This window comes from Miniopterus schreibersii (genome assembly GCF_964146895.1).
Source record: "Miniopterus schreibersii genome assembly, chromosome: 10".
NCBI lineage: Eukaryota > Metazoa > Chordata > Mammalia > Chiroptera > Miniopteridae > Miniopterus > Miniopterus schreibersii.
In genome coordinates, this window is record NC_138110.1 from 5,698,525 (window position 1) to 5,770,613 (window position 72,089).

The window sequence follows — 72,089 nt, forward strand, 5'->3', positions numbered from 1 at the left end:
GTATTCCCCAGAAGGTAAATCAGGATCTGGAAGAAATACGTGCACTCCCACGTTCACTGCAGCTTTATGCGCGGTGGCCGCCATACAGAAATAGCCTGAATGTCCTCCGCGACGCCTGCATGGGGAACACGCGGCCTAAGTGCAACGCAGGATCGCTCAGCCTTTTAAAGAAGGCGGCCTGCCCTGTGCAACGACACGGCGACCTGGAGGGCGTGTGCTGTGTGAAATGTGCCAGACGCAGAAGGAAAATACCATGTGATTCTAATAATATGGTATTTAAAGTAGTGAAACTTCTAGAAGCAGAGTAGAATAGTGGCTATCAGGGAGTGGGGGGTGGGGGGGGTGGAGAGAAGCTGTTCAAAGGGCATGGAGCTTTAGTTCTGCAGGATGGCTGAGTTCCGGGGATCTGCTGCACAGCTTCGCCCACAGTAAACAACACTCCAGGATGTACTTAAAATTTTCTTAAGAGCGTACATCTCATGTCAAGTGTTCTCGCCACAATACAAACATTTTAAAAATCTACCAGTCGTATTATCTACCATTTATTAAACATCTTCCATGTTTCAAATATTCTGTCAGACTCTTTCTATACATTTACAATAAGCCTCACGATGCTCTATCTTAAAGAAGTGGTGATGTATTACAGAATTGTATACCTGAAACCTATATAATTTTATTAACCAGTGTCACCCCAATACATTCGATAGAAAAAGAAATAAATGGGAAAAATCAAACAAGTACAAATGAAACTCAAGATAACTATTAAAAAATCAAATAAGGAAGCAAATTCCCTAGAAGTGTGATAAGCGTTGCTTTTGTCTAATATACTTTTCCCGCCCCTCCTCTTCTTGCCCCGTCTCTCCGGGTCCCTCTGTTCTGTAGCAGAGATTTTGGACACTCCCCTCCAAGGCAGCCAAGGGGAGTTAACGAGAAGAACAGCCTGACCTGCCATGGCTTTGGGGGATCTCTCTGCCACGTGGAGAGTGGAGTACAGGGGTAAGACGTAGGCAAGGGGAACAGTATGGAGCCACTAAAGTGGACCACAACCGAAAAGATGAGTGTTTCAACAAAATCCGTGGCAGTGTAAGTGGGTGAAACAGCGCGGTTTGAGAAATATAAACGCAAAAGACTGCACTCTGCTAATCTTCCATTTACCGTTGCTATTTTTAACCACTTTGCTGGGCCATTTTAATTTCAAAGACCAAGTAGGGTTTTTCACACCAGTGAGCCAAATTCTATGGGAAGGTAATGAACATAAATGTGGTTTCCTTAGAATCTGGCTGCACTGGAATAAGAAACTTCTTTAAGAAACCAATTCTACAAGCTCTAAAATAGACTCCATCTTTATCCGCGAAACTTAAAAATATGAGTATATCCTACCCTGATATTTCAATGCATAGGTGCCTTGTCTGCACTGAGCCCCTGCGTGCAGTCTTCTTAGTGACTTTGCAGGTGGAGAGCATCCGCCTGCGGCCGCGCACCTCCAGGCGCTGGCACCGTTGGGGTTGCCCTGGGCGTCTTTGGGTCAGATCCCTCCTGGCTCTGGCTGGCTCTGTTGCCTGCGTGCTGGAAGGTAAGCTTTCACCAGTCAGCACGGGCTTGCACGGGGAGCTCACAGGGTGCCTCGTGCCTGCAGCGTTTGAACAGCCAGTATTGCTATGCAAGTTATGCAACCTGCTCAGGTGTTTCGGATGCATTTGGCTCACAGCCTCCCGCACTTTGCAAAACACTGCGTTAAAGGTGAAAGTGAATTAGGGAGCTTAGAGTAGTCTTCTTACATTAACCTGCACCTGCTGTAGGGCTCTGTGATCTTGGAACTGCATTCAAAAATCTACATGTTTGCTTACGGGCATTATTTTATTGAGGGAGAAAGTCTATAAATTTCCTTACATTCTTCAGAGGGTCTGCCCACAACTCCACCCCCAGAGATAATAAGCTCTGAGGATATTTGTTTGCTTTGAAAACCACTTGTCCAATTCTTCCATCCCCGACCTCGACTTGGATAGCTCATCTTACTGAACTTCTAAGGTTCCCACCTTTGCTGAGTCCCCTCCAAAACTACTGCGTGCCACAAAGCACTCGAGCGCCTGGGCTCCCACCCTTGATATTGGCCTGGATTATAGGACTCATCACTTTCCATCAGGATTATCTGCGTGAGTGTCTCTTCCCCCAGTTGCAATACGAGGCAGCAGACGCAGGGACCAGGCCACCGATCCGCTCGGGACGCTCTGCATGACCATCACCCAGCAGGTGTCGGGTGCAGGGAACGAGGCGCATTCCTAACTCCTAGTAACTGAGCGCGTGGACGTGTGCGTGTGCTGAGCGCGGAGAGGGAAACGCAGGGTGGAGGGACTGCGCTCCCGCTTCCTCCTACTGGGAGCTGTAATTCAAGGATGGTTTGGCACTGAAGACAATCCGATGTCAAAAGATTTCAGCAGCCAAACTAAGGCCCTTCTGTCCTTGGCATTCGACCAGAATCCCGGCACCTCCAGTTCCAGTGGTGACGGTCCAGCTGTTCCAGGGGTCAGGTAAGCAGGGCCCTGAGTCAGGTGGGGTGCCCCCGCTCACTGCAGCCCAGCTCAGCCGGGGAGGCTGGTTCCCGTCCTGGCGGAGCCACCCCAGCTCCTGGTAGGCGGCTACACCTCAGGGCTCGCAGCCCTGGTCCTTGGCAGACAGGAGCCTCGGTCTGAGGAATGACAGCTCACTGTCGCCTTCCATGCCTCCAGCAGACCTGAGAGCCCTGCCCCCGCCACAGGGCCTGCCCAGGTTTCCCTCAAAACACATTTATTTTCAGCTGTGGAAGAAATTTACTTTCCTTCAAACAGAGCTGTTTCCGGCCAGAGGCTTTTGGGAAGAGCTGTAAACCCGTCCCCAGCCTCTGCGGGACCCTGGGGTTTTCGATCCCCAGGCCTGGCGTCCGAGCCTCGGGCCAGGCGGAGCAGCAGCTTCGGGCCTGCTCGCGGTGCCCGAGTCACGGGCTGTGTGTGGGGCTGGCAGAACAGGCTTTACTGGCGGTGCCCTGTTGTGGGTCTGAGATTGCGGTCCTGTCTCTGGGAAGGAAAGATACCATCTTGGAAGTGTTGGGGTCCCTCGTGTGAAAACAGCTGTTCTTCTTATTGTTGGGAGACGGAGGGCTGTGGCTGTCCCGCTGTTTGTCCCAGATATTGCTGCTGGGAGCCTGTGGTCATCCTGGGGAGAGCACTTTCCCCGGGGGGGAGAAGCAGGATCCCCTGAGCAAAGCCAGAGCGAGCTGGGGGGGCCCTCGGGGGCCCTCGGTCGAGGAAACACTCGGGTCTCACGAAAGGATAGCAAACAGTAACCAAATTAGAGAAAACCGGCCGTCTTCTGGTTGGTTCTGGCCACGGCATACACACCACCAGTTAAATAACACTTGGTAGTTCAGGATCCTCTGGCTGCCATACGGCGCCGGTGCTGATTGAAAGCCCCTCGCCTCCCCTCTCTCCCTGGCGACACGCACTCACACGGTGACTGCACTGCGGCATCTCCGAGAGCCATGAGATTGATGCATAGGGTCCCCAAGGTGCCGATCATTTGCACTGTCACCCGGTGACTGGACACAGTGCACGTGCTCACAGACATGGGCTACGGGCTAAAGCGCCCCCCTTCCTCTTGTCATTCTTTCTTTAAACATTTGCTTTAATCTTCTCCATGCTGGACACTGCGCTAGACATCGCGAATACTGAGAGGAACTTGTCCATGTTTTCAAAGAGCACGTAGTCTAACGGGAAGGGAAGAGCCCATAAATAGGCATTTATAACAGCTGATCACGAAAATAAATGGTGGGCAGGTAGCGGAGGAGATGGAAGTTGTGTAAATAGGTTCATTGAAATTACATTATTTATAATAAAATCCATTCTTTCCTCTGCATTGCCACTCCATGGCCAATTTTCTGTTTCCATCAGATTCTATTCATTTCCTTACACACCACATTTCAAGAGCTGTTAATGTAAACTGTAAGTATAGAAATAAATATCCCTATCTTAGTTCAATTGTACCTATTTTCTTGGCACTTCCACCGAAGTGGGGATTATCTTCTTTGTTCTTAACAGTCTGGATTTCAGAAATGATCTCTTGTGATAATGCTTCCAGTGGGTTCAGTGTGCATCTAAAATGACTTTTTTCATTTATCCTTTGAGCCTCAGGGGGTCCAACAGAGATCTCATTAAGAACCTTTCAACCTTTATCTTGGTCTTCACATTAATGTTCTCCCCTGTCGTCTTAAGGTTCACAGTCGCCATGACTTTACCCTTCCGTAATCTGACCCCAGTCTGTCTCACCTGTCTTCTCGCTTTTCTCATGCATTGGATATTCTTTTCTAGTCTAACCGAACGACATTCCTATTCCTGCTTCTATCCCACCCCCCCCGTTTCTGTTTAACTTGTCTTTTCCCCTTACCAAAATATTCTCTGTTCTTTCCCATACCTGACTTATTTATTCATCTTTCAATAAAATTCACCCTTTTGCTTAATTATTCCTGGACAGCCACAATCATAAAAAACACCATCCTCCTGTGAACTGCTATATCATTGATTTGTGGTTCTCATATATTATACTCTACTCACTATGCCACTCACTTGTATATTTGACGTGTCCTTAACTATACTAGACTAAATGTGCCTTGAGGGCAGGAAAATAGTCTTAGTCACTGTTGTGTCTGACACATAATGGTAATCAACGGATACTTGTTGAGTGTGTTAATAATGCCTAGTGCATTGTACATAGTCAATGAATATATGCTGAATTCCAGATGGGTGAATGAATGGTTCAATGAAGAAAATTCTCAAAATTAAGTGGTGTGCAGAAATGTACTCACTGATGAGGAAAGAGAATGACATTGTGGAGCGTGGTAGCTAAGCCTTCCTGCCCCCAACTTCTGTTTCTGAAGTTGCATCTCCTCTTTGTGTCTATACCACCTAAGGCTGGATCACGGTGGCACTATTCTAGTTCAGGTTTAGCATCATAAATATACCTTTAGCATCAAGACCAGGCAGGGTCCCATCATCAAACTTTTGTGAGAGATTCTATTACGATGAAAGTTTGAGGAGTCATGTGCAGTTGCATTTGTGGGTGTTATTTGTGTGATTCACAATCACATTCATATCAATTGAGAAGTAATTGAAACATTTTCAAATTTAAAAAAAAAATTCACTTCTTCAACACATTTATAGTGCCCTTTACATATCAGACACTATTCTAGGTGAGTGAAAGAGACCCGATCCTGTACATGTGGAGTTTATGTTTAGAAGGAGAGATTCCAAACACCTATTCTTCTATAACATTTTAATATTTTATCTGAAAAATGGGAAAGGCAAGAAGAAATTTATATATTGTCAAAAAGCTAGATAGATATTTAATGTTTTGTGCTAAAATATTTTTTGTTACCATTTGCAATCACTCCCAAAAAGGTAAAAGAACATTAGATATACATCTAAGAAACACGTACAGGCTCTGTATGCTGAAAACTACAAAATGCTAATGAATGAAATCAATGAGGACCTAACTAAATGGAGACATTCTGTGTTCATAGTATGGAAGACTAGACAAAGAAAAGACATCAATTCTCCCCATATTGATCTACAGATTTAGCACAATCCTATTAAAATCCCAAGAGGACTTCTTATAGATATAGATAAATCTAAAAAAATGTATATGGAAAGGCAAAGAAATTAGAATAACAAAAATCATTTTGAAAAAGAAGAATAAAGAAGGAATCACAATACCTAACTTTTAAGACACAATACTGTATAGCTACAGTAATTAAGACAGCATGGTATTAGCAAGAGATTAGACCCATAAATCAATGAAATAGGAAAGTCAGAAATAATCCCACATAAGTACGATTTTTGACAAAAGTGCATAATCAATTCAATGGAGGGAGTGAAATCTTTTGAACAAAGGTTGTTTGAACAATTGAACGTTCTTAGGACAAAAAAAAATCTGCAACTAAAACTCATACCTAAAAAAATAAACTTGAATAAATAACTCTAAATGTAAAAGGTAAAGTTATCAAACTTCTAGAGGAAAACTCAGAAGACAATCTTTATGACCTAGAGCCAGGCAAAGAGTGCTTAGAAACACCACCAATGTCATGATCTATAAAAGAGGAAAATTATGGACCTCATCACAATTCAAAACTTCTCTTATACAAAAGACTGTTACAAGGATGAGTAGGAAAGCCACAGACTGAGAGGAAATATTTGCAAGTCACACATCCAGAACATATAAAGAATTCACTAAGCACCAATAAGACAAACAATCCAGTTAGAAAAAGGGTAACAACCTTGGACGGAGACTTCGACAAAGATGATATACGGATAGCAAATAAACATGATATATATATATATATATATATATATATATATATATACTCATCATTTGTTATACTTAATTTCATGTGTCGACGGGACTAAGGGACTCCCAGATAGCTGGTAAAATGTTATTTCTGGGTGTGGCTGTTAGTGTACAATTCTATGATACGTCATCTGTGTATTGCATTGTGTGTCCACCACCCAAGGGCAAATCTTCCGTCACCATATATTTGACCCCCTTTAGCCTTTACTTCCTCCCCACCCGCCTCTCCTCTGGTGACCACCATGCTGTTGTTTGTGTCTGTTTTTGTTTGTGTGTTTTTCTGGCTTGTTCACTTGTTGCTTTCAGTTTTATATCCCACATGAGTGAAATCATGCTTCTTAACGTTCTCTGTCTGACTTCTTTCGCTTAGCATGATGCTCTCAAGGTCCATCCATGCGCTCGCAAATGGCAGTATTTTATCTTGTCTACGGCTGAGTAGTGTTCCATGTGTACATGTCCCATACCTTCTCTATCCAGTCCTCTATTGACGGCACTTAGGTCGTTTCCAGGTCTTGGTCACTGTGAATAATGACCCAACATTAAGTGTACCTGCTACCAGAATTTTGGATAAGACTTATTTAAATGTCATCAAAATAAAAATACTGTAGATATTTTAAATAAAAATTATTGGAATGTTTTTCAAAATCTTTTAGTGAAAAGAAGCATCTTTTTCTTCATTTTTTTACTCTCTCCTTCTTCGTTGTCTTTCTCTTTAAAAGATCTACTTCTTCCATTATTGTTGCAAGAGGGAGGCCACAATTCTAAAATTTAATCGGAAATGCTCTCATTTCTCTGGCACCTCCACCATGTTTAAAAGGTATGTTAACCTCTAACATTCCCCCAAACAGGCCCAGACTGTAATTAGCTAATTGAGAACATTAAGACCATTTTAAAGTAATTGAAGTTGTAGGCCCTCTGCTGTTACTGTACCATATTTCTAATATATTTTCCCAGTGATTTATATTAATATAAAAAGAGCCAATTACAGATAGGTAGAGCTTAGGGGGGCGTCATGCTGCTTTTCTGATTAGGAATCAATCTGGAATTACTAGAGCTGTAGGTAAAATAGAGCCAACATGTCTCAAAGGGGCGCCAGAAGCAGATGGGAAGAGGAAGGCAGAAGTGAGAGATGTGCGCTCTCCTGACTCCAGGCTGGGCAATTTTAAGCTGCATTTTGGGGTGCAAGGAATGGAGAAGAGGGGTGTCTTATCCTGAGCACAGGTAGGTAGTGCACAGGCCTCAACCTCTCCCTTGTTTACAACCCAACTCTACATTGTTCATCTACTGTCCTGTGGCTTCTCTGTCTGGGAAAGATTTACAAATTCATCAATGTTGACATCATTTCCATGCACATTTGTCATCCTGAGCTTGAGGAGAGGATGCTGTGGTAGTGGCACAATGTAAGACAAAGAAACACACAAAAACTTGAACATAGGAAACACCCAGATTCGGTGTGAATCCTACCAGAGAAACCTTAACCAGAGAGATCTGCCAAAGAAGCATCTCTAAAAAGTTGGCCTGTGAGTCCTGCCTGACAATTTCTTACTGTACTTGTCACAAAGGAGGAATCCTGAGCCTCATCCCAGAGATACAGGAGCAGAATTTGAGAATGAGGGGAAGCAATCCAATTTTTAGCACTTATCTAGAATAACTCCTCAGCTCCCTAACACTGAGCATTACTGATTTAAAGAACTAATTTCTCACTTTCTCAAAGGTATGATTCAATTTATGAAAATTTACTAGGTTTCCATCTTCGAGCAATCAAGAAATAGAAGCACAGCACCTACCATTGTTTGGGAATCAAGTAATAATTAGGAGAACATGGGGGGACTTGGTACCTCCTCTATAGTCTCATGGCTTTAATGATTACTACCAAGGAATAACGGGAAATGATATACCAGTTGCCTTCATCTCTCTGCCTACTCAAACCTCTGTTTGTGTGTTTAACAGACATCTCAAATTTTAGCAGAGCTCAAACTGAATTTGACAGCCTCTCTCTTCCACACTGGTCCCCTATAGTCTTCACATAACATCCAAAGGAGTTAGATGAGTTTCCTAGGGCTGCCATCACAAAGTGCCACAAACTAGGTGGCTTCAAACAACAGAAATTTGTTCTCTCATGGTTCTGGAGTCTAGAAGCCAAAATTCAGGTGTTGGCAGGGCCACTGTCTCTCTGAGAGCCCTGAGGAAGAATCCCTCCTTGCTCTTTCAGCTTCTAGTGGTTGGCAGAAATCCGTGGTGTTCCTTGGTTTGTAGATACGTCACTCCAACCCCTGCTTCATTCTTCACGTGGGTTCTTCCCCGAGTTCAGCTTTCCCTCTTCTTCCAAGGGCACCAGTCATGTTAGATTAGGGCCTCCTCTACTCTAGTATGACCTCATCTTAACCTGATCTCATCTGCAAAGACTCTGTTTCCAAATACTGAGGACTAGGACTTACCATGTCTTTCTTTTTTTTGGAGGGGTGGGGCACACAATTCAACACACAACAGTGATTCATTTAAAAGAGAAGAAAGAAAAAAGTCCCTTAGCTGCCTCTGGTTGATTTCCGTAAGGATAAACCTAGCTGGGACACCGGCCCGCGTCCCCTGGCTCCTGCCTGGCCCTGCACTCATTCCTTTCATTCTCTGCTCTGTCGCAGCCGCACTGACTTCCTTCCTCAAACAGTTCAAGGCCCTTTGCCCTTGGCTCTCCCCCTGCCTGGAGTTCTCTTCTGCCGGACACCTACAAGCCCACAACTCCACTTTGTCAGTGAATGTTCTCTCTCTTTCCATTTCAACAAAAACTGGGTTTTCGCATGGCCACATCTCCGGGATAGACAGAGCCCAGCAAATGTTATTCATTTAAAAACCAACCTTCATTTAATCTCAAAGCAACCTGGAAAGTTGAGTACTATTCTACCCCTTTGTCAGAGAAAGAAGTTGAGATTCAGAAACTTTAAACAACTTTGCAAAGATTCCACAGCCCACAGGTGACAGAGCCACGTTCCCTCCCAGGTTTACCTGTCCCTCCAAAGCTTTTCCAAACATAAGATACTCTGCGCTAAAGAAGCTGAGCAGGTGACCAACATTTTGAACAAAAAATAAAGGGGGAAATGTCATATAAAGGACTGAAACAAGAGTGCAAACCTGGGTTCTAGCCACAAATCCAGCACCTATTAGGACCATTCCTTCAACCCCCTGGTTCCCGTTCACTCGTAAGTCAAACGGGCTAAGAATATGTATGCTTATTTAAGACAAGTTATTGGCAGGAATAAAAGAGAAAGCGGTTATTAGAATCAATATATACAGAAAACTCGAAAAAAGTCTCTCCCCAAGTTACTAATTACAAACAGAAAGAAAAGTAACCGTATAGCGGGTGAAGGAAACAGGTAGACACCGTCTTAATCAGTGTTGCCCTCAACCAGCATCACTGGCATCTCAACACGAGGCAGTAAGAGACAAGAGAAAATGCACAAGAAGCTCCTAATCGAAATCTAACCATGCAGAAAAAGGAGGAAAACCCAAATTGTGGGACATCCTATAAAACACTCTTCAAAAACGTGAAGGTGAGAAATGACAAAGAAACACGGTGCAACTGTTCAGCAACTAAAACGTACAAAAGAGAACAGACAATCAAATTCAAGGCACGATCCCCGACGTAATCCGAGCAAAGGAGGAAGAGAGTATAAAAATAACATTGTTGAAGACATTTTTAAAAACTAAACAAACGGTCAATTGGATAAAGAAATGTCCTTCTTTATAGGACATGCCCACTGTAGAATCCAGAGAAAAGGGCACAGTGGCTTCAACTTCCCCTGTGAGGAGAGAACCGCAGGGCTTGTGGGCAAAACACAGGCAACTGATGAGCCTGGGAAAAGCTTAGACAGCTGCTCGCACTATGCTTGTGACTTTATGCAAGTCTGAAATTAATAAAATCCCCCCCAAAATGATCATGTCTTATAAACTCATTTTGAACTTGTTTCAATATAAAAAGGGAACATTCTCTTAACTGCCAAATTTCACCAACGCGGTGGGCAGAATCCCAGGAAGAAAGGCGAGGGTCCCCAACGTGGAAGGCCGGGACATCTGCTCTGCTTACCGCAGCGCCTCCGAGAGCTTAACCTTTTACAACGCTTGGAAATTATATAAAAAATCCTAATAAGTGGCTGTGTAAACACTTATTGGAATCAATACATAGGCTGAGGTTCCTGATGTTTCACCTAATTAAATCAAGATACAGGAATTATTAACGGACTGTTACCTAATCAAAAGGAAATACAGACAAATCAGTTAAATATGGTGTCAATGAAAGGAAATGGTTCTTGTGAACAAACAGTGACAGGAATCAGAAGGTTGGTAGGACAAAATTAGCAGTAGTCCCCCAGAACTTACCGGGTGTGGAGAGGAGCGTGCGGATGAGCCTGTTTGAATGACAGCCTCCCCGGCAGGCTTCCCGCTGCGCCTGGAATGCATTACTGAGCAATAAGAGCTGCATGTCACAGCGTGTCCTTATGCAGCTAATTCCCCTGAGTCAGATTTCCTGCCTAACTAATATCCTACTGGTTTTATTGGGTCTTCCCATGCAGCTATATACAAGGAGCTGGCCAGCGTAGCTCACATTTTCTAGTCAACAAAGAAAAGTCATTTTCTAGTCAACAAAGAAGTTCCATTTCTCAGGGACAATTAATAAGTCAGAGTTCTAGTTTCCGTATCAGTCCCTGTGAGTTGGGTTGGCACAAGCCATTATCCCAGAGACCAAATGTCTCAGCTACAATAACAAATGAGGATTTTAAGACTGCAAATCTAATGATCAGACTCTGGGACATGGCGACTTTTTCTGGGGCGAAGTCACCACCATGAGGCTCTAATTAGGCAGCAAGGCACTCTCCTCCCGTTTGTGTCATACGGTGGGAAACTTTGTGGGTATTTTTGGTCCTATCTGGTTTCTGGTATGAACTACCAGGTTTTCCTTTGGGAAATTCCTCATCTCCCACCTTTATTTTGCAGCTTAGACGGGGATAACACAACATCTGATTTCAAACCTAGCCAACTCCATTCTGCCCTTGAATTGGTTAAATGAATGGACAACTACCCCAGTGCAGTCCAGCGAGCATGGTCTCTCTGGCTTTTGTTATAGTCACTGGGACAGACGCACTCTCTTCCTAGGTGTGCTTCCTGGAGGGGCTGGTGGCTGTCTTGCCACAACGTGACGACATAGTTGGAGAGAGAGAAGCCTGAAAATGGAAAACGGGCTGGAGGAGGGTAAGGCACAGGTTCATGACAGCACCATTTATGCACCTGGGTCCAGCCATAGATGGATCAACTGTGTGAACCCATAAAATCACTTTGCTGGCCAAGATTTAAAGGGGCTTACGGTTGTGGAAGTTGTGGCTACGGACGCAGATTACACAGACTGGATTTATTCTGAGACGAAGTCCGTAGGTGCTTCTACTAATGGGGCCTGCTGGGATATGAGTGACATCATGGGCTTTGCATCTATGGGCACCATGAGTACGTAGTTGCATTTGGATGCAAATCGCCAGTGCCATCCAAGGACTGGAAGAAGACAGAACAAATTCCAAGAAAGGCTAGAACATAGGTTCCATCTCCAGGTCAGCACTGACCTGTCTACTTGGCCAGTTTATTGAGTGAGAGTGGGTCAAAGGCGGCGCTCAAGGTCAGTGGACACATGTATGCTGAACTAGGACCAGTGTCTGCCACAGACAGAGCAGTAAGAAAGGAGGCCCCTTGATCCCAAGGCACATATCTGTCCTGGGGTCCCTAGGGCGTGTTGCATAAGCGACTCCGCACTGTAGGGCTCCCAGAGTACATGTTACATCTTCATGTAGAGAAAGGGTTGAAAAGATCATCCAAAAACACGGGCAGAGGCTGAGTGAGCCCACGTGTCTGCAGAACCTGAGAGGCCAGATGTGGACTGGGCCTCGAATGGAGCACTCACGACAACCTTATGCCCGGTTCAGGGAAAAGAAGCTGTCCGCCTTGCCAGAAAACACAGCCTTGCAGGGAGGGTCGCCTGAGCTCCCCGGTGTGTGCAGGTGAGCGCTGCTCCTCCAGGCGGGCATCTTGTCTGTCCCCTTTCTCTGCTAAAGGAATTATTCTTTGAATAAATGAAGGAGCAAATTAGGAACGGCAGGGAACTCATAGGACAATGCGTCATGTGACATCAAAATCTACCTGCGTAGATCATAGTTTGAGAATAAAATATCAGCATCAAGAACAATGGTGCTAATTAAATAAATTACGGAAATCTCGACAAGATCTTTCGTGAATCCTGGGGAGCTTGTGACTTCCCCAGGTTGGGCAGGGAGGGGCTGGTGTCTGCTTGCCCAGTGCCAGGTGTCTCGCCTTGCCCAGTGCATTGCTGCCTACGGCTCTGAGGCATTTACTGCTCAGAAAATAGACTGTTTTCTCTATTGCTGAACCTAACCCCAGGGGCCCTATTTCCTATCCTTCTTTGATAAAAAAAAAAAATGTAGCTGTAACACTAGTTTCTGAATCAGATGACATTTTCTCAGCTCTGTCTCCTAACAGGACTGAGAAAGCTGTACCTTTGGAATCGCACCGAAAGATCGGGAGGCCCTGGCTGTGCGCTGTCTGATGTGGCAGGTGGAAGAGAGAACGTCTGCCCCTTCGCTGCTGCTTCGATTCCTTATTTATCTGCTTTGCCTGGCTTTCTAAGTGTGACTGATCAGACCTGAGCAGCCATAACTGATTTGGAAGTGAGGATATGCAAACTTGCTTCTGCTTTACTTCAGTACAGAACCTTCAGCATGAATAAGCAGATATTGCAGAGGGAAGAGCATTTGTGCCTGTGGTTCCCAAACTCTGGGGATACCGGGCAGTGCCACCCAGACGCTACGCGAGGCTCTTTCTGCATGTAAAGGGCATGCCCAGCTTGGACAGCTGCAGGGACAGATGTGTCTCTACACACAGCCGAGGCAGTGATTTAAGCTGTGCATGGAGAAACGCAGTAGCTTTTAGATGCTGAGTTTTCTTTGCTTCCTTTGAAGGTTCTCTGTCTTCACAAACTGGAGCCCAGCGAAATAAGATATTGGTGGTGAATGTGTTCGAACGCACAAAGGAAGTACACCGTGTAGCTCAGGTATTCTCACGAGCAAGATTTCCAACGTCCTGGGGGCAGAGCTGCCAACTGCCAAGGAGGGCTAATAAAAATGGTTCAAAGATCTTTTTTTTTTTCAACGTACATTCATGTGCCTACCATTTCTCATCACAACCGCATGACACCATGGGAGAAAATGGGGCAGACGGTACCCTTGATACACTGACAAGAGACTCAAGAAGTGAGTTGACCCAAGGACGTATTTCGAGTAGATACTTGAATATATTCATCTTGACTCAGTGTCTGCAGAAAGAGATCATAAAGCGTGATAAATTATATTTAAATATATATATATATATATATATAACTTAAAATATAAATACTTGCAGCCTGTAATGACAGAAATGAACATGTACGTTATAGTTTATAAAAAATATTGAATGGTCTAGCCTGGCCAAGTGGCTCAGCACTTGAGCATCCACCTGTGATCCAGGCGATCGTGGTTCGATTCCCTATCAGGGCACATGCCCGGGTTGCGGGCTCGATCCCCAGTCAGGGGTGTGCAGGAGACAACCAATCAAGGATTCTCTCATCGTTGATGTTTCTCTCTCTCTCCCTCTCCTTTCCTTTCTCTGAAATCAATAAAGATATATTTTTAAAAAAATATTGGTCTCTGTAGAGAAACTGAGGTATGTTACTTTAGCAGCCCAAACAAAGATGTCATCTCATGAGGAGTGCCACAGATGAAGAGCAGCTTCATGTTCACACAGGGATTAGAACGTTGCTACTCCAACGTGGCCCATGAACCATCGGAATGGCTATCATCTGGGAGCGTGTTAAAATGCAGGGACTCAGCCCCACCCTATAATTACTGAACCAGATTCTGCATTTTAGCAAGATACCAAGGTGACCTGCATGCCCATTAGAATTTAAGAAGCGTTGGGTTAGAAAATGTATAAATGCTTGTTATCCCAAGAGAACATTTTGGATTACAAAGCAAGAGCCACTAAGATAGGCTGGGTTTAATTCGATGCTGATGGATATAAAGGTGGTTATGGAGGGAATATGGGGTGATTGATACCACCGACCCTTAAATTTAAGAGTGGTGCCGTTGAGGAATATTCCAACATGGATTGAAGATGTTGACTGAGAGGTTGATCTCCAAGTCTTTGCAGGACAGGAAACTCCAGAAGCCTGATGCAACCCCACAGAAAATGAATTAGGAAACTCTGAACTGTTTGAAATTAACATTTCTATGACCTGGCAGGAAGGGGCCTCGAAACAGAATTTGATTTTAGGTATAGGAGAATACAGAAAGTTACATCTCTTCCCCATTGTGAACGGGTAACAAACAATTTTACCCACCAAATACCCATGACAAAATAGCATTAAGTGTCCTAAGCGGATCGTAACAGTTTCTCAGCTTTAGACTGTAAAACTCAGCTGCTCCGGAAGCGCAGCATCATTTCGCTTCTTAATTTCACTCTGACATGTTTAGGAAGATCAAGGTCTGCTCTGCCCTCTACTAACAAATGCGACAGATGCAAACGAACCAGAAACAAACAAACAGAAAACAACCTATTTTATTTGGGGCAGCCGACGCCTCTTTAGTGCCCGTTAGGATATTGATTAAAAAGTCCCATGAAAGGCTCCGGAGCTCATCCTGCAGGGAACCTTCTCTTTGCCTGTTAGGTACGACCTCCCCTTAATCAGACTGACAAGTTTCTGTTCCAAGGTAGATTTACTGTAGCCGAAGCCGCTGTAAAACGGCGTTATTATGTGCGGGGGAGCTGTTCAAAGTGGCAGTGAGTCATTTTGTTCAAGCAGCCTGCCTGGGGCAGTGTAGCGGTGGGTTTAACGGGAGGGAGGCGGACTGTCCAGGCGCATAGGACAAGGCTTTTTGTTTTGTGTATATGAATCCAAGGCTGAAACACATGATTTTATAAATGACCATTTTATTGTCTGGAAGGGCTTGTGGGTAAATGGTTGATGACCGAAGTTTGAGTCGAATACCTTGTTCTGTCCTATATTCCTATGAATTATGTGAACATTATCGCATTTGTGAGGTTAAAAATGTACTTAGGAAAATAAAAATCTCCGATGACCTCTGAAAATCCAAGTCCAGAGACTGCGTTTGCTCCCCAAGGGGGCGGGGGACGGAGCCTGGCTTCTCATTAGCAGGACGTGGACTTGATGTGTTACCTCGGGTTCCCGAGGGCAGAAGGCCGTTCGCTCATCTCTCCGACCTCACGCTGGAGACAGGTTGATTTCTTGACACTCTTTCATTCTTTCTTCTCGACAGTGAAAAGTGTAGCCGCTCAGGAACAGATCCAGCAATGTGTTTATTATAAATTGCTTTTCACATGCAAATTTCACTGCATAGCACTGTTTATATACGCATTAGTTGGTAAATAAAGCAAACCAAATCAGCCTTAAAGCATTTTATCAGAATGAAGTACACTGGATGCTATTTCTTATACAAAGTTCAAATATTTTTATATCAGGAGCAGAAAAAAATGAGATAAATTAGCAATTTCATATACTTAAACAGGACACTATAGGAAGTGCTTTCTATATTTGTCACAATTAAAATTCATAATAATCATGCATATTCACAAATATCCAGAGTTCTCCAAACTTACAGTAAATTAATTAGCTTTCAATGAAAACCAGCTTAATTTACTTAGTCACTAGAGAAAAAGCACTTATGAAATTTTATATAATTATTTTTGAACTCAATCCATAAATAACTTTCTCCTTGACAACTGGGTATTGACTATACATGCTTTCCTCAATGTTGATTGACAGGTAACTATTCTAAGGCGACTTTATTATAGCAACTCACCATTTAAATAGCTGCAGAAGAGAGTTCTGTGGTCAAACTTTTTGAATAGATACTTCATAAAAAAGATATATGAATGGCTGATAAGTATTTGAAAAAGTACTGAGCATCAACAGATTTTGGGGACAAAAACAGCAATGAAATATTATTCTGCTCCAACTAGAATGGTTAAAACTAAAAAGACTAATAACTTCAAGTACTGATGAGGATTTCAAACAATCAGAACTTTCCCAAGTTTTGGGTGGAAATGTAAAATAATATAATCATTTTGGAAAAAATTCTGGCAGTCTCTTATAAAACTAATCATATGCCTATCCTATAGACCAACAATTCAACTGGGTATTTTCCCAAAAGAAATGAAAACCTATGCTCACAACGAGATATGTACAGAAATGCTTACAGCAACTTAAAATCCAAGTCCAGAGACTGCATTTGTTCCACAAGGGTGGACGAACGGAGTCTGGAATCTCATTAGCAGGACATGTGTTTGATGTGTTACTTCAGCATCTGGGTTGCTCCATAATAGCCCCAAATTGGAGGCAGCTCAGATCTCCACCAACAGGAGAATGAATTTAAAAAATTGTGGTTTATATATATAATGAAACACTATACATAAATAAAAAATAATAAACTACCAATACACTTAATAAATCTTTTTTACTGATTTGAGAGAGAAGAAGGGGGGAGGGGAGAGAGAGGGGGACATGGATTTGTTGTTCCACTCACTCCTGCATCATTGATTGATTCTTGTATGTGCCCTGACTGGGGATCAAACCTGCATCCTTGGTGTAGTGGGATGATTTTCTGATTTTCTAACCAACTGAGCTATCTGGCCAGGGTCACCTAATAAATCTTAAAACCTCACCCATGAATCTCAAAAACATCACGTTGAGTGAAAGAAGACTTCCATGAAAGAGTATATATTATATGATGAAATTGAGTTTAATTGAAATTATCGTATAGGCAAAACCAATCTGTGGTGTTCAAAAACACAAAACAATGGTTCATTCTGGAGGTGGAGGTTCTGACAAATGCATACACCTGGCAACCCAAACCCTTGTTCAAGATACGCACGTAGAACATTATCACCACCCAGAAATGAAAAACTGGATACCGTATCTCGTGAAACTAGTACTCCACAAATTAGTGCTTTTGAAATTGTGCACTATACATATTCTGTAAATCTAATTCCAAATTAAAAACAATATCTACATGCTGAATATTCCTAAATTAATTTGTCCAGTCTTGAAATTTCCCTTAAAACTGACTCTATGGTTCAACTGCCTGTCTGACATCTCCCCCTTCAGCGTCTAAGAGGCATTTCCAAGTTAATATGTCCAAAACGAACTCCGGATCCCTCAACACCCACGCTTGTTACTTCTAGCATGGTTGTCAACCTAATAACTGGCATCTTCATTGATTGAGATATCATGCTAATGATTCAAAGTCGATTTGGTATCTTGCCTTTCTCGCATAACCCACAACCAATTGATCGGTAAATGCTACTGACTTTGACCTTCAAAAACATGTCTTGAATCCAAACACCTCTCATCTCCACCATCTCATCTCACACCTGGACAACTACATGGCCATGTAACTGGTATCCCTACTTTCCACAACCAGAGTGGGATTTTAAGATAAAATCCAAGTACATCACTTCCCTGCTCTAAACCCTTGCTGGGCTCTCCATTACCCATAGAGTGAAACCCCACCCTGTCTTCATGCCTGCAGGGCCCTGGGGAGCTGCTCTGTGGATGCCTTTGGGACCTCACTTTCCATCACTCCCTTCCTTGGTCACTGCCTCCCCAGCCACAGTGACCTTCCTGCTCTTCCATGACCCTTCTCAGGACACCAGAAAAGTTCCTGGCATCTGGCTTGCTCTTTTCATTCTGATCTCATCTCAAAGACTTTCATCATCACCGTATTTAAAACAGCGTCCGCTCTCCTCCGCCGGGCACACAGTCTCCCTCCTTACTTTTCTCTTTCCCGTTAGTATAGCACACGCCACTATCTGACAGATTGTTTATTTAGTTTTTATTTTGCTCATTTGTGTACTCTCTATCGATTAGAATGAAAGTGTATGAGAGCTGCAATCTTAGGGGGAGAAAGTAGAATAGTTTTGGTACCTAATAAAAGCTTTTTGGTATTTGTTGCATCAGCGAAAAAATAAATAAGTGCGGCTGTATTTCCAAATGTGCTCTATCAGAATTCATCACAGAGACCTAAAATAGATGCCCAGACCTGAAGCCCAGGAGAATTTGCCTTAATATATCTTTTGGGCATGATCATTTAAGCCGTTTGGAAACACTGCAATAGTGGAATACCCTACTTGATACTATAAACATCTCTGTTGAATTCAGATAAATCACCATATAGATGCTGACGTATCTGAAATAGTTCTATGTTGACCTAGAGCTGTATTTGTTACTTTGCTCATCCTAGGGTAACCAGTGGTTTTAGTTCTTGACTCCGAGATACAAGATTATTAGTTCTGCTATTTAGATTTTGTTATCCCACTGTCTTTGGATAAATTCCTTCTCTTTTCTCATCATAAATAATTCATCTTGTGACTATTTAGTTACCCTGGGTGCATCTCTCTATGTGATGCTGCTGGACTGGGTTCCTCCACCTCCACACCCTCCCTTCCTGCTCCGAGATAGGTTCAGAAATGTGGTAAAGAAGAATCTCTCTGCACCTGAAACCCTCTCCTCCGAGCCAAAAGGGCGTTGCACTCTTTCCAGGAAGGGAAACGCAGCTGGTGTTGAAGCTGCAGGTCAGGCCTGGTCTCGACCCTCTCGGGAAGGCTGCAGTGGAGAAGGGGAGCGCTCAGCCTTCTCCTTGGCTGTGCAGCACAGAACTCTGGGGAGCTGGTTATTAGCAAACACACAAACTTTCCAAACAGTTAGAGCAGGCTGGCTCCTTTGAGAAACTCAAATTAAATGTTCAATATTTTATGAAAGCTTTGGATTGTAATGTTTACTTGATCTGATATGTTCTTACTGCAAAGAAAAATGAGAGGGTTGGGAAGATGAGAACAGTGCAGCAATGGCTTGGAGGACTCTTAGCCTGGCATTTCAGTGCTGACATGCTACTTCAGAGGAGAGACGAGACCTTCCCCCTGTGGGGTTAGCACGGAGGTGAAATCTGCCGCAGCATGACTGCCATGTGCTTGTAGTCAGATCTAGCAAATAGAAATATAGAATGCATGATTAAATTTGAATTCCAGATAAACACCAAATACTTCTCTTTACTATAACTGTGTCCTGTGCAATGTTGGGGACCTATTTATACTAAAAAGGGTATTTGTTGTTTATCTGAAAGTCAAATTTCACTGGGAATATTGGCTATTTTACAAGACAAATGTTAAAATTGTTCCCTCTGGACACGCTCCAACCAAGGGTTTTGAGCCTACCTCAGGAGTTAAGGAAATGTAGTAAAATAAAACAGGGCAAGACTGCATACTAGGCAGCCGCTACCTTCATCGACATGAATTCCAGTGATATATAGTATCTGAGGAACTGGGTTATTAACCATCCAATAGCAAGTGCTGTTAATAAGTGCTTTGTAAATAGCTTAATGTCTTATAAGTAGATTTTGATGGTTCCCCTGATATCAATTTTATATATTCGGGGCACACACATTAACTTTTAAAACACTCAGTAGCATTCTACTTTAAGATTTTTATGTTTTATAGGATTTTTTTTCCATCAGAATAATCATTTTGTTTTATGATGTTTAGAAGTTTCAGGATCCTGAAGCCATTGTGAGAAAGTCATGTCAATATCAAGTGGATGTATTGAGTGGTACTGGAAGCTTCAACTATGTAGATGATAACTTTAATTTTATAGTTATTAGTAGGTACTCAAGGGATTATAGAAGCTCAAAGTAGAAAATACGACTGGTCATAATTAAGTTAAAATATAAGATGCTTCACCATTCAAGTCTCTGGTCAAATGTCTGGTCTATTTCCAATCATGGGGTCACAAGGATAGGACTTGACCTTCTGCTGGAAAATGAGACACAATATAGGAGAGCACTGTTTAGAGACACTGGGCAACAGGTAGGGGAGACCTGTGATCCATGAAAGAAAGGAAACAAAGGAGATGAGCTCTATAATTGTCTTGACTTTCTATAAAGAGGACATTTTCTGAACACAGACATTGAATGGTGGCAAGGCCAAACAGAAATTGATTATAAATCCTTTTATATATGAAGTCAGAAGTAAAAAGATTGAAGAAGACAGACCATGTATACATTAATCAAAATTAAAAAAAAAAAAACAGCTATATTAATATCAGACAACGTAGACATCAGGACATGGAGTATTACCAGCGATTTTTTAAAGTGTAATATTTCCTAGTGATAGGACTTATTGTACTATGTGTCACGGTAAACACTCTCCACAGCTGACATCCCAGTGTTCAAAGACGTCGTATTGAAGGACTCTTTTTATTCCCCTTTTAGAGGTAATAAAGATAAGGCCATATGGTAACTCTGTCTAACCTTTTGAAGAAATTGCCAAACTGTTTTCCTCAGGGACTGTGCCCATCGCAAGTCTACATTCTCACCGACACTTTGGATTGTCTAGTCTTTTGATTTTAGCCATCGTGATAGGAGTGAAGCGGTATCTCCTTGTGGTCTTGATTCGCATTTCCCGGATGTCTGGCAACACTGGGCATCTTTTCATGTTTATATTGACTGTCATTGAGAGAGCTTTTCCCGAACTCTCAAGTCTACTCACAGATCTACAGGCCTCTCCTTGTCCCACTGCTCACACTGCCTTCATTACTACAGCTTTGCAGTAAGACTAGAAATTGAGAAAAGAAAGCCCTCCTTCAACTTTGTTTTTCATCACGATTGATTTGGCTGTGCTGAGTCTCCCCTATTTCCATGTTAACTCTGAGTCTACTTGTTACATTATGCAAACAAGGCATCTGGGATTTTGATAAAAATTGTGTTGCATCTGTGGATAATTAGAGGAGTGTCTTCATCTTAACATTAAGTCTTCCTATACATTGGATAGCTTTTCATTTACTTACATTTTATTTAAGTTCTTTCAACAATGCTTTGTAGTTTTCAGTATACAAGACTTGAACTTAATTTGTTACATTTTTTTCTAATGATTCTATTCCCTTTGATGTTATTGTAAATGCGCTCGTTTTCTTAATTTTATTTATGGATTGTTCATTACTAATAGATAGAAATAAAATTGATTTTTGAATATCAATTTTATATTCTGTATCCTTGTTGAACTCATTATTAGTTCTAGTAATTTTAGTGAACTCCTTAGGATTTTCTATTTATAATCTCATGTGAGTAGAAATCATTTTAATTCTTATTTTCCAATATGTATGACTCTTATAGTATTCCCTTGCCTATTTCTCTGGCTAGGACCTCCAGAAAAATGTTGACCAGAAGTCACTGACAACAGCTGTCCTCATCGTGTTCCTTACCTGGGGGCCCATCCTATCTTTCACCATTAAGTATGATGTTACTTACAGTGCCTCTCTTTAGGTTTCCAAAAAGAATAAATGACGTAACATAAGTAAACTGCCTATTATGGTTTTTTCCAATACAATATGTGGTAGTGACTGCTCTCCAAGTTGGTAAGAGTGGCATCTAATACCCACCTCCCACATAGGCTACATTTTACCATCTTTCTCATCAAACAAAAGCCAGATCTCAGTTCTAAGTCAGCTACTGCTTGTAGAACAAGCTGATCCCCACTTTAACACAGTCATGAGGCTTATTCACTTAACGATTATCTTTGGGCACCTAATACATTCAAGAGCTCGTGCTACTCAAGCAGGTGGTGTGGGGCAGGGTATAGACAGGTGATACCAACACAGACTCACCCCTGCAATCACAAAGATGGCCATCTGATGGGGGAGATGGTTTATAAGCACAGAACAGGACCCCGAGCACCAGTCACAACTGGAAGGGGGATGGTGTGGGCCTCTGTAACAAATAATTCGTAATTCTCTCCCTGTGTGCCTATTTCACCCATTTCTCATTTCTCAACAGACCTACTTTCTCCACATGGCAGGGAACATGGATTATATCAGCCCTCTTGCATTTCCTCTCACACTGGATGGAAAACAGGTGTTGATGGGCGTTAGATCACGTAGCCAAAGGCATAGGCTATAGCCTGTGCGTATGTGTGAAACGATCTATCTAAATATTTATATAGATAAAACTATTTCTTTAGCATTCATGCCCCCTAAATTTTCCCTACCAACTGCGCTTTGATTTTTTTCAATTTTCAATCACATTCCATTTCCATATATAATATTTTATAAATATCAGGCACATCCACGACTCCAGGTTTGGATACAGATAAGCTTGAACTAATGAGCACATCCCACTCGAACATCTCAACCTTAGAAGCAGCGATTGGTATAGGGATGCACGTATGGCCTAATTTGGACTAATACAAGAGGATGAACACTAGCAGCACCGGGGAACCACTAGAAGATTCTCTGTTTCCCTGGATTGGATGGTGAAAGAATATGACTTTTGGAATTGCTGCTCTATTTGTTATCAAGAGGGAAATGTCTGAAAATTGTGGGGAATCTAGCAGATGGATTTGGAAAATGAATGTTGTGCCATGAAGCAGAACAGAGACAGGAGAAACTCAGTTCTGGACATCTTTTGAATTTCTCAGTCACTCCTGATATAAATTCAACACTGCTTTGGAACGTTACTAACTTACATGAGCCTCTGGATTCCTTTTGCTATTAAAGCCAGAGTACATTGGCCTATGTTATTGTAACCAAAAGTCCTAAATAAGAAGACATATTTAACTGCCTCAGCTGTCTGGCTCTTAATTTCAAAAATCTTATGAATGGGACACATTAGCTGGGGCCAACCTCATCCACGAAACAATCGATTATGAATACAGTCATAGAGGCATGTAAGGATATGGCAGCTTCCAAGGGGCCACGTGGTGAGGGCTTGACAAAGGGTAGTTACCAGAAGCAGCTGGGGACTGTGCTCGGAATAGTCTCCTAGCTACCCCCTGCTTGCTTGGAGAGCTGCCAGCATCGTGTCTTGCCTATAATACTTCCCTGAAAGGTGCCTGAATCATGTCCATCGCCCATTTCTCCATGGCTTCATCGCACTTCCCCCAAATCAAACGGCTTCCACACAGCCCGGAGCATTGCTGTGCAAGACCAGTATGTTTGTGCCCCAGATGGACGGTCTACTCCTGTGACTGACAAGCCTCCACTTCCCAGTCTGCGAGACAGGAATTGAAATGCACTTCATGGTGATTTCTTTTTCATTATTGTTTAAGGTAATATTTGAGATCAGATACTGTATTTGACACATAATGTGAAACCAGTAATTGTTAGCTTCTGATTTTATCATTTCTTTATTTTTCCCAATTGCTCTATGACATGGACGTTTGAGATGTGTAATAGACAGACAAAAGGGAACTGCACACGGGCCTTTAGTTGAATAATGGGAATTTTATCCTAACGATGTTCCCCTCATCCAGTGGTAGACCCATTCAGGGAAGGAGACAATTCGTCTTGGTCGTCCTAGTGCCTAAAGCAGTGCCACAGTGTATGTGTCCGCTGGATCAGTAGATGAACGTAGTGAGTGGTTAAATCACTCACATTTCGAGTGATATATATGCCAGGAACTGAGCTATAGTTTTAAAGAATATTATTTTACTTAATCTGGTAACAAATTTGGAAACTCCATTTCGCAGAGGGGAAAACAGAGCCTTCAGCGGTCCTATGACTTGCCCAGGGTCAGGCCTCTCGCCAGTGAACGGTAGAGCTCCTCCCGCCCGCACGCTTCCGATGGAAACCGAAGTCCAGGCTTTGCTGGGACAACCGACTTAGCAGCTTCCCGAAGCCGATGGCCGCCTTTGAAAACGTTCTGTTGTTTCTTTGCCCACAGCTTACTAAGCACCGCACAGAATCGGTGATTTACTGACCTGCTTATTTCCTCTGGGCCCAGCTTGCATTGATGTGTGGACAATAGAAAACAGTCGGAGTTGGCTGGACAGGAATGAGCTGTGGAACGAGGCTGACCAAAGTCGGGGAGTGGAAACTTTTGACTTCGGCATTAGAAATACTAATCTTTTAAATAAACAAGCTATAAAAATAGCCTCGTGTGCTGCTATTATTCAACTTAAAGCCTAAGGGAAAAAATGACTAATATTTCTCACTGTTGAATACACTTAAGCTTTTTTTTTTTTTACACCTAAATCCACTCTATTTTCTTCTAAATAATAGATGGCCAGTGACTTTTAAAAGCACCAATATGTCATTATAATTATCTAAAATATGACAAAAATTGTATTCTTTGTAGACTAGAAGGGCATATTTTAAATGCAAATGAAATATTTTTAGAACACGTACCTCCTCTTATCCTTTGAAAAAGTTCCCCTATTTCTCTTCTTCTTCAGCGTTGAAAATCCCTGGCTCCTCTGTCCCTGTCACCGTTGTGGGATAAAAGAATTACGTCTGCGAACCGGTCTTTCTTGAAGAATCCATTAAAGTTTAAGCTCGTGCAGCGCAGCGAGCAAGGTAACTCGCTCATTCCCCCAGAGCAGAGCGCGACTCCTTTGTGTCACTTAACACAAGGGGGAAAGAAGGAAAAGAAAGGGACAAACGGCATCTGCGGAGAGAGCCTGCATAGACGGGCTGGGCCTGCGAGTCGCCTGACGGCGTGAAGGACGCGAGGTAAGACAAAAAGCCTGCCCTGTGCCCCTGCTGGGCGGTGGCACCCCTCAACACCAAGGCCAACCCTGCGAACAGGAACACAGAATCCGAGGGAGACAGCCAGGACCCCTTTCAGAAACACGTCGGCTCTTTTTGGGAAGTAAATTTCGAGGGTTATCCTGGAAGCCAGGCACATCCCTGGGCCCAGTCACTCCACTTATTATTATTTTTGGCATGTGTTTGTTTTAGAAAAAAGTAGTCAGACTTCTTGATGGAAGTGTCCCAAAGGCTTGCTTTGGGGACACGTACAAAGCGAGCCCTGACTTGAACAATAGGGGTGTGCAGAGCCTTGGCCCCAGCGGGAGGCCGCTCGGCTGTCCACAGCCGTGACATGCGCTCGGGTCATTGTCCTGGGGCTGGTCTGCCTTAGGGACACGGAATCACACTAATAAAGCTCAGAGGGACCGATGGGCTTCACAGAACGGCAACCACTGAATCCAAATGAGAAATAAAATGATCACGTAAACAGGATCTTAGCAGCAGCTCGACTGCACGTGCTTTCCCTGGAGGCAAGTGTGCCCGAAGCAAAATGACCCGAGGGCTACTGGGCCCTGTGGCACCAGAATAAGGGAAGCTGATTATACCCCTTTGCATGTTGAACGGCTCACACACCTGACGACGCACAGAACCCACAATGAAGACACGGCTTCTCGGAGGCAGAGGACCCTCCCGTCCGACATCGTCCCCTGCGAATGTCCTTACGGTGTTCGTCTCCTGGCTGTCCTTGCTCCGTTTCATTGATCTGTGATTTCTTTATACATATTACTGTTCTTTAATCATGTTTTATCTGATCTGGATATCATTAATTTTTTTAAAAAAATTATGGAGAAACTAGCTCAGATTAAAATGCAAGCAGGAGCTTCATGACTTTAAAATACAACTCTGCCCTGGCCGGGCAGCTCAGTTGGTTAGAGCATTTTCCCAATATGCCAAGGTTGTGGGTTCGATCCCCAGTTAGGGCACATACAAGAATCAACCAGTGATGCATCGATAAGTGGAACAGCAAATCAGTGTTTCTATCTCTATTTTTATCTCTCTTTATCTTTGTTTCTCTTTCCCTTCCTGTCTGTCTAAAAAAAATTTTTTTTTTAAATACGACCTATATATTATTGATCTTTCCCAAGGTCCCAGTGACGGGAGCTTGTACACCTTCCGTACTGTTCTTCGTCTAACGCAGTCTTGGTCAGGATTCCTCCAGAGGTCCTGGTAAATACCCGAAAGGTAGCGTTCTCACACCTGCGGACCCCGGCACAGAGGAGAGTGCCTTGGACCTGACAAAGAGGAACGTGTCGAGGGGCGGCCTTCCCTCACCCGGCAGGGCCCTGAACGCCCACTACGCGCGGGCCCTGTCCCAGGCTCTGGAGGCACAGCACTGAGCAAACAGCCCCGACCCCATGGAGCACACGGTCCAATGGGAGAAACAATGACACACAGGTAAACGAAAGTAATACAGTAAAGTCAGTGAGGAAACGAAGAGTCCTGTGGAAAGAAAAGTAAAACGAGGCAAAGGAAGAGAAAATGCTGGCGAGGCCCTGGCCGGGGAGCTCAGTGGGTTAGAGGGTCAGTCCCCGGCCAGGGCACACACAATAGTCAACCAGTGACGCATGGGTAAGGGGAACGACAAATCCCTCTCTCAGTTAAAAGAAGAAAAGGAAAGAAAACGGTAGGGGAATGTTCTACAGGATGGAGCGATAATGGAGGTGATCAGCGAGCAGAATTAAGGCAGATTTTGCCTCAGCAGAGAAAGCTCTCGGGTCACTCAGCCTGGCCGGGCAGTGAGCCTGCCCAGTGAGGGGCTCGGGAGCGATGGACTGTCGTCAAGGCTGAGGCCAGTTTCAGAGAGGCTGGGACTCTAAATAGAGAGCGTGTGACAAGCAGTCCTCACGTCAGCCTACTCCAGGAGTATACTGAAGTGTTGGTAAAAGTTTAGAAAGAAATACAGACTCACAACTCTAACCAAAGCTAAAATAGTGCTGCAGCTACTACACAGGGTTTTTCATTCATTTTCATTAATTAAACATATTTGGAACAGAGATTCATTGCCTAATAAGTTTCTAAGATGCACTTCACCATTTGATAAAGAGAAAGCTTGCCACTGTGACGCTACTTTTGTTTTCCCTGCTTCCCGGTTCCGAGAAACACGGTGTGGAGAGAAGGGAGAAGAGGGAGAGGGAGGGGGAGAGGCGGGGAGGGGCAGGGGGAGAGCCCCCTCTCTGTGCTCTACAATGAACCATTTCTTCACATGCTAGAGCATCGCTCCGCTCCATCCCCGCCCATATGTACATGCTATTTATCGCCAGATAAGAATACTAATGTTGTATTGATCTTGTATACCATGGTAATTAAATAAAATGTGCATGCAGCATTTAATGCAGGGCCTGGCACTTAGTAAGTCATGTAGAAAGAGTGCATAAATGGCCTCGGTTCAATACCCCTCCCTGCACCTACACCCTTTGCCATATGACTGTAGCTCCTCCATCAAAAGGTGGAGGTTCTTTCTCCACACTGTGAGTCCCGCATGGCCTCTGACTCCCTTTGGCCACCAGAATGTGGCAAGAGTAACGCTATACTAGTTCCAAGCCTAGGCCTCCAGAGGTCCTGAATGCTTTTGTTTTTCTCTTGGAACCATGCCTCCACCATGAAAATACGCCCAATCTATCCTGGTAGATAATGAAGGACCATGGTCTATAGTTAGCTTGCCTTGAACTGATTATACATGTACACACACAAGCAAGCCAGCCAGCCTCAATCAGCCAAGTCTAACCATGATCTGCAGAACTTCCTAACCAACCCACAATCTCATGTCCTTAATCCAACTTTTTTGTTTAATTCAACAAATATTGATGTATTCAGTTACATGGCATAGTTCATCGAACCGTGTATATTACATACGTGTTATCTCACACAGTCATCACCATCCAGCTACAAATATGTAAGATACTGGAAGCTGTGCACTGCATCGTGAGGTATGTCATCTCAAGAAACAGAACACGTGGAATATAAAACATGTGACACATGGTGACTTTTGTTTGTTAACATGCTACTGGTGTATGGTAAGAACAAGAAAATGTTAACTCACAATTAAGACATGAAATGAATATTGACAGGATTCTGGGCTTGGTCAAACAACTGTGCACATAAACATTTTCCCAGGTTTTTGGAGCCCGAGTGTGTTGTGCAGAAATGTGCAGGTAAGATAACACCCATCCTCTGTAGTGAGTCCCATGTTCCGCTCCCTCTTCATGGCTTCTTGGATATGATAACACCAGCCTGAACCCTGAGTATGCATTGGGTTAAAAACAAAAAGAAGCAACTCTCTTCAAATTGTCAGTGGGGAGACCTGGGGAGATCAAGAGCAACTAAAATACTTTCTTATTTGTTAAATAAAATGACGGAACAGATCTCTCCTTCTTAAAGATAAATAATCTGAAAAGAACTTAACTACATGCAGTCCATTAAAAACAGAATCATGGAGAGACAGCATGAACGCTAATGCTCTAAGGAGAAGTGGTCTCTAGAAAGTCTAGACATGACCAAAATATCCATTTAAATATCTCTAACAGGGCTCAGTACAATGACGGTAATAAAGAGGAAAGGAAATCCACAGTAATTCTAAAAGAGGAAAAGGAAGCCGGCAGAAAGGTAAACTGAGCCACCCAAAGAGACTCCAGAGTAGGCTGGTTATTTGGACACCAGCACCCACCTCTTGTCTCAGGCCCATGAAGGGCCCAGTGGAATGTTGAAAAGGTGGCATCAGCACTAGATACAAGGCAGAGGGCTGCAGGCCCACAAGAAACTGGGAATGGTGTCGGCTATGAAGTGGTGCACACAGAATGGGGCTGAAAAAGTCTCCATTTGTCCAGAATATGAGCACAAATATTCTATCTGGGCAAGAATAGAGCATCCTGAATTTAGAGAGGAAAGGAAGGCATGAGAGGCTACCTGGCATTAGGGGGGCACCTGGATTGCACCCCGTCCTCTGCAGTGCGCACCAGGAAGATCCAATGCCTGGCTCTCCCTCTTTCCTTCTGCAGGTCTGGTCGGGTGGGGCTGCCACCGAGACTGCCTCCAGGCTGCTGCAGCAGGTACAAAGGAACACGCTTCCTTGCAGAGGCAAACTCAGTGTGACTGCCCGCTGGGGCCCCTTCCAAATTCCCCCAGGGGTCTGAACCGAGGAATTAACTCTAACCTCAGTCTCCGCGTTTCCATAGCTCTTCACCTGTGCAGAAGCCCGCATAGTCCCCGAGAGACTTAGTAACTTGCTCATGGTCACATAGCTTTGACATTAAGATTAATTCATTCACAAAAAGATCACTTGACAAATGGTAAAGACGCACTTATTGTTCTTAAACTGAAACATTAAAAAAAAACTATCTCAAATCAATGGCCAACATCCTATTTGCTAGGTGCTAATGGTATTACAATTAAAGTGAGGGAAGCCAAGTTTTAACTTGATTATTTCAATATTGCCAGTGATGAAAGAGATATACACAAAATTACATTACATTTGTGCCCAGCAAATATTTAATTATTTAAAAATAGTCATGCACATGGGGAAGACCTGGGCTGGGTGGAAGGGGGCAACAAGGGGGAAAATCTGTAATACTGGAGACATCTTTAATACGGTCAGCAACAACAAAAATCAATGGAAAAATATCCTCGGGTGAAGATTAAAAAATAAAATAAAATTAGTTAAATAAACAAATGATAAAACTAGCCGTGCACAGCTTTGGTGAAGATACGGAGATGATAGGACACCCAGCCGATGCTGAGAATACAGCTCCATGGGATGGTAATCTGGGTGTGTTCATAAAAAGCTCTAAAAATCACTTTCTCTGTTACCCTAGCAACTCTAATGCTAGATATTTACCTAATTCCAGACTATTAGAAGTGGGTGCAGTGAGGTGTGTGCGCACAGGGGTATCCATAACAGCACTAGACTAACACTGAAAAATTGGAAGAAACTAAATGTCCGGCCATAGAGAACTGGGTTAGTGGCTGGATGCGTCCATGCTCAGCAGTCCATGTTTCTGCTGCTGCCACTTGGGACCAGAGGATTTTCTGTTGTGGGGCCATCCTGTGCCTTGTGGGATGCTTGGCAGTGTCCTTGGTCTCCACCCGCTCATGTCAGTACCAGCCCCCCACGTTGTAACAACCAAAAACTCCCCCAGACATTTCCACATGATCCCCGAGGGCAAAATCGCCCCAGTTGAGAACCATTCATCTATATCTACAGCTCAATACACAGTAATATATAATTTTTATCTGTTAATGATACTTCAATAAGGCTAGAAAAAGTATATTGAACCTCAGTTGAAATTAGGCTTTCACAATAAAGCCCACCTCCATCCCCCTTTAAAAGAAGGAAAAAGAGCGATGCTTTGGAGAATGTTTCTGAAAAGGGCAAAGGCCGATCATATCCTGTTGGGCAAAAAACAGGCAGCAGGCTGGTAGAAGAATATCTTATTTTTGTATAAAAAAACAACACAAGAAGGATAGAACCAAAATGGTAAAATGCATTGTCTTTGGATGTTGCGATTATAGTTGAACTTTTTTGGGGGCTTTTTAGTTATATTTTTTCTTCTTTTCTATAATGCATCATGGATTATTTTGATAATTAAAAAGGGATTTTATTTAATTTTTTATTCATTGATTTTGAGAGAGAGAGAGAGAGAAACATCTATGTGTTGTTCCACTTATTTATGCATGTGGTCTGACCACGGATTGAAGCCACGACCTTGGCATTTAGGACGACTCTCCAACCAACCGAGTTACTTGGCCAGGGCCAAAAAGGTGATTTAAAGGGGATATCTCCACGTGCTTTATCAGTCAGGTTCTGAGTTGTCAGCTGTACAGCCCACCTCTTAGTGACCTGGCAGAAGGTATGAGTTAGTTGGCCATTGGCCGGCACCCCAAGGTGCTGGGGCATCTGGGAGACAAGGCTTGAGAGGAGCCGCGCCCAGCAGCAGCACCAAGAGCCAAGGCCGAGCTGCAGAAATAAGCTTGTGGACGAAAAGGGCTGCATGCTAACCTGCCGAGCTCAGGGAGGCCTGTGTGGCGGCCTTGCAAACTCAGAGACCTAAAGTCACCACAAAGGATGGTTAGAAATTAAAACGGTTTAACTAAAAAGCAGTTTATGGTGGATAGTCATGTCCTAGGCTGGTATCTTCTCTGACAAAGGCCAATCTTTACCTTAACTGAGCCTCTCTATCGTCTTTTTGCATCTACGATAATATATTGTTGGAATGTCAAAGCAATTTTCCTTTTTCTGGACCCCTCAAAGCACAGGCACTGCTCTGCGGAGACAAATCCCCTCATTGCTACTGAGTTAGTTGCTGACTGTTAACTATCCTGCACCCACCTAAGGAAAAGAAGTGTATCTATCATTTTACTTTTTATCCAGTCCCAGGAGTTTCCCGGCTTTGCTTTCTCCTGCCTCCCGAATCTATTGTCAATGGATTTCATGTAACCCACTTATGTCTCCTCTTTTGATTTAATGCATAAAACAAGGTGCAAAGCTGCCGTTCCCGGAGCATTATCTCAATCCGTTGAGATTCTGCTTCCTGGCAATTGTCCACAGTTTGGCTCAAATAAGCTCACAAAAATTCTTCACAGGTTTGAATGTTTCTTATGTTAACAACCTCATCAGCATATTGCTGCTGGGCCCATGTCACCACTGGAGTGGGCCACTGTGGCCACTGGACTCACGTTGGCTGCCACATCCTAAAAATCGCTGTTCTGAGTCAACTGCAAAGGTCCTGGCCTGTTCCCATCACTTGTTCAAATTCCAGCATCCCCTGGGGGAGCCTCCAGCTCCGGGAGCCTAAGACAAGCCCGCAGCTTAGCATCTGTGGGGGGGAAATGTATGCGTCCCCTTTATGGTTCTGAGGAAGCAAGTAGGGCCTTTCTCCCACTAAAGTCTTCAAAGGGAGAAGTTCTAGGAAACAGAATGGGGTGGGGGTGGGGGGGAGGGTCCTATACTGATAGCCAAGAACAAACAAAAGCAGATATCTTTTTAAAGGTGATATTTTCATTTTTGTACATGTCTACAGTTGCTAAATATCATCCAGTAATGAAGCATTTCACAAAAAAAGGAACCAAAACTATACTATTCTATTTATAATCAAAAGTAGCATCCACATATCTCTATCTACACAAAAAATGTGTATAATCTAATTAACAGCATCAGTCACTCTCACGGGTATTTCTCGGAAACAGCTCGCTCTGAATATCGGGATGTTTGCCTTAACACTGACTTCATTCAAATCCCAGTGGTCACCCTGACATTCAAGGCAAGAGAACTGCCCTTCACCGTGGTGAACAAAAGGCGCAATGTTGTCTGCAGCGAGCACCAGCCGCAGGGCAGCCAAAGGAATTAGTGTCTTTTGTCTCCCTCCTTCTGAAAGAGCTGAGAGAGTCAGTTAGTAAAAGCAGGCTCCCCTCCTGAAGATACGCCGTCTCCTGCCTCCAAACGCCAGTAATAGGACTTATTTCCAGATGAAAATGCACTCCGCTAACTAAATCCACAGGGAAAGAAGTTGTCAGTCTTTTTTCCAGAGGATTAGGTTTGTGTCAGCATTTTCCGCGCTTCCAATCCTCATCTGTAGGGGTTTGGTTTCCATGAGAGGTAATAGGTTGTGAAGTCCGTGAATCCAATCAGTTGATTTTTAAGAGGGAATTATAGAGCTTTATGAAATCCCTTTACTCCTGGCCACCAGATAAAAAAAACAGAAACAAAACAAAAATCACTCTATTGAATGGAGCGACCAGGAAACGAGAACCCACAGATAATTCGAAGACATCCGTCTGCTCTTGGCCTCATCCTGCTCCGCCCTGTCCTTTCCCTGTAGCCGGTGACAGCATCTGAAAGTGTCCCTGAAACAGAGGAAACGTTGCTGGTTTCCATCGCATCAACTTTTCTGTTCCCTTTTCACTGGGTCTGAAAATGACAGTTGGGAACTGGGAATGAGAGAATGAGCGCTGGGTCTGGGCAGGGGCCTGGGGCAGGGCACCGGGGGGCAGGAGTGTGGGCTTGAGGGGCAAAAGGGCTGCTTCGAGTTTAGCTCCACTCTTTAGAAGCAGGACTAGGAGATCCCGAAGCCCACTGGGCCTCAGCTTCCTTGCACGAATGTGCAAGTGCAGAGCACAGGCCTTGGGATGCAAGAGACTCAATACATTTTAACTGTCATTATATTATTATTTTTACTGCTTCTATTCCTACTTCTACTAGCTATGGGTAGAGAAAGGACAGAGAGACAGACAGGGACAGAGGCTTTCCTCCTTCGCTACTCAATGCACATGAGCAATTCCCCAGTTTGAACCAGCAGAAGGAAATGCGTATAAACCACCATTAACTCCCATTCTAATGACCCTAGAAATGGAAATGCTTCCAGTAATGGACAGGAAGTTCAAGCATCAGGCTGGGAAGAGTGAAGAAGCTCGTGCCCATAATTGCACGCTTCAGATCCTGGTAAACGCTGCTGCTGCGTTAACGTCGCCGAAGCCCCTCTAGCAGCTGGGGCTCCTGCGGCAGCTGGAAGGACCGCCACCCCGCCACTGCTGCGCGTAGCTGGCTCCGAGGCTCCGAGGCTCCCGCTGTGTCGAGAAGCCATTTGGTGCTAAATGCGACTTTTTAAGTACCAAGCAATATTTCAGTATAAAAATGTTGGCTATTATAGCATATTAGCGGGAAATATACACAAAATGAATGCTAAGTATGAAAAACACGATGGGGCCGGTGATCTGTGCACCTCCATCAAACAGCGGAGGTGCGGGGCGGGCCAGCATCTGTGCCCGGCTGCTCACTCAGGCCCTCCATTGGCACAAGTGAAAGGCATCTCGGGAATTAAGTCAGAGCTGAGTTCCCGACACAGCTCCTGCCTCCCAAACCTGCTCGTCTAAGCTGACATATGCCTTCAAGTATATATCCAAACTGCCAACCTCTTTTCTGCATATTATTACAACAATGATAAAGGAAAGGTTAAGGTGGGTGGTGCTCGGACAGGCTAAATAGCGATCTGAGATGGTGAATAAAGAAAAATTGAATTTATTTAAGGAAAGGGGGGTGGGGTTGGGGATGTCTAAAGGAAAGGGCTACCCAGCACTGAGTCAGAGGGTAACGGGTCCATGATGGCAGCAAATATACTTGGGACAGTGAAATAAGGAAAAGCATAGAAGAGGAAACAGGAGAGCCTAGGCTGGGATATGTTGGCTCCCTGAGAAGTCAGAGAGAGAAGGGGCCTTGGAGACAGGTTCAGAGGGTAAGTCCTGGACGAGCTGCCACTGCCCCCCTGGTTGCAAGTCTGGTGGGGTCCCCTCAGAGGGGAGAAGGGGGATGGCGATGGCACTGGCATGTGGGGAGTGAGCACTGGGTCCTTCGTCCTGAGCATATTTATCTTTCTCTTGCAGGCGGGAATCTTAGGGGAGGCCTCAGGGGAGGGTCTCAATAGACTATTCATCAGCTTTCCAGGTGGGCCCTTTCAGGATCCTGGTCTCCACTCATTGATCGGTGCCAGGGCAGGGGGGCACTAGTCAATGTAGCTGGTCCTGAGGCAGCCACAGTGTCACTTGTCTGGTTTTGCTGTTTTTCTGGGCCTGGAGCTAAAATACAACTAAGGCACAAATGTTATCTTTAGGGAGGAAAATGCCCCGGGGGGTCTAAACCACATCACCAGTGATATGCTAGGGGAGGAAAGGATACCCTGGGGACAAGGTTCTTATTTTCCCAGTTTTGCCCCTTGCCAGGCACCCAGGGCTTCCTGCTCTGGTGAGTGTCTGTATTTGAGTTTTCTGTACCTGGCCTCTCACACACGCTCTGGCCCTGTCTGGGAATATATCCTAAGAAACCCAAAACACCAATCAGAAAAACATATGCTCCCCTATGTTCATAGCAGCGCAATTCATAGTAGCTAAGATCTGGAAACAGCCAAGTGCCCATCAGCAGATGATGGATAAAAAAACTGTGGGACATTCACTCCATGTGGGACATTCACACCATGGGATACTACGCAGCTGTAAAGAAGGATCTCATACCCTTTGGGACAGTATGGATGAACCTGGAGAATATTATGCTGAGTGAAATAAGTCAGGCAGAGAAAGACAAGTGTCACATGATCTCACTCATATGTGGAGTCTAATGAGCAAAATAAATTGATGAACAAAATAGATCCAGGGACATAGAAACATGGATCAGACTGACGGATCTCAGAGGGAAGGCGGGAGGTGGGGACAGGAAGATTAACCAAAGAACTTATATGCATATATAACAGACAGTAGTGTGGTGAAGGCCTGGGGCGGGGATGGGGTGGGGGGTCATTTGGGGAAAAAATGGTACATCTGTAATACTCTCAACAAAAAAGATAAATTAAAAATATAATGATAACATTAACAAATATGAACGATGCAATGTGTGCCAGGAGGTGTTCTATGGATTTTACATGGGATATTTCATTTCTCTCTCATACCAATTAGCCCGAATGTGTAGCCGAGGGAGTGAGCACAGGGAGGTTAAGCCAGCTTTCTTTTTTCTTTTTCCTTTTCATTGAATTTATTAGGGTGACACAGGTTAATAAGATTACGCAGGTTTCAGGTGCACAGTTCCACAGCACGTCGTCTGTGCACAGCACTGTGTTCCCCACCCGAGTCAGGCCCCCTCCCCTCGCCATTCCCCCCGACCCTCCTCCCCTCCCCAGACCATTGCCCACTGTGTGCGAGTCCGTGAGTTTTCTCTCTTTTTGCTCAAGTCCTCCCCTGCCCCCCATGAATCCCCCCAACACCCCAAGTGAGTTTCTTGAAAGTGGCAGGACTGGTGTCCTTGCTCCCGCCGTTGCCCATCTCACCCTCGCGGGGCCCGCTCTCAGCACAGCAGCCCGAGCCACCACGTGAGTCCCCTGCTGTCAGCCCCCCTCTCAGACCTCCCAGCGGCTCCCTCCGTCCCTCGGGCGGAAAAGCCGGGCCCCACGGCGAGCCCGGGGCGCGCAGGCGCCCTCCTCTCGTCATCTTGCACGCCATCGCTCTCTGTGCCAGCCGCAGTCTGGCCCCTTGTTCTGGAACATTCCAACATGCCCTGTGTCCGGCCCATGCGCAGACGTCTGCAGGGCCCCTCCAGCTTTTTAATCAAAGGTCGCCTCACTGCATCTGCCCTGGCCGCTCTATTTACATTTGCACCTTGTCGCACCCAGCGTTTCCAGCCCGCCTTTCCCGACACGGGTCTCCCACCGGCAGCTGCGGGTCCCTGACACGCTGCCTGATCTGCTTCTCTCCTTTGTTAGGTTTCCCCCCCCACCCGCTACGAAAGGCCACGAAGCTTTGCCTTCGTTGCTGCATCCATACTGCACGGAGCGGAGGCTGGCACAGGGTGCATGCCTCATACATACGTGTTGGTTTAAGGAATAAATACATGTACCTTGTCTAGAGTAAAACGTTGCTCTAGCCTGGAAAGCGCCTGATAGAAGTTCTTAACTCACAGCGGGGGGCCTTGTGGAGAACATCTTGGGGAGGCCCAAGCGCATCTGTGCGGTGGTTATAGAATGTACCAGCTTAGGGCCGTCACCTCTCTACCAGTCCCCTCTGGCTGGAGCTCAGCCTGGGCCTTCCTTCCGCCGCATGCCTTCTGCTCTCCGAGACCAGAGACCATTTTGTTTTTTGGGGGGGAATCAGGAAATAACTGCAGTTTGAATTTACCTTCTACTCCGAGGACTCTGAGACGCTCGCCTTTCAATCCCGTTTCCACATCTGTCATCGCTTTCTCGAATATTCCATGCCATCGGCACTTTAGCTGGACTGGAATCACCTGGACACCCTCCTCCCCAGCCGGCACATGGCTTCGACTGGCACGAATTACTTTAAAATATAATCGAGTTAAAATTGTGCAGCACATTTGACTGCAGCTTTTCATTTTCAAAGGCTGATGCGTAAACTTGCTCTATGTTAGAAGCTGGCAGCAACCGTGCGTGATAAAAACACCCCGCGCGTTTCAATGTGAGGCCGGTTACAACGCTAGAAATCTCTTCCATTCAGGCGACAAGAGACCAACAGAACAAGCCGACGTAAACCAATGTTTCTCTTGCTTTTATTTATACGTCTACACACCACTCAAAGCTTGAACTTTGAGCATAGACTTTGCTCATTTACTTATGTCTTATTTAGAAAACAAGTGATAAGTAAAGCTTTTCATACTACTCCTAATGGTCCGTTGAAGCTAAATTAAGCTAAGCCGTAACACAAAGCCTTCAGGTGTGCAAAGGGTTTAATCTATGGGAGTTACAGTTTTCACATATCAGAGTATCTTTCAGGAAGACAGCTTTGTATCAAACTCACTTCCATTGCATCTTAACACCATATTAAGTGAAGAAATGTGCTACTTTTAGAGAGTTGGGTATTTTTTTTTTTTTTTTTTTTACTATCTACAATACAATAAATTAAAAGTAAAAAATATAAGCTGCTAAATAAACTTGTGGAAGGTGTTGTACTTAATTCTTTATATTAACTCTATCCATCAAAATTTTTGTTTGTATTAAAACAGAAAACCCTAAATACCTTGATCATAAAGGTGTCACTTGAAAAAACAAACAAGTTTTTAAAAAGTGATTCTATTTTTATGTCTTTTTAAAAAAATATTAGCTTTACTACACATAATATTTAAAAATCATTTACCTAAGAACAGATCATCAAATGCAAAGTAAGAAATTCAGATCAAACCAGGATATTCAAGATACACTAACACCACTCAATTGGTTTAACTGTTGTTTTGTTTCTTCATGAAAAACACCCAGGTCCAGCTAGAAATAAATAAAATCAAAAATAGTGTTAAATTTATTGGTTAGGCAGAGGATGTTATAAATAGGAATACATATAGGCTTAGGGTTTAGCTATAACTTTAGCTGAAGAACAATTTTTAATTTTCCTGTTTTATTTGCTAATTTATATTATTATTTCAAAAAGTTCGTTATTCAGCGTGGTCAACGTACATCTTTCTCCTCACAGGATATGCAATGGACTTGTGCAATGGGATAGTGTGTTATAAATTTAATAAAAAACTGCATTTATGCAATGTACTGAGTACAGAAATATTTTCCTCTCGTGGGACTGGAGTTTCTTTCTATTGGACAGTAGTTAACTCACATCATTTCACTGTTCGCCGAAAGTTTCAAGCTGCATTTGAAGTGAATTCATTGTACTGAAAGAAACCTGTTTCATGTTAATGATCTCAAATATGATGTCTTCTATCTAACCAGTGAATTGACCCATGCATCTAACAGAAATTCTCAAGGAAAAAATACATAGAAGTGAATGAAAATAAAAATACAACATATCCAACTATGCAGGACGCAGTAGGAGCGGTGTGAGCGGGAAAATTATAGCACTGAATGTTTACATTAGTAAAGAAGAAAAGCCCCAGCTAATAATCTAAGTCTCCAACCCCAGAAACTAGAGAAACAAAACAAAATATGTCCAAAGTAACTAGAAGAAAAGAAATAAGAATAGGAATTAGTGAAACTAGAAACAGAAAAACAAAGTCAATGAAACGAAAACTGGTTCTTCAGGAAAAATGTGGTAACAATAAGCTAGTAGCCAAATTGACAAAGCCAAAAAGTGAAAAGACATAGATTCCCAGTCTCAAGAAGGAAACAGATGGTATGGGACAGCTTCCGTAACCACTGAAAAGGTGAGGGGATGCCATAGTATGACAAGGCGATTTTATAAAAAAGAAATAGGCGACTATGATAAGAGGTTTCATGATTTAGATGAAATGAACCAATTCATCAAAAAGCATAAACTATGTATTTCCCAGTGTGATGTACATAATTTAAATAGCTCTATGACTATTAATGAAATCTAATTCATAATTTTAAAGCTCCAGTTTGATTGATTTTCAAATTTGAAGCAGGCTCACTTATTTGGAATTAATCCCACTTGGTCAAGGTGTTCAATTCCTTTTCCATATTGCTTAGTTCTATTTGCCAATATTTTTGTTGAGGGTTTTTTGTTTGACTGTTTTGTTTTTAGTATCAGGGGAATGCTAACCTCATAAAAATGAGAAGGGAAATGTTTTCTCTCTTAATTTTTGAGAGTGATCGTATAGAATTTGTGTTAATACTTTTTTAAATGTTCGGTAGAATTCTTTAGTGAAACTGCTGTAACCTAGACTTCTCCTACTGGATACTTGGACTATTTCCATTCATTTGTTATTTAAAAATAATCCAACCTCTGATTCATCATTATTGGTGCCAGTTGATTTCCTCATTCATGCTATTTTCTTGGTATGAGTGATTTTCAATTGCATACTTAATTTTTTTTGTATTATGAGAGTCTGGATTCTATTTAATCTTCCATGTTTTTAGCAGATATAGTTCCCCTTCTGAGGTGCTGGGCCTTGCCAACACTGCCCTAGCCAGTTTTCTTAGTGGTTAGAGTGTCGGCCCACTGGCTGAAGGGTTCTGGGTTCGATTCCAGCCAAGAGCACGTACCTCAGTTGAAGGCTCGGCCTCCGTGAGGGGTGAGTGCGGGAGGCAATCGATCGCTGTGTCTCTCTCACATCAATGTTTCTCTCTCCTTCCCACTCCCCCTTCCGCTTTTACTAAAAAGCAATGGAAAAAATATCCTTGGGTGAGCATTAAAAATAAAAAACCATGTGGGCAGTGAGTCCCACTGACTCACTGTGTTTGGGTGAGTGGGAAGTTTAGCTTCCCCTTGTGCCTGATGGATACCTTCCCACCACTAACTGCCTCCCTGTGGCACTGTAAGGCCATCTTCCCACTAAGCCCTGCCAGGCCAGGGCGGGGAGGGTCCTTCATTCCTTACTCACTCACTAGCCAAAACATTCTTCAAAATGCATCTGCCCTCATCAGCCACGTGGTTCCCGGGAGGCAGCCTAAGACAGAGCTTTCTAATCCATTTTACAGACGGGCAGGTCTCCAGCTCGTAGATATACCACAGGGACTTAACAAGCCTCCGAGGAGTGAATTTCTGCACTACGCTCATTCATTTATTAAAAATAGTGCTTCATTGAATAGCCTTGTGCTGACCGCTCTGGTTTTTCACTGGTGTTGGGAGAGAGTCTCGGAGATGGGGGAGGGTCAATGCATGGAGATTGCCCGGGACGCTGCCAGTTTCCCTCCTGCACGCGTGGGAGCCCCCGGAGCCGCGTGGGAGACAGTTCCAATGACATCGTGCCTGAGAGAAGGCTCCGGGAGGAAAGAGTGGGCAGGTGAAGGAGAGGGGTGGCGAGGGTGATGAAAAGAAAACTTGCCGAGCTTAAAGATGGTCACGGGGAGAAAGGAAATTTACCAAAGGAAAGCTTAAGAGTGGAAGGGCTGCCCTGGAGAAAACAATTTCAGAAACTTCTAAACCAAAAGGAATAGAGGCTCGACTGAATGGGATTATGAATAATTATATGCATTACTCAGCACTGGTTTAACCCGTTTAACTTTTGCAAAAGACTTTTGCCTCTACGATCACATCTTTAGAGCAATTCCCGGAGGCTGAAGAAGAAAGAAGAGAAAGGTAGGTGAGTGACTCTCTGAAAGTAATGCAAATAATGGGTAAGCTCTTAATTGCCAGGACAATCAGGCTTCAGCAGCCCAGTCTGTGAGAGGGTTTTTTGTGTGTGTTTTTCCCCCTACATCAAAACTCCTGGTATTTGTAATTGATATCATGAGTACTGTTTGCCTTATTAGATTGTTCTCTGAATTAACTGCCTGGAGTGCAGCACTCAGACAGGCTCACTAATAAGCACAGGGAACCTTCTCAAGATCATTGTTGAATAAAATGAACCCCCCCCTTAGGCTGTGACAAGTAAAATACATACTCATTGAATGAGCAGTACAAAATCATAATTATATTAGCAAAACACAGTTCACTTCAATGATTCCAATTACTGGTCCTCAGTTGTTGAATAAAAATAGACTCTGTAGAGGTTGAAAACCTGTTCTATATAGAATATTATGATTTTGTTAGCTTTTTTGTTTGCATGTAGATTGCTTGCTGAGAAGCTGTTTATCTGAGAACAAAGAAGATAAGTTTTTAAAAATGTATTTCATAAACACAATACAATACACAGATGATGTATTGTACAATTGCATACCTGAAACCTGTATAATTTTATTAACAAATGTCACCTCAATAAATTCAATAAAAAATAAAATAAATGTATTAACTTTCGATGCTGCATGAACAAATTACCATAAACTTTGTGGTTTACAACAACACCCACATATTGTCTCACCATTCTGTAGGCCAGAAGTCTGGCCCACTTGACTTGAGTGCTTGGCTAGAGGGCCACGAGGCTGTAAAAAGACGCCAGCAAGGCTGTGTTCTTTTGGGGAGATTCTGAGGGAAGCATCCACTCCCAAGCTCATTCAGGATGTTGGCAGAAATCCGTTGTGTACATAGTAGGACTGAGGTCTCGTGTCCTTGCTGAGTTACTCTCAGCTTCCAGAGGCTGCGTGCATTCCTCGGCTTGTGAATTCCCTCCTCCTGTGTCAAATTGTAGGGACAAGTCCTTCTTTCACTTTGAATCTCTCCAGCTTCCCCCTCTGCCTCGCCTCCTCTACTCTCCTCTGTCACCACGTCTCTCTCTGATTCCAGCTGGTGAAACCTCTGCTTTTAAAGACTCAAGTGATTTACTGGGCCCACCTGGAAAGCCCAGGATAAAATCTTTAAGGCCCATAACCGTGATTCCACCTGCAAGCCCCATTCATGGCAGTACCTGGATTCATTCTGATTGAAGAACGGGGGATGGTATCTGGAGGGGAGGGGGGGGGTCATTAGAAGTCTGCCTACTGCAACCAATGAGCACGCCACATTCCAAGTTTTTCTTCTTTATACTTGGGTGTTACGAGACATAGAAGAGGTCTCTTTAGCTGACTAAATCTGACCAAAATGTAAAGCTTCGGTCAACAAGTATTTATTGGACACCTTCTGTATTCCACAGTGGTCTGGACACCAGACTAACACAAGAGCCCTGCTTTGAGGAGCTTGCATTCTAACAGCGAGACAGACAGACAGACAAGAAAACAAATGAATAGACAAATAACGTGAGAAATGATAGAAAGAACTGGGACAAAATAACATGTACAGGATGGTAAGAAATGGCAGGGGGCTGAGGATCCTGCCTTATATGAGGGACTTTGCAAAAGCTTTGATGATAAGGTGACCTCAGAGCAGAGACCTGAAAGAATGAGGGAGGGAGTCACACGGGAAACTGGGGAATATGTTTTCCAGGTTGAGCCAAGAGTAAAATTCAAAGTCCCTAGTCAGGAGGGTGCTTGGAGTACTTGAGATAGAACAAGCTGAAGCTGAGTGATCAAGCAGTAAGTGGTAAAAAAAAAAAGGTCCGGAATGCTGTGGACAGAAAGATCAGGACCCTACAGAAAGCTCTAGGGACTCCTCCGATTTCTGCTCTAAGTGGGATGGGGCGTCCTGGGAGTCTGGAGCAGAGCAGAGAGGTGACATGACCTGACAGGTTTTTAAACGATCACACTGTCTGTTGTATTCAGCATAAATTCGAAGTGGGTCAAAGGTTGAAACAGGATGGTGGCTTGAATTAGGACGACGGTAGTGGAGGTGGTAAAAAATGTCAGATTCTGTATATATTTTGAAGGTAGAACTGGGATGGAACATAGAGAAATGAAGGATAATTCCAGGGTTTTCAGTCTGAAGAACTGAAAAGATGGTGTATTGGATGCTCTGAAACACTGCAAAGCTCCCTCTACATGACCCATTGATTTATTTCCCTGATCTGTTGCCAGCAGGAGCCCTCAACTCCCAGGCCTCTCCGGAAGTTGACTTCAGCCGAAGAGAATTCCCTAGCTGAAGGCCACACCTCCTTGCCGGCGGTGCACATCCAATGGCTGATTAATATGGGGACTGGGAGAGAAAGGCCTAGAACACTCAGCCCTTCTGAGGATGATCCAGAAGATCCATTTTAACTGCAAAATTCGAATTCCCTGTGAGATCAGCTGAGACCTTTGCTGAGAGTGTGTCTTATCCCACCTTCTACCTTTGCCCAATACTTTCTTCCCTTTCCCCACAGTCACCGATTTTGAGATTAAGCTTCTTGCACAATAATGGTCATCTCAGAGTCTAGTCCCCAGAAGATCCCGAGTGCAACAGATAGAGGCACCATTTGCTGACGTGAAAACTGCAGTCAAGCCAAGGCTCCGGTGACAGAATTCAGAAGGCAGTGTTAGTAATATTTTGAGCTAATGTTATCAATAAGCCTAACATTTATTGAATATTTACTACTTAACAGATACTCCTTCTAGTATTTTATATGAATTGATTAAAAAACATTGAGTAAGATAAGATATCATTTACATTCTCAACAATTCTGCTATAATGCATTTTTAGACAGCATCCCTGGGAATTTAATGCATGTTATACCTCTGACAAAGCCTATTCTGCCTTTTTGTAGATCATCTGGTTACATATGTCTGCAACACCAGTTATAAAAAGCAGTGTACATATAAATAAGCAGTTTATATATGTCTTTCTGATACTGAAACTTCTGTTTAATAAATATTTATTGGATGGTTGGAGGAATAGATGGATGGATGGATGGATGGATGGATGGATGGATGGATGGATGGATGGGTAGATGGATGGATGGATGGATGGATGGATGGATGGATAGATGGATGGATAAAAGAAAGAATAGATAAATAACAAACATATAATGAGGGACCCACTTATTCAAATGCATGAAGGAGTGACAGAGCACACCAAACTGAAAACTCCAATAGTGTGGGATGGCAGGACCAAAGTGAGGAGTAAAGAGTAACAAGAGTTGGGTTAATTTGGACAACTAAACAGTAATGTGATCATAATGGGCCACGTTTCAAGGTGCCTGGTATCTGGAGAAAATGATGAAAACCGAAAGGCTGGGAGCAGCCACCTGGTTGCTGATGACTGTTTACAGTGCTGTGCCGGCCTAACCGAGTGTCTGTAGGCGGCACCCAGAAAGCTCAAAACCAACCGAGAGAGAGGAGTCAGAAGCACGAAAAATGGGGAAAAACCCAAAGTCTAGGGCTGAGCTGTCTAATATGATGCCTACCAGCCCCATATGGCTATTGACATTAAATTAAATTAAAATAAAATAAAACCTACAACATTCCCTCAGTCTCCCTCTGCCACCTCGGATGCTCCATACCCGGGGGTGGCAGGTTTTGCAGACCGCGCCCGCATGGCAGACGGTTGCGCTGGACCATGCGCGATAGAGTCATAGGTACCCACCCCATCGCTGCTGGATAAAAAGCAGCCTTTGTGGTTTAGTGGGTCATTTAGGAGTCTTCCCATTTCAGGTAACAAACCGACTATAACAACACATAACAATGAAGGATCTTCTTTTAAAGGTACAGTGATAACTCATTCAAGGGAGAGATGGGCCTGCCACCTGGGACTACTCTCTTGTGTTTCAACCTCTGCCCTCTGTTCCTTTACTTCATTCTTCCATTTCTCTGTGATTCAGCCCATAGCTCATTGATGGGCCTTTCGCAGTCCACAGTCCAGGTTTCCAGGAAAGGACCTGACTGACCCTTCCTGGGTCATATTAGCTGATTTTCATGTAGGAGTAGACTTGGGAGGTTACTACCTAGACATGTGTGCCTAGAACACATAGCAGTGACCCGGGGCCCGTGCCTCGCGAAAGGAGGTCGCTGTGAACTGGGAAGATGCCTTTAACAGTCACTATCACTTCAGTTGGCTGCTGTCCACCAGCATCCTTCTAAAGAGTCTCCCTTTGTCTCCACAGCTTCTTGTTTTCAATTCCTGGTTTGGGGTGCCAGAGTGATTTCCTGTGGTAGGTGTTACCCCACATGGGTCAGGGACCCAAAGAGAATGAATGCAGCTCTATAAAGGGGCTACAGACAGAGCTGTGGGCTTAGCGTAGGAAAATAACAAGGAACAGTGGAGCACATTGGGGCTGGACACAGAGGGGGCTACATCATCATCATCATCATCATCATCATCATCATTTTACAGACATGAAAGGAGGGAGCAGATCCCCAGCCCTGGAGCCAGAGAGGGCCCCGCGAGGAGTGCTGGTCTGTCGCAAAGGCCCCATCGGCCCCGAGGAACCCAGGGAAAGGAACAGATCCCTCAACCTGACTCCCGTCTCCGTTTCTGATCTGCGAGGCACTTCCAGTTGGCTGACTCCAACTCTAAAAAATAAACCTAAGTCAGAAGGTCAGGGAGCTTGCTGACGGTATCCATACCAATCAGGCCCCTGAAGCACAGAGTAGAGTTAAAGAAAAAGACTAAAGAGTAACCCACAGGGACAAACGGACACTAGCTCGCACCCAGAAGCCACTCCAGAGGCGGATATGGCCGCACTGGCCAACAAGGCCAGACTCCGTTTCTCCTCCGTTGACCTAGGATTTGGATTTTTTAAGCTTTGGCCTTGGTTGGGCAAACAACTTCAAGTTTTAGCCATGTTTTAAAAAATAAAATACTAAAAGGGCACCACGTTCTTAAGCTTATCTGGAGAAAGCAAATGTGCAATAGATTTAAGCAGCTGAGTATGATTTTCGGTGAATTGCAGCCTCACCACTTTATTTATTTGCAACGAGCAAAGTGAACAAGTGAGGAAGGGAGCTGGTCTGTCTGTAGATAGAGTGGGACCCCGGCAAGGCGGCTGCTCAGGGCAGCTGCGGTGTTTACCCGGAGAAGCCTTCTGGTGACAGGTTCATTCCGTCACTAAGTTGAGCTAGAGATGCTCTTGTGCTTGTTGGGTTTTGCTTTCAGGTTTCTTCCCCTTTGCAGCCTGAGGCTGCTGCGTATTTCGGATGGCATGTTGGTTCAGACACTTGCCTGCTCTCAAGGAGCCCTTGGTAAGCTCTCTGTGCTCTTCGTCTCTAACGGATGACTGGGAGCCATACTTTATTTAGAGTTTTCAATTAAATTTCTCAGCGGTGTCCCGAGTTCTTGGAAAATGATCAGTCACAGGTGGCTCATCAGTAGACACAGTGTCTGAGGTCTGGTTGGGGTGCTGGTGAGGATACTTGGTGAGAAATTTGTGTTTTAGCAAGAGTATGGGAAAAGGAAGGTTTAAGAGAACAGGAAGGGGGCAAATAATTTTGCTTTCAGTTAAAAAAAACTTTCCCTTTGCTTACAAATGCTCCTCTCTCTCACTTTTCCATGAAGAAGGTAAAGGGAAGCGGTCTGCATTTGACAGTTTTGCCAGATGCTACTCCGGCCCTGACTACAAACTAAGAATGCCATTTATTCAACTCATTCACGGTTTCTCCATTCCACACGTGTCATCCGCCTGCTCGTGAAATATTGGAGCACTCAAGGCTGGTTTCTGCCTTGCTCGTCAACTTTACACACTTTTAGATAAATGTCATCTGCATTCATGGATCCGGTGACCACGAGTTCTATGTGAGATTTGTTATTCTACTGCCTGTTTGTCCCCTTGACTTTTCTCCTCAAAAGCGTGTCAAGGTCAAAGTGTCCAGAACTGAGCGCACGATCTTCCCAGCAGACTGGGTCTTCATCCCGCGTTTCTTTTCTCAGCACATCACACGGCTGTGCCTGTAGTCCTACAGGTCAGAAACCAGGAACAAACCTTAGCATCTCCTCTGTGTTAATTCCCTCCTCCCCCATCCAATCTGTTACTAATTCCTCCCAATGTTTTTTGACGAGACATGTCTAGAGTATTTAATTTATGTTCATCTCCACCAATAGCACTCTAGTCAAAGGTGCACTCAGCTTCCAGCGTCGTTCACTTGCAGTGGGTCATAAGCTGTACCTTCATTTTGTGGCCCTTCAGCCCTCTTCATTCTAAAACCAGAAAGCTTTTTAAAATACCCAAACTAACCGTGTCGGGTAAATACTGCACTCTTGCCTTTATTCTCACTTTTTAATAAAGTAATGGTTCCCCATTGCTGCAGTGGGTTTTCACCCACCGCTTAACATCAGCAGCAGTTCCTGCCTGTGCTTGCTCCTGCCTGCCTTTCCGGCCATGTCCCTCTCCAGGCCAGGCGTCATGCTCTCCAGCCAGCCACATGGACCACACTCTCGCTGCCACAGGACCTTTGCACCTGCTGCTTCCCCTGCTCAGAATATTATTTTTTTCTCCTCTTTATCTCAAGGAAGTCTTCTTAGATCTACATGACTTAACTATATACCTCTATTCCAAGAGCTCATTATATTTTTAATTAAAATTTTTAAAAGTTTTTGAAGTTTTTGTCTTTTTCTAGTTAGATCAGGATTTCTTTTTATTCCTTGTTAATTTAAATTCTTGTAATTCTTCACTGCCTCACTTATGATAGCTGGGACCTTATCTTCATTCCATCGTCAGCTGCATGAGGGTAGAGTCTGTTTCCACTGCACCTGCAGCAATTTGCACTTAATAGGAACACTGTGCTTCAACTGCTTCATCTGTAAAACAAGAAGACCGGTTTGTACCGGACAGTGTCTCTTTCCTTATTAAATGAGGTATCAACTTTTTGGACAGGGCCTGAATCATAGGGAAGCGTGCATTAAGGGCAGCCACTGTTGCTGTTGTGTCTGTCTTAGAATCCCTGCTCCCCAGGGCTCTGCAGTTCCTTAACAGTGCTTGCCCCACTTATCTCAGGAACACTGGAAGGTTGAGTGACTTTCTAATTTAGATGTCAGGTGAGGCATCCCTAAATTAGCCTTTCAAACGGAATTGAAAGTTTGGATCCAATCATTCCGCCTAATTGTACACCGTCCAGAGCTCTCCTTTTGCTTTGCTTTCTAAGAACTAGTTAGTAGCACGTGCCCTTCCCCAGAGGCTGGCAGAGAGGAATTAATTTGAAGCATGAAACTTGAACACGACATTTTGTTCCTTAACGGGAAATTCTATACTGCTGTTTAAAGGAACGCATAGCAGACAAGCACAATGTGCCATTTCAGGGTATCCTGAACACCCGCAGACAATAAATCATCAATGACACTTTCAACCTCATAATTATGCCTTGTGTTTGGAGGTCTTAATGCTTCACGCTCAAGCTGGGCCATTTTAGGGTGTAAATGGAAAAGAATCTGGTACATATTGGTAACTGTTGACTCTGAGGGGTAGATTGCTTAGGAAACATAGGAACGGGATGGCTGATGGCAGGAAAAAACAAAACAAAACAAAACAACAAGAGGCAACAAAGAAGGTGCTGATTCCCTGCTGGATCCCCTGCTGGATCCCCTGCCCCAGACAGGTGGTCCCACCTCCAAGGTGCTAGGACAGTTGGGTGGTCACAGCTCACAGCCCACCCATCTCAGGGAACTTCCCTGAGCCTGGGGGAGAACCACTCCCCATGGAAACACTGGCAGGTCCCCTCGCCCCTCAGGGAGGGCCCACAGCCAATGGCTGAGGGCCACCAGCTGACTGTCACCCGCTGACTGCGGGATGTAAAAGCCCAACCCTCTTTTCTCCAGCTGGGACAATTTTGTGGCTATTTTGCCCCAGATTCCCCTGTGGGATCGGGCTGAGGCGAGACAGCACCCACCACCACATCCTTGCTTTAGCTTTCCCCGCACCCTGCCCGCTTCGCCCACACGCTTCCCCGTTTCTCCTGAGCACCCCCTAAATAGATCAGATTCCGTCCGATCCGCTATCTAGAAAACCTAATGAAGGCTCACTGTGACCACTTCAATCCACCGGGGTGTCTCTAAGCATGAAGACCGGCTGCTCTGAGTTGTGTTTAAGGGTTTTGGAAGGAGCCTTGATAAGCGCAAGCAAAACACCAGAAGGTAGAGGGTCCTGGTCTGCATGAGGCCACAGCCTTCGGGCTGTGTCTGAAGGACCTGACTCTGGTGGGGGAACCCTGAGATCTAAAGGTCCACGTGGTCTCACTGAGGACCTACCGAGGAAAATCCAACAACTGCTATTTTTGTTGTTTAGATATTTGGCCTGGAGAAATGGAAAGTGCCCTGGAGTAATAAAACAAGTAAGAGACCATAACGGTGTCCATTAGGGACAATCTCAGCTAATGGGATTTTCCCATTGAACAGGCAGGAAACGGTCATTCAAAAAACCTGGCTGAGATGAAGAAGCCCTTGCTAAAACAGCACTGACAGCTTTCAGAATATATAAAACGCTGAAAGTACACACAAAAAAAAAAAATCAATGAGGAGTTCTTCGGGGCTTTGTGTTTGTAGATGTTTAAAGACTGTCATGGTGATGCCTCTGAGCAACTTTTAATAAAAGTAGGCATGTTGCCCGACCAGTGTGGCTCAGTGGTTGAGCATCGACCTGGGATCCAGGAGGTCGCCGTTCGATTCCCGGTCAGGGCACTTGCCTGGGTTGCGGGCTCGGTCCCCAGTAGGGGGCATGTAGGGGGCAGCCGGTCAATGACTCTCATCACTGATGTTTCTCTCTCTCTCCCTTACTCTCTCTAAAATCAATTAAAAATAAAAAATTTTAAAAAGCAAACATTTTCCCCAGCTGCTTGGAAGCCTATCCTGCATAGATTGGAGCATGTGATGATCCATTTAGAGGAGCTTTTAATTTTTTTTTGAAACGATGCTGGAGTGTCAATTGCTGAGTACTTTTCTGTTGCTGGTTTGTTTGCTAGTCCGTTAACTTTTGGTATCTTGAAGCTAGAGAAATTTACAACTAGCTTGGCAAAAAGCATTATCTCTTGCCCTAATGGCAGAAATAAAGATCACACCTTATGCCCAAAACCCAGCCAACAGTTCATTAGGAGGGAGAACTGTCAAAAGTTGCTAAGCACAACGGAAGCATTTTCTGTGCAGAGGAAATCCAGTTTTTGTTTGGTTTTTTGTGTGTTTTGATAATCACAGAAATTTAGGAAGAATGGGTGAAAGCAATATGAATTCAAAGAGGGACAAACGCAGGTTGTAAGCACCAGTATAGTGTGTTTTTTAGGAAACAATTATATTTAATTATTTGTTGACCATTTCATCAGCTGGAATCTTCCATGCCCAGGACTTTTCAAGGCTGCTCACTTCTGTCTCGCAGATCGCAGCTGAGAGGCCTCCTCTGACTTCCAGGCTCTCCTTGGCCACTGGGTCTCGCTCCATGACACCCTCTAGTTTATCCCCGTGCAGGCTTTGATTCCAGATCCACCCGTCCGTCTCTGTCCCTGATAACCAGAGAAGTTGCTTCGGGTTCTTTCCTCCTGGTTGTCTCTATCTCCAGTGTCTAGGACAGAGTTTGGCTTATGGCTGGTGTTCACCAAACACTTGTCAATTGAATAAATGAACTGTCCCCACTAGAATCGAAGTTTCAGTGCAAGAAACGATTAGATCTCTTTTGTTCAATGACTTCACGGACATCCTCGGCACCTGGCCTGTAGTAGGTGCTCAATAAATATTTGTTGAATAAATTAATTACCTTGGACTATAAAGATAGAATGGGAAACAAATAAGAAAAGATCCCTGGCCCTGTAGAAGTTGCTAAATCAATGAATACTTGAAGTGGCTCATTAACTCTTGACTTAATGGAAGCAAAAAAAAAAAAAAGAGGGAAAAAATGTTTAGATGAATGGGTCTCTCTCCGGAATGAGACTTAAATACGTTCAACTGTAATGTTTAGCTGCAAATGGCTCGAAGCCTGAGGGAGCACCGCCGTGAACACTGCTCGGGAGCATCTCCTGGCAACTCCGCTGCTTCCTACAGGACTCGGGATGCGGAGGTGACCCCTGTTCCCACGCAGCCGGGCGCGGCCTGCGCTCTTCCGAAAGGCCCGCGTGGCCCGGGCGGCTGATTCCCGTCTCAGGAACGCATTTCTCCACGCTGCCTTTTCTTAGGCCCTCTTGCTTACACCAGTGGCCCAGATGCGCTTGAGCTTCCATTTTTATCAGCTGACATCTGCGGAAGTTTTGTTTCTTTCCAGAGACACTGTAAAGCGCCGGGGGGATTGTGACCCCCAGGCCGACCTCGGCTCATTTGCTTGGCTCTACAGCCAGTGCTCTTGCGGGAAAATTAGCTCTCTCCAGGGGTTGCTTCTTTTTGCTCAGAGAAAGGAAAACATTCAGCTCATTTTTACTGGCATGATCAATTTTCTATAAGCATCCTTGTTAAAAGTAGACAGCCCTGCTGTCCAGCTCTATGAGACTTCCTGTGGACCGCCACTAAATGTCCCCTGGACGGAAGAAGTCTAACCTGTTCAACCATTCAGCCAGCTTCTCTGCCCACCATCCCTGTTGCCCTGAACGCTTCCCCCGGTCTCATCTGTCTGTCTGGCCCTGATTTTTGGCTGCTCCCAACCTCCGGTTCTTGTCTAGAAGCTCAGGTACCTGATGGCCCTCTTCCCACGTTCCTTTGAGGGACCTGGAGAGTGTCATGCTGAGCGAAATAAGCCAGTCAGAGAAAGGCAAGGACCACACGACCTCACTCACATGTGGAATCTAATGAACAAAATAAGCTGATGAAAAAAACAGATCCAGAGACATAGAAGCATGGATCAGACTGATGTATTGTGGGGGTGGGGGCGGGAAGAGATTAATCGAAGAATTTATGTGCATATGTGCAGAGCCCGTGGACAAAAGACAGTGCGGTGAAGGCTTGTGGCGGGGGCTGGAGGGGGTGGAGGGGCCAATGGGGAAACAAGGGGACATCGGTAATGCTTCCAACAATCAGATAAAAAAGACATGGGAGGGGGAGAGGGAGAAGGGGAGAGGGAGGGAAGGATAGTGGGGGGAGGACACGGAGGAGCTGGTGAAAGGGACGGCGCAGCAGGGGGAAGGCTGGAGGGGGAGGAGGCGGAGAGGGAAGGGAAGGGAAAGGAAGGGAAGGGAAGGGAAGGGAGGGGAGGGGAGGGGAGGGGAGGGGAGGGGAGGGGAGGGGAGGGGAGGGGAGGGGAGGGGAGGGAAGGGAAGGGAAGGGGAGCAGGGAGGGAATGGGCCTGGATGCGGGAGGGGGAGGGGGAGAGGAGGGGCAGGGCAGGCTGGGGAGAAATGAATCAGGAGCAGGGACAGGGAGGGAAGGAGCAGGCGGTGGGGAGGAGAGGCCACGGAGATAGAAGGAACTACAGTTGAGCGTCTTTGCTGATTGTGGATTTCAAAGGGGAACCCTCCCAACTCAGCCGAGATACCTGACTGCTTAATTCCATCATCACTCAGTAGATTACAAGGCTGGGGACACAGTGTCCAAGCTCAGGAGAGAGAACTCTCCTGAAGCTGACCGCATCCCCGAGACAGGTGGCCCTGATGGAAGGTCGCCTGGCCCCTCAGGGAGGCCCGTCCCAGGGCCAGGTCACCTTTGTAGCTCCCGAAGCATGATAAACATGCCCATGTTGCCCCTGAGTGTTTGGATGGCCCTTGTCTTCTTGCCTACTCTCCTTCCAAAGGACAAGTAACTACATCCAACTAGCTCTTGGCTGATAATAACCGACTAAGTTGAAACTTTGATTTGAGGGACTGGGCTTTTCTTATTTTCTGTTCCCAGCAATGATTATGGAGTGATGGGACATAGTAGGTAAGCAACTTTATTCTCCATGAATTACCTTTAAAGTTACAAAGCCAGTCCACACACACACACACACACACACACACACACACACACACACAAATGTAATAAAATAATGTTCAGCACAGGCTAGAAGACACTAACATATTTTAAAGTCCTGGCCACATCATCAATGACTCGTAGGATCATATTTGATATTATTTTGGTAAAAATATTGGAGATTACCCTTTCCTGTGTTGATGACTTCTGTTAGAACACTTTAGAAAATCAATAAAAATGTAGTCATTGATGAAATATAGGGAAGTGTTTATTTCGTTTATTGCACTTATTCATATATTTTTCGATAACAATTACTAGGCATCTATGTGCCAAGTAACATACAGGTGAGGGCAATATAGTTCCTGTCCTCAGTTATTCATCGTATGCAGAGTGAAGGCAGACACCTGGCTGAAAATGAAGGATGTTTCGCTCTCTGACCGCTCTGGATGACAGGGAGTTCACTCTTTCCTAATTTTGACCTCTCTGTGATTATGCATGCTTTTCAGATCTATTAACTTAGGACAACGCATCTTTGCTCATGCTCTTTGGCTCCAGATCAACTCTATTTCTGCAGTAATTCCAGGGAAGAGAAAGCGTCATTGTCGATGTTTTGTTAAAGGAACCAACACAAGGCACTCGGGCTACCTGAGTACGAATGGCAGCCACTAGAAGCACATCTGTTCTCTGTCCCATTGATCTGCAAGGAAAATAATTCCGAGATATACAGGTGGGGAGGGAAATTGAGCTTCCTGGGTTCCCTTCATCACAGTATTTCTAAATAAAGCCATCTACATAAGCACCATTCCCCAAGACGGATGGGCTCACGTTTCCTTGATGAAGTGCGATTTCTTTGGGAGGGAGAGTGTAGTCCTGGAAATCAACTCAGAGAGCAGAGCCGCCTGTAGAGGTTGTCCGCTCCTGGTCTCCTTGAGCATTTCGAGACACAAAAATCACATTTCATCCAGCACAGACCGCTTATGACCCCTATTTCTACTGAAACTTCATTCTGTAACTTGAAATTGGATATAAATTGGCAGCCATTGGAAAATGTGCCTTTGTTTTTTTTAACTACATACACCAACAAAGATACTATTAACACTTGAACATCATGAATATATAAACATATATCAAGAATATAAAATTCAATGAAACTTTATAACTCTGACTAAAATCATTGTAAGATAAATTAGTTAAGATGTGATTATAGCTTAATATAACAGCCTCTATCCAAAGAAACTCTGATAGCTTATTCAGACACTTTTTAAAATCCTCACTGAGGATATTTTTTCCATTGCTCTTCAGAGAGGGTGGAAGGGAGAGAGAGAGAGAGAGAAACATCGATGTGAGAGAGACACATGGATTGGTCGCCTCCTGCACTCGTCCCAGCCAGTGCCAGGCATCAAGCCTGCAACCCAAGTACGTGCCCTTGGCCAGAATCAAACCTGGGACCCTTCAGTCTGTGGGCCGACACTCTAACCACTGAGCCAAACCGGTCAGGGCTGTACACTTATTTTTTAAACTCATGTTTGTTCATCAAGTCTGAGGACATAGTTATTGGAGATTTTATCTCGGTTTCTGTACACTCATATAAGGAACCACCTAAGGCAAAATTTGGGAAGGGAAGAGGGAAAAATAGACTTACCATAGCACCACAGGTGGGGCCACAATCATTTTGGAAAACAATATGACATAGTCTGATACAACTGAAGACTGGTGTAACTTACAGTCTGGCAAATACCATGGGTAAACCCGTCCCCCAAAGGACTGGCCCAAGAGTGTTTATAATAGAAAGCAAATACATAGAAACCACCCTGATGGCCTTCAACTTGAGACTGGGTATTTTACAAAAGAGGAAACTCTGACAATGGAATGAATAGCCTGGGGCCTGGGTCAGCCCACCATTTCCAAATGAGCCAGAAAGTAAATGTTTGGGAGTTCGCAGTCCCAGGGGCAAAATCGAGGGCATTATGTAGGTACTTTCATAGCTAGTATATTTAATTAAAATATAACCATTTAAAAATATGAGGAAAATAAAACATTTTTCACTAGCTGGCCATGAAACAATACAATAGATTACAGGTGGAGGGTGAGATTTGGCCAGGGGCTGCCGTTTGCTGAGGGTGCAGACATTGTCATAGCAACAGAGATGAATCCAAAATGTGTAATGTTCAGTGGGGGGTAAAAGTAGTTGAAGGATACATTATGCATAATTCTACTTAGAGAAATTCTGAAAGCATGGGAACTAAGCAACAGGTTACTCAGGACGGAAAGAAGATAAATGGGTTCTGTGAGGTCAGGGGGTGTATGCGGGGAGGGGATACACCCCTCCCTCTACAATCCCCCGGTTCCGCATCTATGGATTCAACCAGCTGCAGACCAAAAATATATATATTTTTAAATGTTAAGTTGTTGCTGATGTGTACTACATAGTTAGGCCTAACAGATTTTTCTTGTCATTATTCCTGAAATGCTACAGTGTAACAACCATTTACACAGCACTTACCTTGTACTGCACATTATAAGTAATGTGGAGATGATTTAAATATACAGGGGGATGTGCTTAGGTTGTATGCAAATATTCTGCCACTTATACAAGCATCCTGAAAGGGTCCTGGAACCAGCCCCCTGGCCCCAGTAGATACTGAGGGGTGACTGTATTAGTGATGTTTCATTTCTTACACTAGAGCGTCAACATGGGGTATTTATACTTCCTCCTCACGAAGTACATGTGATATAAATACCTTTTTATGAATATTAATTAATACACACTTTTAAACACAGGTTACCTATCGTTTTATGAGTATCGTGCTAATGTTAAGTGGCAAAGTAAATAAAATGCAACTGGGTGAAAAATCAGACACTGCCTCCAACACCTTACATAGAGAACACTTATTGCAACACATCTGTGCAGGCGAGGAATAAAGCTGCTCACCTTCTGCTTGAAACTCTGCTCTCGAGTCTCCAAATCAGGAAACTGAGTCACTTCCCTGTGACCACAGCCACTTGGCTGAATCCCCAGGGGGCGGAACCCCTGGGCTGGTTCTGTTTTCCTTTGTTCCCATGACAGTTTTGAAACTGTCCGAGTACCAAGCTCTGGGACATTGCCCCAGGGGAGCGGCCTGCCTGGGTCCTCGGAGGGCATCCGTGTTGATTTCTATCAGGTCTCACGTTAACTCAAGGAGGACACTGTCCCTTTATCACCCCTTTATCTCTGCTCGCTGACATAAATAGTGTCTTGGGCCATCGGGAGAGGCTCACGGCTCCGGGGAGGGGACGCAGCCTGGGACAGTGCACTTCATCACTGTCGCTGCTGGTGCCGAGAGATGGTCATTACTGCCCAGCAGATTTATTGCCTGGGTCAAAGCAAATTACTTTCTCTTCCTCGAGCCCTGGCTGCTGAGGGTTTCAATCTTTCTTCTGTGTCTTGTCTTTTCTCTTGCTGGGGGCCAGGTTAGGCCATCAGCAGCACTTCTTTTATTTCCATGAAGGGGTTAAATTAAGGTGATGATCGACATATTAGCACTTGGGAGCCCATGAGTTATGCCTGCAATCATTAAATTGAATGATTAAAATTCCTAAGACAAACAAAGGCACCTCTTTTTGGCAACCGTCTCAGCATAATCTGCAGCCACCCCCTTGCTGGCTGTTCACCTGCCCGGCCCCGTCTTCCTCGGTCACCGTGATTCCTTCATCATTGTCCACGCCGGTTACCTCTGCAAGTTTGGTTCCTCGCGTTCTTAAGCTCGTTTACTCTAAATTCATCTACTTCTCGCTATTAGTCTGCAATAGCGAGCTTCCCACATACGGTGACTCTCCCTGGTGATCTCTCTTCCACCACGGGGCTCATTCGGTAAAGAGCCCTTGGGAAGATGTGGCACCTGATGTGCGGTTGCCCCAGGGCTTTCTGAACCTGGCCACGCAGCCCGGCCTGAACGGGCGGAGCTGTCCCACGCATGGTGACGCGGCGGGTGGGCAGGAGAGTGTGGCTAAGGGCACAGCACAGGCCTCTCTAAAGGCGGAGCCAGGCTCCACCCCAGTCGTGGGGACAGAGTTGCCACATCTCTTCCTTTTCAAGAGAAGGCAGAAATTCATACTTATAAGTGGAATTTCTCACTTTTCAAAACATCAGGAGGGTTCAACACAGTACCTGAGTTAGCAAAACTGAACTAAAAAGCAGCTGGTTTGCAACTGTGGACCTATTATTAATCCTTTCTGTGCTTTTCTCGAGCCGTGCTATAGCTTTTGAACTCTCTCCCGACTCCTTCTGCGCCTGAAATGCACACTCGAGACCTTGCTCAACGGCCACCTCCCGGTCATTTCCTCCGTAATATTCCCCAAGTGCCACGTGCTCAGTTCTGCTACACATCTTGCCAACCATCCCCCGAGGGCTATGTGCTTACCCGCCTGTACCCCTGCCCCCTGGAGGGCGCAGTAATGGGGGTCGCGTATTATTTACCTCCTTACTTCCAGGAACCTATTTCTGTGCTTGTGCACATCTGAACCCACTCATGTTCAGCACGTAGCGATGGGGGTGGGGGTCCTCCCACGGGCAGGCACTGCTGTAGTTGCTGCTGATGCAACAGAGAGAAAATCAAAGTCCACCCACTCATAAACCTCACCTCCAAGTAACCAAGAGGAAAAAAAATCAAGAAATAGCAACTTGATGAGAAGATCGGGCTCCTAAATTGTCCATGGTGACCAGAGATTGACTTAAGAATTTTTCACTTTTTTATACACAGGGGCGTTGTTCAGAAAGGGGGTCTGTCCGTAACTGTATTCTCAAAGGGCTCCACGACCTCCAAGAAATTGAAATGAACTGTCCAACAGCAATATTGCCCTAAATAGAAAGAAGATGCCTGTTTTCTCTCTTCACCTCAATCTTCTGTAACGTCAAGCAGCCCTTGTAACCAGCTCCTTCTTAGTAGTAAGAACTTGAACTTATATGACTTATTTGCAGTTTTCAAAGCACATTTCTTTGAATGATCTAGCCTTGCTCCCATAATACTATGAAAGAGTTATTATGATCACAGGGCTTTACAGACGAGAAATTGACATCCAGAGATGTTAAGTGGCTTACTGAGGGTCACACGGCTTTTCTGGAGCTAAACCAATCCCTAACTCGGGACCCAGCATCTCACCACATGTGACATTACCTCAAATTACCTTTGTAATGAACCCAAACCACTTCCACCCCAGGAGACACTGTGGATAAAAGATGTGATCTCAATTCAGAACAATTTCCTATCCATGACTAACCAACCCTATTTTGTTTCTTCCCCATATTTAATTCTCACTCATTATACATTTTCCCCCATAGGCCCAATTATCTGACCTAATTGTTATTTACTGTCTTTACCTCAAAAGGAATGTTTAAAAATATTGGAAGGAAGCACTTCAAATAACCTAGAAAGCTTTTTAAAAAAAATCATGTGGAGACCCAGAACCCAATCCAGACCTGCTAACTTACAGTGCCTGGCAGATAGCTCCTAGGGATCTGTATTTTAAGCAGTTTTCCAAAACAGTGCTAATGAGGCCATCTCAAGATGAATCTTTGAGAAACAGTGCCTGAGCCATTCCTTCACAGGCTCCACTCTAATTAGGGAACCCCACTCTAATGCGGTTGTGAGTAAAATTCTGTAAACTTGTGATTAAGTAATTATTTCAAAAATAAAATTGTATATATGTATATGAAATACATATATATGTATATGAAATGTACATACATATATATTAGTGAGATATTTTCTTAGTAAGGCAAAGGCAACAAGATACTTAATGCAAATTACCTTACATAAAGAGTGAACTCAGAGAGGCTGATGATGGGGAAGAATAGTTGCCTAAGCAACAGTTTTCTGCCCAGGAGGTAAAGAGGGTGGGTAAAGCTTATCAGATTGTAGGATGGAGGGACAGGGGCACCTCTTCCTTTTCCTGGCCGCCTACAGAGAAGCCAGAGGCATGAAAGGCCAGGTGGAAGGAAGGTTGTTCTCTCGTTGCTCAAGGCACAGCGATGGTAATTTTGATTAGAAGAACTGACCCAAAGATATACCTCTCACTATGATCATCAAGTCCTAAGCTACCTACATCAGGATCATTTCATCTGGGGAAAGAGATGCGCCCTAAGGGACTTTTAACCCAAAAGGCAGCAAGGCAGCTTGGGTGAACTGGAGCTGAGTACATACCTCCTCAGACTGTAAGGAACGAACGTGTAATGTGCGCTTGGGGTCGGCCTTCTCTTGGTAGCAAGTGACAGAAACTAAACTCAGACTTGTTTCGGCAGAAACTAGAGTTTATACATCACATAACTGGGGAGGCGACTTCAAACAAAATCACCTCCAATATCCCAAATATGTATATTTTCATCTCAGTCTCTTTTAGCTCTGCTCGCTGGGATCATTCGGCTCTGCTTCTAATAGGAAACTTTCTCCATTTGTCTGGGAAGATGGCCACAGTCACCCCAAGCGCACATGTTTACACCTCGTGATGCAAGAGCTACAGAGACTGGACCCTCAAATGCCAGTTTGCAATGTTCTGGATAAAGATGGATCGGCCTGGCCTGCGTTCCTTGGCTCCGAAGATGCGGTCCCATGATTGCCCAGCCTGTAGGTCACTGGCCACCTCCCGCGGGCTCCACCAGGACCATATGGAGTGAAGGAGGAGACTGGGTAAAGGATACAGAGCAGACGAAAACCAGAGACGGTAACAACAATTCTAAGTCACCCTAGTCAAGAACAGCTAATCTGTGGTCAAGACCAAGAGCGATGGAGAGTTAATTGCGCTCAACTTTAATTGCATTTATGTTCATGCATTTCACATTCAGACACAGTACCAAGCAGTTGACGTGTGTAAGGTGATTATTTAGAGAATAAATAATGACATTGTTTTAAGGAAAAGTTAGATACAACCAACAGCTGGGAGGAGCTGGCCGCGCCCTGCGTGCAGCGCCCTTGGAGGGCGGAGGCAGCGAGCGTCATCAGAGCTGCCCGAGGAGGCGGCTCCCGTCCCGTTTGCAAGGCATCCGTTCATTCACTGGGCGCACGTGACCGATGGCATTAACAACTGTGGCAGGACTTCATGAGTTACTTTTAGTATACGAACCATTCACAGACTTGACAAGCAACTATCACGAATGGGATGTTCGTATTTAGACTGGCGGCAGAGCCCGGCGGTGAAGAGACAGCAGAGCTCCCACAGCCCAGGGTGAAGGCTCTTCCGCAAGGACACTTTCACCTCCGTTTCAGGCAATTGTCCCCTTACCGGCTTATGTCTGCATCAGGGTTTACAGGTCCCCAATCTGTTTTCTGGTATCTCAGGGGGAAATAACTACATTATGAGCGACCCATTTTTATCAGTCTCTATTTATCCCCCTGTAGAATTAGTCATCCTAGAAAAGGTCGGAGGAAGATGGAATAATTCTCTAAATAATCAAACCTTGCGTCCCTTTTCTCTGACAATACCCATAGTGCGGAGGTGCGGAGAAGCCACTGCCAGGCGGAGCCAAAAGATAAAGTCCGACACTGGCATTTATTCATGGAAATACTGTAGTAGCAAGAGGTTCGGATTTATTATTTTTTCAAGTCCCTTGGAAATGCACGACAATGCTTTTAACAAGCATCCTGCATAAGAATGTCAGCACCACGCTGCACAGGAAACCCGGCTCCTCTCAGGTGTCAGGGGCAGTCTCTAAGGCTCACGGCTTAAGTGCGAATCACGCTGTGTGGGAGGCTGCTGGCTGCCGGCCTGCGTAGCAAACCCGAGCTGCAGGGGAAGAAAGCCTCCTGACCAAAGAACACTTCCCTTCTCCTGTTAGGATAAAGGCACACAGGTTTCTGAGAGCAAAGGGTAGTCTATGGAGTTTTACAAAGGAGTAGCTTTCCAACTGGAAATGTTCAGTGAGAGGCAGCCACGTTATTATGTGATTTGTTCTCATGCAGAACAACTGTCGGACCTATTTTACCTTTTGTGTGTGTGTGTGTGTGTGTGTGTGTGTATGCTTATGTAAAATACCTTTTGGTAAGTTTTATTTTTTTTTTCTTTTTTTAAATATATCTTTATTGACTTCAACGAGAGGAAAGGAGAGGGAGAGAAAGATAGAAACATCAATGATGAGTCATTGATCAAGCCCTCAACCGGGGCATGTGCCCTGACCGGGAATTGAACCCCAATAACCTGGATCCTAGGTCGACGCTCAACCGCTGAGCCACTCCCGGCCGGGCTTGGTAGGTATTTTTTAAAGCATGAACTTTGGGGTTTAACCTTAATGAAACTGTGGACCTTGAGAAAGAAGATACCTACTAAAAAGGGCTCTCAGTGGCTAGGCTCAATTATTTTTTTTTAAAAACCATAACCTAGCAGCCATTTCTGCACAGGGCCTCTCCTACAAACTGCACCTGGGGAGAAGCCTGCACTGAGCTGCCTGCCTGCACTGTGTCCCTGGGCTGAGCAGCCCTTAGGAAGCAGCTCCTGGAATTCTATTCGACCAGTAGGACCGAGGCTTACCCCATCCAATCGGAGCTGCACACTTATACCCCATCAATATCTTCACCAACCAATCAGAGTGGCTCCATTCTGACCAATCAGGACAGAGCCTTTTGGACCAATCAAACTGTGAAGATTTAGAGTCTTCATTTGCATAAGGACAGACCAATCAGAAACCAGGGGCATGGACTTCTGTGTATATAAGTCAGCTCCCCTCTAGCTCTGGGAATATACTTTCCTCTTACAGCGAAGATGACCTTTGGGCAGAGTGGAGCAGACCACAGAGCAGAGCTGTCCAGCCAGAGAAGGGGCTGGCCCCAGGGCCTCCTGGCCCCAGAGCTGCCTCACAGCCATGCTATTGGTTCACAATTGAACTGTTTCGCACTGAATAAAGTTTCCGTATTCACCACACCCCAAACTGGGGATTCTTGTTGGTGCTGAATTAATGTCAATGACCTGCAGTTGAGAAAACTTTGTGTCTGTAGTTTAGATCTTGTTCATATTTGGGGACTATATGGAGTACTGTGTATTTGCATTTTTTAAGAAACTCAGCCCGAAACAGCCCATAAATGTTGAGCTATAAAAATCATGAAATCTGAGGAAAATGACAAGTAGGACTAAACGTTGATTCCTGGGGAAAGAAAAGATAGAAACTCCTCACTCATGGGTAACTAGAAAGCAATTTTTGCAAAACAGTCCCATTTTCATGAAAGCTAACAAAGTGCCCAATCAACGCATGTAGCTTCAATGTAAAGTACATCTAGGAGTAACATGGAACAGTGTCACCCCAGGAGCTCCAAAACACCACCTACTAACAGGAAAGAACCACTGTACACTTTCTGACACTATTATGCAATTCATTGGTTGAACTTTCAACTCAAAAATGAGGGGAAATAAAGGTAATTTTCTGGGCTGATGAATATTAGCAATCAATAGCTCCCAAAGAGGCTCTGTTGGAATCCCAGGCATTCTTCACAAAGGTAGAAGGATGATGAATGCCTGAGTGGCACTGGCAGCTGGCGATAAGCAACTGTAATTGTGAAGTCCGCAGGTGAAGTCCCCAGGTGAAAAAGGAGACACTAAGGTTTAGAGCAATATTACTAAAGAGGCAGGAGCTGTTGGAAAACAAAACCCAACAAAACCCTCTTAATCTTTCCTTTAGTGGGTACGCCTTTTTTCCTTTTCTTTGAGGTGTATTAATTTATAAAGCGCCCTCCTTGAAAAGCAGGCATCACCATGGAGACAAGGCACGGAGACCGTTTTTATCAGTCACCAAGACCGCTGTTCTGTCTACTTAGCATCCCCTTGTTTGCCGGCAGACTCGTGTGTGTGCGTGAGTGTGTGTGTCCATGTCCAGTCTTTTTGGATAGAGAGAGGGACATCTCAAAATTCTATTTCTGTTGAAATTTCACCCAGACTCTAAAAGTCCACGTGTGACCTCCACCACCAAGCTTGTTTGCCCTCTTGGAATTAGCTAGGGGGTGTTTCAAGGTGGATTCAAACAATGAAGCCTCTGTTGGGCATGTCAAGTAGATCAAAAGTGGGCAAATTTAATGTTTCCAGAACCCAGGTATGTGATACAGGTTAGCACTATGAGTGTGAGAGGGCCGTGGAAACTCCGTGTATGCACACGGAAGGCAGGCCCTACTCAGCACGACTATCTGCTGCCTGGCCCCAGTGCACCCAGGATTGCGGGAACTGGTTCTTTAGAATAAGTGTAAGTATCAGAACAGACGAGTGGGGTTTTCAGTCTTCCTTGTTGATAACTAATTCAAACTTTAAACAGTTGTCACATCCAGGGGCCGCATTTGGCAACTTCAGTAGGCCCGCGACCCTTAGAAAATCAAGTTCCCATCTCATCGAAGAAGGCGGCATGCAGCGGTGGCTGGTAAGCGGACACTGCTCCAGCGCTAGCTGGCCATTGGGTGGAAGACCTTATCAAAATACAACAGAGAAAGGGGGGCATACAAATTGGTTTTAGGCCAAATTCTAGTAAATATTTTCACAAATTGAGGGTATTGGTTTGTGTTTCACTCTTTCTTTTAACAACTGTTAATGGGGTGCCCAAACAGCCAAACACTGTGCAGGAGATAAGGGTCGATAGATGTGTTTTTGTTTGTTTCCTGTTTTGTTTGTTTGTGCGGGATCTCATTTCACGTTTCCAAGCAGATGGAAATGATCTAAGTGAACCGAAAACACAACTCTGGGTTTTCTCAGCAGAAACTGAAAGGCCACATATTGCTACTAAATGTGAAATGCAAGCTCCTGCAGACAAATCTTCCAGACCCTCCACCCTCCTGGGGGTTTGGTTCCGTCTCAGGTTCTCGTGCTGAGGGGCCTAAGGCTTCGATCTGGTGGCATCTTTTCCTTCCTAGGTCTCACTATCTTTCTGTGGTTGGTTAAATTATCTTTGTCAACAGAATTGGAGTTTGTAGAGTTTGATGCGCCAATTTTCGGTTAAAGGGACATGTTTACTTTCTCACATAAAGCAGATGGATCAATTTCCCCCAGCAGCAGCCTGCCAATGAAATATTTTCTCTCTTCACTAAATGTGCGTAAATCCTCATAAATACTTCTTTACCAGTAAAAGGTTTAACCCTTCATCCCATTTCAAGCCTGGGAAATGGCAGCGGAGGATGGAAAATTAATAGGAGACGTTCCAAAGGAGACGGCTTTCTTCAGAAATTAATTGAACGTAAACCTGGCTTTTCCAATCTCTCCTGCCTTCCTCCTCTTTCTCTCTGTCCTCTAAGCGTGCCAGGAGCATTTTTTATGGGAGGTGACAGAAGGGAAAGTGGAAGCTTTTAGCCAGAGCACAAAGAGCTGCCCAGCACAGAGGCCGGTGCTTCGGGGTCCCGGCCACTCCGGCCTCTGAGCCGGGGCCCCGCGTCCATCCCAGCGTCGGCTGGTGTCAGCTTCTCCCATCGTTGTGGGAAATACGCTGAAAGAAGCTCCCTGCTCATCAAGAACGTGCTCTGAACAGAACGACGCTGGGTCGTCATCAGTTCCGTTGTCTTTACTCTAGTCCTGAGCAGGGCCTGCGCATGAACGGTGACAGAGCAGCACCCAGACGACAGGCGTGACTGTGAAACGCCCTGGAAGCTTCAGACCTGGACGGCCCGGGAGGCGGTCCAGGGGCCCGCATTTCAGAGGCGACGAGACTGAGGTTCGAAACATCCAAGGTCGCGTTGCTAGCAAATAATGGAACTTGGCATGGAACCCAGACTTTCAGCATTCCCAATTTGTGAAACCCATACCCAGACAGGGAAAGAAAATGATAGAAATAGAAAGAGCCACAGCACAGTAACCAGACGCATCCCCTTGTACTCTGCCCCTGGCACCACGCTAAGCGCCGGGTCACAAGGTACCTTGTAATCCCAGTCTCCGAGTGGAGAAGACTGAGCCTAAATTACTTGCCAGGAGGGCACTGGGTCCTGCAGTTTTTTAAGGTTCAAGGAGAGGAAGGAAGGGAGAGTGCCTTTTCCAATAACCCTGTAAGAGTCTTTAAGGTTGTTATTATGGACTGACCGTGACAACTCAAGCAATCCTGCTGGCCGTGGTTTAAGGCAAGGTTACTGCTTCAGCCCTAGGGGTCACCAGCAAGGTCACAGAAATGAATGGTTAAGGGGAACCCCAAGAAAAATGAAGGATGTTTTTAATGAGGCAAACAGCCTCCTACATCTGTTTAAATTTCTCCCATATTAGAGTAGCAGCAGAGTAGGCCTCACAAGCACAACCAACATGTTCACTGAGATACTTTTCCCCTCAACAAAAAGTTCAGTATTATAATTCTTTTAGAGGGCTTCTGTGTTACTTTTAGCCAACTCTCAACTCAATCTTCAGCTAATTCTTAAAAAATAATTTCTTTTCTCTCTTTATGTTGAGAACCTTTTAAAAGTAATAGGTAGAGTTACTTCTATGAGTCTTTAGTGATCAAGTCCATGGGCAAACTGAATGAGAGCAAGCCAAGCGTTGTCGAATGGAAGGCCTGTTTTAATAAGTTGATAAAGATGATTTGCGATTTCTGCACAGCTTCTCTGCAGAGATAGGAGAGGCAGGAATGGGCGATTGCCATAATTGGAGGGTGCCCATAAATTAATATGCAAACCTGTTCGAAACTGAAGTCCTTGCTTTATGCTATGTTTCAAAATTCTGATATTTATCAGCAACATGAATGACTGTTTATGGCAGGTTGAGTTGTGAAGATTTTATAAGCCATAAATAGTCATTGCATATTTCTAGTTCACACATGGACAGTCTTTACTGTTTTCCTGTATGCCTATGGTGTGAATATTTGGGGTACAATACATAAGATATGCATGGAGTAATTTTAAATGATAGAAGAAATACAAAACACGTTGCACAGTTAACTCTTAACAAGCTTTAGACCTTTTTATTTTTATTAATAAAAACATTCTTGCTATTTTTATTAATAAGGTGATGATGACATAGCATTGAGAGTGAGGTACTATATCATATAATTAAAGATGAGATATTATCAGACATCTATCAGGAGGCCCAATGGGAAAATGAGAGGAGTGTAGCTTAATCACATTTTTTCCTGGCATATAATTTACACACTCAAGTGTGTGCATGTGTGTATGAACATGAACAATGCAATAAAATGTACACACACACACACACACACACACACACACAAATTCCCTGTGTTTGAATTACCAATGGAGGCCAGAAGCCCGCAACATAGAGTAACGATCTCTGGTTCTCTCCACCTGGGCCCGAGCATGAGCCTAAACAGTAAGTATAAGATTGTTACATCCTCACAGTAGTGTTTTTGTGTGTGTGTGTGTTTTGTTGTTTTTTTTTTTTAACAAAAATAGGAACTCACAGGCAATCCAGCTAAGCAAAGGCTCATGGTACCTCCCTGGAATTCCAAGCCTTTAGGCCACCAATGGGTTCCTATGGAGCTCGGTGTTCGCTGGCACCGACCGTTCCCTTCTTGGCTGTCACCTTTTTCCCAGGGCGATCAGGATATTCTTACCGATCCCGGGCTTAGGTCCTTGCCCCGCCCCAGCGTGTGTAATTCCAAAGCACGCGATCAAAAGGAGTTTGATATCACTTTTTCGAAGGAGGACACTGTCCATCCTACACAGGTGTCTGATGGGCTCGCGAATACGGAGCGTCGCGGCTTCGGACTTAGTTTTGCCGGCTGTGACATGGGTGAGTCCCACTGCCGTCGTGTAGCGTGGCACTCCTGGCCGAGGAGTGGTGGGGACTTGGCCACACTGGGAGCATCCTGGGGTCGCCGGAGCCTCTGTTTGCCACTTGTGTACCCACCACCCTTCACTCCCGTTCAGTAAAAAGTTCTCCCCGACTCCACACTGCAGAGGGTACATTTCCAGTAGCAACAGAATGACTTAGGAGGTGGCCTTGTGTCTTTCTCCTGCCGCGTCGCTAATGGGACACCCAGGCCGTCTCTTTCTCACGCGCCCTTCTCGGTTCCTGTGAGCAAATGTCCGGCTCAGCACATCCTGGCTCCAGGCTCTCTGGGTTCAGAGCCGGCCCTAATGGCTCGGGGCGGCAAGTCACTGGCGCCCACTGTCATCCATCTCTCCCACCGGCCCCTGCACGGGGGCATTTGTCACTGGTGCTGACTTTCCCTTGAAACTTTGAAGAGCTGTGCATTTCTGTTGGGCAGGAGACTTATTCAGGCAGTTGCAGTCCTGCTTCTGTTTCTCTCTGTGCCCTCCTTTCCCCGTGAAGCCTGGAACGCAAGCTGCTCTATCTAAAAGCCAATTTATTGTGCTGCACAACCATCGGAAGTGCGTTTTTTACAGAGAGTCTATCCATAAAATGTACCGCTTGTTTTCAAGCCCAGGTCAGTGGAGGTAGGGAGGAACGGGAGAAAGAAGACGGGGAGGGGGTTGGGAGGGAGGGAGGAAATGCCACGTGTGGAATTTAGGCTCTACATTTAGACAGAGTTTGATTTAAATCTGGCTCTATGACTTTACTTCCTGTGAAAATCCAATAAATAAATTCTCAAAGCCTCAATTTTCTCATCTGCATGATGGATATATTATTATAATATACTCCATAAGAATATTAGAAAAATTATATAATACAAGGAACATTTTGACAGTTGCCAGATGGGAGTATTTATTTTATAGAAATAGTATCTTCCTATGTGCACAGACCTGTGCATATTTCTGAAATCATTATCAATTAATGACATTCAAAGGCCAACAATCTTCTCTAGTTCTAGATAAAATGATAAAGAAATGTGAGGGTATAAAATGATATTTGATTTCCTTAGACATGAAAATATGCTTAATTATAACCTAGCAGTTTGTTCCTCTTTGTTCTAAAAAGAGTGATACAGCCTTGGCTACTGTGACTCAGTTGGTTGGCCGTCGCCCAGTGCGCCCAGGGGTTGCAGGTTCAATACCAGATCAGGGCACATGCCCCAGCTTCAGGCTCAATCCCCAGCAGGGGGCCTGCAAGAGGTGGCTGATTGATGTTTCTCTCTTTCTCCTCCCTTCCCCTCTCTCTAAAATCAATAAAAACATATTTAAAAAAATAAAATAAAAAGAGTGACACACACATACATAATTGTATATATGTAATCTAGAGAATGCAGAGAAAATGGCAACAATAATGTTTGCCCTTGAGAGTAGGGCCAAGGAATTGACAGACTAAGTTTAAAAAGAAAGAAAAAGGAACTTTTCACTATATACCTTTTGTGTTATTTAAAATTTTATAATGTCATTTTATTACAGACCTAATTACTCCACAAAACAGGAAAATATTCAAGCTGTAATCAGTTAAAGACAGTTATTTTTTAGTGGTCTTATTTATTTTTTTACATTTAGATGCTGGTTGATTTTTCGGTCAGTATTGAGCATAATCTATCAATATATAGATAGCAAACCATAGAATCGACTCCCCTTTTCCCAATACAGTAGAGTTGGGGCCATAGACACAATCTTTGGGTCATTTAAAGCTGGTTGGCCACACTCTGCAAGTCAGGAGAAAGCCCCTGCCTGATGCTGGCCCCACCATGAGCATCTCCGAGACTGAGGGCAGGTGCTTTACTTAGGGATTCCGTAGTCCTGCTGACCTTCTGGGACAGATTTTAATTTCTTGGGATACTTGTGAAGGAAAAGATTGCAAACCCTCTTCCTCAAATATCAGTCCAAATTGATGACTAGGAAGCAGCGTGGTGGGTAACGCAGGCAATGGCCCTGTCTCTACAATGCCAAATGGAAATGCAGTCCATATGCCAGATAAACTTTTATTACTTTAAAGATGTTGTCAGTCCAATTAGATAAATGAAACAAAAAATCTCAGAAATTTCTTTTTCCTGACCCGAATCATAAAGCTTTAGGATGAGTAATGGTGAGAACTGGCTTCCACTGAAAATACATACAATGCATACAATGTTCGTTTTTGATTCTGTTTGATTCTATTTGATTCTATTTTATCTTGAGTGGACAGCTGGTTATTTTATGATGCTTGTTATAAAGAAATAAAGCTCCTACCCCATTTCAAAGTGGGTGCACTGCCTAGACCTCAACCCCAGCCTCAGTAAACAGCTCCCCACTGGGTTTAAAGACTGTTCTATTCATCACCTTATTCTCCCCTTGTCTGTACTGGAAACTCGTCACCATCAATAGCACCCTGACCCTCTTCTAGGTCCTGACTAGGCTCCTTCCACAGCAGCCTTACTTTTGCTCTAATACCCAGGTTGCAGGAAAGCCTTCTTCTGTCTCTAGTTTCATGGCTCTGGGCATCTTCTGTTCTCACTCTGCAAGGATAGGCTCGGGGACATTCCCGGGGACCACCGCAGTTCATAGCCCGCTGGCTTTCCAAGGCCGCACCTTCCCGCCAGGTGCCACCCCACCACCAGCGGGCACTTCCTGCCCAGCTACCTGGGGGCCCTGACAGCCGTGTCACCATGCAAAAGCCCGTGTCACCGTTTCGTTGCTCCCGCTGGCACCCAGGGCCTCATGAAGACCGCTCCCCGGTCGCTGAAGGGAAAGGGCGGCCACAGGCCTCCAGTCGTTTCCCGGGCTTCTGATCGCCTGCTCCGCCCGTGCTGCAGGTGAAACACAGATCCCCAGGCCGGAAACCTGGGGTTTGGCCGAGAGTCTGTGGATTAAACAGTCAAGTGATTTTTCATGAGCGAGCAGGTTTGGGCAACGCTGTTCTTTTCTCTCCCTCCCCAGTGAAATCAGTTTCAAAGTCCTATGCAGGCCGATGTGTGAACCGCTCTGGACTCCGCTCACTTTTCCATCCCAGCAAAGAAACTGAGATGAGGCCCCGAGGTCTCCTCTGTCGCCACACTGCCCCCTCACTCATGTCTCCTGCAGTCTGCCCTGCCCGCCACCCGAACTCCTGTCCTCCCCACCTGCCACCTCGTTTACCTTCCTTCCCTGACGTCCCGGTTCTGGAGCAAGTGCTTTCGAAGAACTCACTCAAGACAGGTGCGGCCATGGAGCACTGCGGGGCTGTCCTCTTGTGGATGGTTGACGCCCTTCACCAGGTGTGAAGCTGGACGAAGACAGACGCCACAGCATCCCTGACGCCTGGAACAATGGTTTACAATGCATATTAACAGAATTAATCAATCAATGCCTGTCTGAACTGGGATTACTAACAATCAAAACTATGATTGAAGGAGTCAGTTCATTGGCTGATTAATGAACACAGCCAAATTGCAAATTCAAAAACAAATCAGTGAAAAGTGGAGGAGATGGATACACAGAAATGACAAGTGCTCTAGGCTGTCATATCGGGCACCAACTCAAAAGGACAAAACATCGACCCCCAATAGCGTAAAGTCGGCCTTAGACTTGCCTGTGAAGAGCCTTGGACAACCTGTTGGAAGGGCTCGTGCACCGACTCATAAGTTTGTTTAAATTATGATAATAGCCATTAAAATAAAATTAGTCAAGCATGCTATGTAAATGCCCCTTAAACATATTGAGATTTTGAAAATTTCCATTAAACAGATGAGAACATAATGGAAGTGCACTTTCCATATAATAGTCATTAACGCAGCTAATTGTTTGCATTCATTTAAACCCTGAGTGTACGACTACTCCCCTGCAGTGCACCCTTCCCGTCAGACCAGAGGAGGCGGTGGCGGGCAGAGTAAGGAAACGGGAAACTAAGGAAATGTAATACTCTGAGTTTGGGGGTAATAAACACTGAATTAGGAAAGACTTCTTCAGCTTAAGAGGGTGTTGTCCAATTGGTGCCTTCTGTCACCCTCCCCATGTCTTCCCAAATGCTTAGCAAAATATACAAAGTGATGCAAATGGTAGCAAGGTTGGGACCAGTGGGTAAGAATTACCATGCACAAGTACTCTGGGCATCGATTCCATTCTGAAAAGGGGTGAAAGAGCTTGAGGAAGAACCATGGGGTCACACACACACACACACACACGCACACACACACACTCGGCATCAAGCGCCCCAGGCTTCGCCTCTGCCTCAGGCAGAGCTTCCCCAGCAGGACAGCACACTGCCATGCGGCCCCCTGCAGGGGCCCCGACCCGGCTTTCCTTCCACCATCCCCCCCCCTGAGGCCCAGGGGCCAGGCATCTAAATACTTTACAGTATAAATCCTGCTAGCACTGCATTCAATAAAATATAGTCTACTTTCATATGCTGGCAATATACAGTCACAAAGACACATTTTTAAAAATGTGTAATTTAAGCTTTTATGAGACTAAAATTTGCAAAACTAACAAAAAGTACTAAATTTAATTATTATTATAAGAGTCTGTGTATTCCATTTGGATAAGTAATGACATGTATATATTTATAACATGTAACATATTTTCCTTACCTTCATTTCATCAAAATCACAAATTATGTCATTATAATCAAGATTTTTACAAAATCTGTGCTCCACTGATAGCAATGGGCTAAAGGATTTTCTTAAGTATGCAAAGTAAAACATATTAAATAAGTTATAAAATTAAAATAAAATAAACTTTTTATGTTTTAAAAAGTTATTTGCTTTAAATCATAAAAATGATCTCTTGAGATTAAAAAGAAATGAAAATAAACGAATACCAACATTTTGATCCAAATTATTTACATAAATCTGAACAAGAATAACAATTGTGTTACTATTACTACTGATTTTCTCTAGTATATAAGAAGCTATTTGGGAATCCACTAAGAAAAATTAATAAGAAGAGATGCTCATTAAGACAAATATGGGTGAAATTCCTGAATTTCAAGATTAATAGCAATAAGAAGAACATTGGGGAAACAATAGCAAAGCGTTAAGAGTGCTTATTTTGGGTATCAGAATTACCAGTAATATGTATTCTTTGTACCTTTCTGTCATTTCCAAATTCTCCATAAACTGCATACACTACTTTTTAATGAGTGAAAAAATAAACACTATTCTTTGTAAAATTACACCAGCTCATATCTATTAGCCACTTGTACCCAAGTTTTCCCTTAACTGTTATGCTATTATATTAGAGCTATTTGTTAACAACATTTCATTGTGAAAAGTGCACTCGAATAAGGCATTTAATTGCATAAGGGATTTGTACGGAAACCATTTTAATAAATCAGGCTTGAAACATCTGCAAACATTTGTACCTAAACTACATATTTGTAGGAACAACAACCAAAAAGCACAAAAGCTCTGAATCAAAATGAAGATGAATTATTTCAACCCCAACCTGCTGCCAAAAACCACAGTAGAAACGCTTTGTTGTTTTATACACGAATCTTATTTGTTTAATGAAGTTCAGTTGTCTTGATGCAAAATAGAGAAGCTTTCAAATTAGAGAAACAAAGTTTTCTTGAATATGTACCCAATGAGAAAATCACAGAGTAAGGGGAATAATGCCAAATAAAAGTTCCTTTGGTTTTCTCATTCCAAGAACAATTTGGTTTTCTTCGCAAACACAGTTGCCAGCATTCCCAACATGACAGAATATAATTGAGCAGCCAAACCTAAAGAACACAAGGAGGAGAGACCCACTCCTGAAAACTGATAAAGTCACCGACCCTCTTACTCATTGAAATTGTCCCGAATAATGGGGTCAAGTATGAATTTTCCTGTGTTTATCAAAGTTTATGTGCTACATAAAACACACAACACTTGGTCAGTTTTTAGTATTTCTGTCTACAATTCTGTTCTTGAGCACTAACTGGGTAAACTAAAAGAAATAAATTATGGGGA